Raw genomic sequence first — 72,089 nt, 5'->3', positions numbered from 1 at the left:
CTTGGATAAATTAAGTTAATGCCAATCTCCCTTTTGTTGCACTTAATCTGCTATATCTGCCCCCATTGGGTAATTGTAGGTCTGTTAATAGAGGTGCAAAGCTCTTAATCTTCCTCCGTATGATAACTGTAGTCCCACTGTCCTGAGGACAATCCGGAAAACAGGCAGAAGGCAGGAGAACATGATGTTCATTCATCGGGTGCTAATAGTGCTTGTGACATAGGGCATTGTTCTGATTTACTTCAACAAATCTTCAGAGCTTTAAGTGATTTCAACAGAGACTTTAATCTCTTGCTGCAATTAATGCTCTCCACAGAATGACATATTATCTAATCATTACATCTCTAGCCTCAACAAATCTCACTGCCCTTTTGTTAATTTGATTAAAAAAAAAGCATCCATGGCTCCAGAATTGGTGAAATATATAATATATATAGAGAGAAAGAGAGATAGATAGAGATATAGGAACACCTGCAACTCACAATAACTCACAATAGACAATATATATGATGTAAACCCTTTGTTCTTAGAATCCCTCCTTCTCAGCAGTTCCTTGATCTTCTCAATATCGGGAGAACTATATATAGGAAAGGGTGAGAAGTCAAAAAGTTATGTTTCTCTATTGATATTGCAGTTTTTCACACTAATTTCAAACACCGTGATTATTTCTTGAAAAACTATCTTGTTAACCTCCACGGAGAACCCTGTGGACATTTTCTGTTTGGTCTCTATCTTCGTAAATCCATCTTCCCTCCTCAAAACGGTTTTTACAAAACTAGTAAATTTAATTCAGAATGCAGAAGAATGAAATACATACAAAAAACCTTTGCTTCCCTTTTTACCAGTTTCTTCCTGTTGTTTTTCATAGCTACCATCAAAGAAAGAAAGGGAGAGAAAACATGTAACATTAAACATAATTCACCAGATTTTTTATCAGCATCTATAAAGATAGAAAGGGACATTATAAAGGGGTATGGTTAAAATATTTGCCAGGATAAAGTCTTCCAACAGCCGATTATTGTAAGCACAGAGAAATAAGTTGACTGAATTTCATATTTTTTCTACACCTTGCCTTTATTTCTGTTGCATATTCTATCTTGAATGTTCATTCTTCCTAACTGCAAATTCTACTAAGCCTTCAATGCCATTTCAAATGCCATTCATTAGTGAAGCTAAACCGCGTACTATCGAGACCAAACATACTATTCTCTCCCCAGTATTCTAAGAATATTTTTTATACTTTATATTTTATAATCTGAAATCCCACTTATCCATCTCTCCTCCCCTATTACTAGGTTCAGAAACATAGTGCTACCTAGAATAGATACATATTTACAGAAAATTTAGTTGTCAATAAGTCTATAAGATCTCTCACACACAAACGTAAGTCAAAAGGCAGAGCAAAACTCAACAAATCTTTTTAATGAAATATTATACAGCTATTAAAATTTTATTTTTCAAATGTTAGAGAAATTTTCTGATATAATGTTAGATGAAGAAGAAAATTGCATAAAATTTTGATTTCAACTGTTTCAAAATATATATCAAAAAGAATGAAAAAATACAGCAGAGTATTAGCTACAGTATTCAGGATCTTAAAATGATAAAATGTATTTACCCTCTTTCAAATTGAAATGAGTGAACATAAACAAACTTACATCCATTTCAATTTCAGCTGAAGAAGGTGAATATAAACCTGTTGGAAACTTCAAGGGATTTTTGTAAAACATATCACAGAAGAGATCAGAATAAAGAAATTTCCTAACTTGGAAGAGGGTATTACTGATACCACAAGTAGAACCCCTACTAGCAAATCCCTAACCTTAGGAGGCAGAGACTATAGGTGAGAGTGGACTGTGAGATAAATGTCAACACCATTTCTGCCAGCAGCTCCCAAGGGAAGGAATTGCTCCCACACAAGGCCCAACAGTCTTGGGCCTTGATACTCATTCCTCACCAACCCTTAGAAGAACCCTAAGTGAGACAAGAGAAGTTCCTTGGATGAATAATTGAAGAACACAGTCTCAGATTCCTGTAAGTCTACTTAGCTAACCACTTCCCTCATAGTTAGAGTGTCCAACTATTTGAGTTACATTAAAAAAATAAAAACAAATATTCTGAAAACATGTTTATCAAATGTTTATCAAAATATAGGTGAGATTACTACCAAAAGACTGCTTCCTGCTCTTTCTCTATATCTTCAAAAGCAGTCAGACCTAATATGGCTAAATAAAATGACAGTAATTTTATTTTTCTTTCTTCCTTATGAGAAATTATATAAATTCCAATACTGGACCAAAATATATGCTTTATACACTTGAAATACAACCATCTATGACTAAATGAACAATAAGCAATTTTAAAAAGGCAGCCTATATATAGGCAACATATTTATACACACACACACACACACACACATATATATATATATATATATATATATATATATATATATATATGTATATATATGAGAGAATTTCACAGTTTGAATGAAAATGATAAATATACAGGAATAACTGCATATACACTTTTGTGAAGCATATTTGAAGCAAAGAAAAGACATTATTAAATCTTATCATTCTCATGCTAATTTGAAAACCTGCAACTAGAAAGAAGAAAATAATGGAAATAAGTACTAAAACATACTGTCAATTTATAATAATTAAAAATCATGATGTCTGAACCAAAATAAACAAATACCTGAAATGAACACAATAAAAAAAGAAATAACTCTATTGTATTAAGAAATGATTGATTTTACTACATTGATATTAAAAATTTGTGCACCAGTTCTTTAAAACCCCACTGTAAACAAAGTTAAAAGGTAATTAAATATAAACAGAAATTTAAAAACTCAAAATAAAAGCCACTTAAATTTCAGCATAAAAACAAGAAAATATTCTTATGACATAAAGGGCTCCAAAAAATAGAAAGAAAATATACCAATATTAAAAGTATATTATTCAACTCAAATGATATATAGTGAGCACTGCATTCTTTTGTTAGGGTCACATGACAAAGTATACAAACCAAGAGGTTTCAATAACAGGAATTCATTTTCTCACAATTATGGATGCATCCCATGAGAAACATGACATTTGAACAAAGGTGGGGGAAAGAAATAAATGGGAAATCATACATCCTCAAGAATTAGAAATGCTCAATGAGCATATAAAACATGCTCATTTGCAACAAGGCATCATTCATCTTCGGGTGTACTGATAAAAACATTTTTTAAATAACACCAAATGCTGACCAGCATGTAGGCTAAAGGGTTAGTTAAAATATAAATTTGTGTAACCACAAAAAAATTAAAGGAGAAAATTTATACCCATGGTTATATCATAATCAATGATGAACTTCAGATGGATCAAAGATCTAAATGTGAAAGACAAAAATAAAAATGTAAAACATGAATATTATACTAGAAGGAAGTGATCATAAATATCTATGTTACTTAATGATAGAGAAAGGTCTCTAAAATGAGATTCTATAAACAAAAATCCTAACAGTTATAAAGATAGATCTGACTATATTTAACCAAGAACTTCACAGGCAACATTGGCTGGGATAAGATAAATGCAACATTGAAAACCAATAATGGATTAACATAGAGGATATATGGGGAGTATTTGTATTCAAGCAGAAAAAAAAAGAAAAAAATATATTTATGAAAAGTAATAAACAATTCCCTGAGAAGAAAGCCTGAATGGCTAACAAATAAATGAAAAGATGGACAAACTCATCAATTACCAGAAAATATAAACTCCAACAATGGGATGCCAATTTATGCAATTAGGGTCGGCAAAGGGTTTGAAGGCAGCAAATACCAAGTGTTGACAAAGCTACTAGAAGAAATAAAGTCCTCATGTCAGAGAAGTGTCACTCAAAACAATCTGTCAGTATTTACCTATATTAACTATTTGCCCTATGACTCAACAATTCCGGGTCTATCTACCTGTATATTTCAGATGAATACTTTCTCAAGAGTTCCATCAGGGGACAAATAAATGGTTGTTCACTGAATGCACTTTAAACAGTAGATAAATGGAGCCTGAGTGTCCACTAATAAGAAAATGGAGAAGTAAAATGTGCTAGATATATAAAACAAAATACTATACAATAGTTAAGACTACACGTCCTACAGTTAATAACAGCAAAATAGACATACATTCAGCAACATGAAGAGATCCCTAAGGCAATAAGGTAAATGGAAAAAGAAACATCTATTGCATACTACTATCTATGTAAATTAAAAACATATTCACCCACAAAATCTCTAGAAATACCCAAGGATATGCATGCATTTGATTGAGAACATATATCAAACATATTAAGAGAAGGAAGTGGAGGGGTCAATAAGGAATGGGCAAAGAAAAAAGAAAGCACAAAATAAAACAGAGGTAATACATAGATTAATAATAATAATAATAATAATAATAATAATAATATGGTATGAACCAAGAAGTATAAATTCAGCTCTTTGTACCTGATGATCAAAAAAAGAGGGACTATGAAAAAACTACCTCCATAAAAATTTCTGAAATCAATGGGTTCCCAATTGGAATTCCATTTTTTTAAGCTGAAACAGCTTTTAAATTTAATCTGGAAGCATAAATTGGTAGAAGCATACAAATCTACAAAAACTGAAAGAAGACTTATACTGCAGGACATTTAAAAGAAAAACATAATCCTACAATAATTGAGATAATATGGGTAGCAGAATAGAAACATAGTCAGAGAAACAAAGTTCAGAAGTGAACCAAAGACTATCTCAGGCTTCAATGTGAGAGGAGCAGCTCTCCTTCTGCGTAGCTTTCCTCAGGCTTCTCTTGGCACCACAGTCTCCTGCCTCATCCACTGACTTGAACCACAAGCAAAGAAGTCTGTGAGACATTGAGTCAAAAGAGTGAGCTGCAAATCAACTTGAATAATTCATTTTTATGATCATTTTTCACAGTAATACTCTAGAAGAAATCTCATATTTCATCTAATCCAGTGATTTTTTAAAAGGTTGTCATCAAAGCGTTTCCATTTGGCTTGCTTAAATATTTATTCCTTTATGTAATCTAAAGAAAAGTGACAGTCAAAAAACAGGCTGTTGGTTTTGGCTTGTCCAGCATGGAACCTTCTGTTCCATCCCCACTCATTTTCCCATTACTCTGGGTACCCTCTATTTGCAGATAGTTTTCATCTACTTGCATTGGTAGATTTCTCTCCACTTTGACTCATCTTTAACATTTGCACTTATCAGTAAAAGATTCTAGGAAAAAAATAACTTCCAAGGTGAGACCCAAATACAAATGAACAGGATAGGATTTAAGCCACGTGAAGGAGGCAACATGAGGAAAAGCAAGAACTACAGATCATGTGAGAGCAATTCAAAAACCCAAAAGGACTCAGAGGCTGACCTTGTGAGGGTTAAGGTGAGGGGTAAGTAAAGCATGGTACTGTGTTTTGAGCTGAACAGAGAGGATGGCAATCTGATTACATAAGTTAGTGAAAGGTACAATCAGGGAAAACCCTGCAGTTTAAAGTACAGTGAAGGAAATGTTATGGCCTTTAGAATAAGGAACCTTAATGCTAGTAGGATTAGAGCTACATGTTTAAATCAGATCCCACAGAAGCAAAAATTGGAGCAATGAGAATGGATGATGTTACCACAGCCCAAACACAGAGAAAGAAGAGCAGAGCTGTAGGGACAGAATACTGAGAAAAGACATTTGAACCACTTTAGAGACTAAGTGAGGGGGAAAAAAGACAAAAAATAGTAAAAAAAAAGTATGACATAATAGGAATGTCTAAAAATTGCAATATGAAAAAATCCAACTATAAAACAACAAGGGAAAATGTGGTAAAAACTAAAACTAAATAAACACTTGAGAAAGAAATAATTTTAAATAATTTAAATTGTTTAATATATCAACATGTTTATCTCATTTAAAAAATGGTCTACATGTAGCAGAATAAACTAAAACACACATTCACAAATACATTCTTAACAATTTTGAGGGGATAGCTAATATTTTTATAACATACTAATTCATTTTATTGCCACTTATATGATAATGAACTTATTTTTATGCATGGCTAGGTATATATTAATGACAACACTCATTTAAGATTTTTTATATAAATTAAATTATATTTTAATTTTCTTTTGAGAATTTCCTCTTACTCAAAATAAAATATAGTAATATAAAATGTCATTTAACACTATTGTCTATAAATCAAAGTAAAATAAATGAGAAAGAAAATAATCAGTGTCCTCTGTGGATATTGCTGATGATCATACATATCCACAAACTTTTGAATAGCATTTCTATATTTGGAAAATTCTTACCTCAAGGTTCCACTTTTGCAACATATAAATCAGGATACATAATCTATAGTATTCAGGCAGGTCACTTGGATTTTCCCTGTACAATTAGACATCAGCTATATGAGAAAATATGACCTGTGCAGAAGCAAGTTCCTCTCCATCCCCATGCCACATGTGGGTGGTAGCAGAGGTGTCTGGCCTTCCAATGCAGCAGTGGATGTGGGGGGATGGTTTCTCTGGTTTGATACTTAAAGTTCTTAGTGCAAATGAGTTGGTAGGCAGCATGGATGGCATCAATTTTCTCTGAAGCACAATAAGACAGAAGTAGTACTTTACTCCACAGGTTAGATCAGGGACATGGTTTAAATATTTTTTTTTCTAGTTCTGCAGGCATCCCACTATTTCTGTGAACTACCTAACATCATTTTTCAGAGCTACATTAATCAATCAGAATTCATTTCTGGTTTGTGCTGATGGATCTGCCAAAAGATAGAATCTGGTACTTGAAGGTACACACTGAGATACTGCTAATTACCCCTGTGGTCACTTGAGTATGAAGTGCTCTTTGGAGGTAATGCTTTGGGAAATCTAGGACCACTGCCACATACCCACTTAAAGAACATGAGGAATTCAAGTGCTGTAAGTAACTGTTTGCTACTTAACTTTACTCAACTGCTTAAATGAAGGCAGGTCCAAAGATGGAAGCCTTACCTCAGAGCAAAGCCTAAAAAATCACAGAATTTCTATAACAGTGAATAAAAGATTATTCAGATGTTGCAACAGGACCAAAGTAGCTAAAAATAAAATTTTATCTTGCAGATTTCTTGTTATCATCCTCCAGAAGTATTGACTTTACAGCCTCATCAGGTCTCTTCTGTGAAAGATAGGGCAATAAGTGCAAAAGATGATGCCTCTAAACACTGGAATGGAGATATGTAGGAGGTTTGAAATTACCCAAATTGCTCTGCTACCTAAATCCACTGAGGATTCCTTGCCCAAAGCAGCCCATTTCCTTTGGATTTATGAAACTGTTTTTAATTTGCTTGAAGAACAAGATCTTTTAGGACCTTTTCTATAGCAGCTGTTTTGTAAGGAAAAGACAATTCTCGTCAGACCCCTTCAGAATGTCACTTGACCTATAACCAGAATCAAATCACAGCATTCCAGAGAGAGCCAGTTTCAAAATTCAACCCATCAGGGAAAAATTCAATCATGGAGAGACCTGCAAGACTTTGCTTAACATCAAAAAATCAGAGAATAGGCCAGACCCGGTGGCACACGCCTGTAATCCCAGAAGTTCAGGAGGCTGAAGTAGGAGGAACACAAGTTCAAAGCCAGCCTCAAAAAAAGCAAAGCACTAAACAACTCAGTGAGACCCTGTCCCTAAATAAAATGCAAAATATGGCTGGGGATGTGGCTCAGTGGTTGAGTGCCCCTGGGTTCAATCCCTGGTACCCCCCCCCAACACACAAAAATATCAGAGACTATATCTGGGTATGAATAATGAATTCTTAGGGTTCTGTGCTAAGAAAAGGCTTCACAATTTTAAACTAAGGAGAACATGTTACTGATTTTTCTTGCAAACATTCGAGATTTGGTGTATTGCCTTGAGCAGCTGAGAGTGGTTCTAAATTTTTGTTAACTTGGTTAACTAAATCCTGTTTTCAATGTGACTATATTAATTAAGTTGAAATGCCTAAAATCCTTGGTATAATATTAGAAGAATTTCAAAAACTTGGGACGATAATAGTGCTGGTGTTCATTTATCATGAATCCCCTTTCACCCATTCTCCTGTGTCTCCCGATGAAACCCACAAGACACTCAATAATCAAGTAATTTAGACATACATTGGTTGAGGGGAGTGCCAATACCTTTGAAAAGTGTCATAGTGACTGTCTTCTATACAGCAAGAATGTGTATGATGATGATGCAAATGAGAAAGAATGAGACCAACTGAAATGATCAGATCTCAGGATGGTACCTGATTGGGAGATACACTTAACTGACCCAAGAAAGTGTAACTATAGTAGAGTGGTATCCTGGATTTTCTGAGAAGTAATGTATTTAATACCTTTGATATTAAATAACTGATGAAATAAATATCTGAAATGACTGAGCAGCCTTCTAATACTCTACATGATTTGTGAAACTCAAAAAACACTTGGTTTGGTGAAAAGGACAACCTAATGGAGTGATTATACAAACTGAAGCAGTCGGCCAGCTACTCAACCCAACTCTTCGTGCCTGACGTGCAGCTACTGATGTGTAAAGTCTTTTTCTTCCATCCACTAGACAAAACAGGACTCACCCTAACTTGCTCTTTTCACAGTGACAGTAGTAACTTTCCCTCTTTGCCTCAGAGTAGGCCAATTCTCAGGCTAAGGCAACTTGGACTACTTAGACCTTGATTGTTTCCCAGGCCACAGAACATTATAATGGTGTAAATTTGAAATAAATGTCATAAAAGTACAGGGGCCTGAAACCCTGGCAAAGAGTAAGGCTCTGGTAATCTGAGGCACATTAGGACACTCCCTGCAAAGCCAAAGGAAAACTGCCGTCCGTGCCTTTGGTGTCTACTGCAGAGAAACAACTATAATGCTTGGGAGCATTTCTGGGGTTCTAGAGGCAACATACACTGAATGCTGCACTCACCCCACACCTGCAACCCCATGGAAAGTGGCCAGTACCAGCTCACTGAGGACAGACAGATTCCGGCAGCATTACTATCCAACTTGAGCGGCCCTGCTGAGAACAATGGGGATGTCACTTTTTACCAGTGAGAAGTTCAAATGTCCACATGGGTGATCAAGATCTTTGAAATATGATGCCTAGAGAATTAGACATGAAGACTATGGAGAGAACAGCATGTGGACAGAGCTCTCAGAATAAGTCAAGAATGTGAAAATATTTATGTCTCATGCATTACCAGAATGCCACCTCTGTAAAACGGATTCCCATAATAATGCAGAACAGATAATGCAACCTGGAAATGTCAGCCTACTTCCCTGCTTGGATAAACCAGAGCTTAATAAATTTATAAACAAAATGGCAATGATGACAGACATTTGTAATATTTCAGGAATAGAACAATCCCATTGCTGAGAAACAATCCTATTGCTGAGAAACAGAATTGCAAGCAACAGAGACTGGCATGAATTTCCAAGAAGGTCTCATATTCCAAGCAGTCAGTTACCTGGTGGTAAATTACACTGAATTCTCCCATAATGAAGACCAGTGATTTGTCCTTACCAAAGAGACACTATGTCTGGATTTAGATTTTTTTTAAGTTAAAAACAAATAGCAGTTGCTGCTGTTCATGTGACTCATTGGTCTTGACAGGTACCTCATCACTCAAATGCATTTGTTTATAAACAATGGTCAATTTCTTTTTTTATTACTTTAAACCCACCTCTCTTTTGTATCATTTCATTCTAATAACCATTCCTCATTCTAATACATTTTGAGAGGGTACTGGGGATTAAACCCAGGGGCATTTTACCATTGAGCTACATCTCCAGTCCTTCCTTTTTATTTTTTATTTTGAGACAGGTCTTGCTAAGTTGCTAAGGATAGCCTTGAACTTGCCATCCTCATGCCTCAGCCTCCCAAGTTGCTGGTATTATAGATGTGTGCCACCACACCCACCCTCTAATACCTTTTGATGATGTAGTCTTAATAAATTTAATATATGCTCTGACCCAGCCATTCTTATATGGTATCATATTTTCAGGAACTAAATGGTGGAGGTCATATCTCATTTCTATAACTAATGACTCACTAGCAAAACAGTTGTCATCTCATGTCAACTACCCTTAGCCCTTTTTATTTAGTTCTCACTTAAGAGAATACTTTCATTAGGAGACACAAGAATAAGTCTATTAAATTGGAAATGAAGAAAGCTTACTGCCTGGCCACTTATGAATCCTAAAACTTCTAATAACATTGGATTTTTTTTTTTAAAAAAGGGACGCTGGAGTGGTTGTTATGGGTTTGATTAGAGTGATCTTAATTGTGACAAAGAAAAAAAAGGTGCTTCTATAAAATTGGGACAGGGAAGAAAATGAATAAAATCCTTGGAGTGTTTCCTGATACCAACATTAGAAGACTAGAAAGATGTCATTCAGTTAAGACCACCAAAGCCCAGAAACAGAGATCTTCATTCCCCACTCTGCAAAGTAACAAGACCAGGAGATATGCTGCTGAAAATAAAGCTAGGAAATGCATGATGAAGAAGAAAATTTAAAAATAGCAACATGGACTTATAACTGAAGAAACCGGAGCTATAACATCTATCCATAATTTCTTCCTTGCTTTTTTTATGAGAAATTTATAAATTTTACCATTTTTTGTCCCTTCCAGTTCCATTGCTAGTTTTAGCTGGGGCATCAGGGATAATGGTTAATTTTACATTTTAGTCCATAAACCACAGAATGGCAAAACAGAATTACAATACAACCAAGAAAGAAAAGACTACAGCTCAGGACTAATGAGGGGATTAATTACTTTAGGAGACTTTGGGCTGCCCCCTTTGAGGCTATTAGGAGCATTATTTAAGAACTAGAAATTTTGTAGCCTTTATAAGTTTGAGTCTGGAATATGGGAGTGTACTGACATTGGGTAACCAAAGAACAGCAGGGTCATACCATACGTAGCCAATTGGAATATAGTCATGTGAGAAAACCAGCTTTTCATGAAGCTTCTATTTTTTGGTTGGTATAAGTGACAGGAGTGGCCATTTCTTGTTGATAAGTCTGTTTCCTAATCAGAAATGGCACTGGTAGGGAACAGTGACTGTAGCAACAATTTCATCTGGAGTTACAAGAGGATAATAACAGTGACAGGTTTTCATCAGGAAAATCATGCAATATGATTTTGGATAATTCTATTAGATATCTAATACCCTTTATAATTGACTCATTTATTTCTTCATTTCATCCAGTCAGTTTCTGTGGGTTTCAAATAAAGACACTGATTCAGTCAGGGTTCTAGAAAGCAACAGAACAGTTAGAGATCTTTGAGAAGAGTTTTATAAAGAGTTAAAATGAAACAAGGAATGCAGAAGTCTTCTGGGACTAGGCACAACAGTAACAAAAACTCCCCAACCCTGAAGAAGAAAGGGGCAGAGTAGATACCGAAACCCAAACAAAGGAGCTACAGAAGGGAAAAACTGTCGGAGTCGTGGCCTTCAACAGAGTCACAGCCATCCCACAGCAAGCTGAGAGTAAAGGAGGGAAGCAAGTAAACTGCCCACCTTTTTCCACCCTCTGAAATTCCGCCACTGTATCCCATTTCCCAAACCTAAATTAAGCCAAAGGGTGAGAAAGTCATGAATGCAATCCTTACACAACACATAGGAACCAATATAGGCTAAAAAGGAATGGAAACTAAATTTGGAAAGAAAAACAGAAAATATCTTACAAACAGACAGAAACATCTTCTCACAATCAATTTTGGCTCATTTCTAGGTTTATAAAGCAATGGTTATTTGGATTTCATTAAGATTTACCACATTTTTTGAAAAAAAAATGCCATAAAGTTGCAATATTTCTTAATTAAGCAGCAGAAAACTATTCTGAATAGTATACAAGAATGTTTAGGCCTCAGGAGTACAGGGTATCCAGTACCTTTTCACTCTATATTGAATAACCTCCTACTCCACTAAACAATCCCTATATCCTTGTGGTTAAGAATGCAAGAATTCCAGAACCCAGTTTTATTAAAACCTGTAGGTACTTAAGGAAAAGAAAAAAATAACCCTTTAGTCATTCTTCATTCCTCTTTATCTCTCACATCTAATCTTATCATCAAGTCTACGTGACAGCACCTTTAAAATATACCCCATATACATACACTTTTCTCCATGTTCACCACTACCACTATGATCCAAACTAACATTGTTGCTCACATAATCTTTGGGTTTTTTTTTTTTTTTGTACTAGCGATTGAACCCAGAGACATTTAACCAATAAGCCACATCCCCAGCCCCCTTTTTTTAAAATTAAATTATTTATTTATTCTAATTTGTTATACATGATGGCAGAATGCAATTCATTTCATAGTACACATATAGAGCACAATTTTTCAAGTCACTGATTGTACACAAAGTATTTTCATATCATTTGTGTCTTCATACATGTACTTAGGTTAATGATGTCTAACTCATTCCACCATCATTCCTACCCCTTTGCCCTATCTGAATTTCCTCCATTTCTCCTATCCCGCCCACGCCCATCACCATTATGACTCAGCTTCCTCATACCAAAGAAAACATTCGGCCTTTAGTTTTTGGTATTGGTTTGCTTCACTTAGCATTATATTCTCCAACTCCCTCCACTTACCTGCAAAGGCCATGATTTTATTCTCTTTTATTACTGATTAATATTCAATTGTGTATATATGCCATTTTTTAAATCCATTCGTCTACAGAAGGGCATCTAGGTTGGTTCCACAGTTTAGCTATTGTGAATTGTGCTGCTATAAACATTGATGTGGCTGTGTCCCTGTAGTGTGGTGTTTTTAAGTACTCTGGGTATAGACCAAGGAGAGGGATAGCTGGGTCAAATGGTGGCTCCATTCCCAGTTTTCCAAGGAATCTCCATACTGCTTTCCTATTGGCTACAATAATTTGAAGTCCCACCAGCAATGTATGAGTGTACCTTTCCCCCCACATCCTCACCAACACTTATTGTTGTATTCTTGATAGCTGCCATTCTGATTGGAGTGAGACAAAAATCTTAGTTTTGATTTGCATTTCTCCAATTGCTAGAGATGTTAAAAAAAATTTTCAGTTTATTGATTGATTGTATATCCTCTTCTGAGAAGTGTCTGTTCAGTTCCTTGGCCCATTTATTGATTGGGTTATTTGCGGTTTTTTGGTGTTAAGGTTTTTGAGTGCTTTATCTATCCTAGATATTAGTGCTCTAGCTGACGTGCTTATGGTAAAGATTTTCTCCCATTCGGTAGGCTCTTTATTCACCACATTGTTTCTTTTGCTGAGAAGAAGCTTTTTAGTTTTAATCCATCCCATTTATTGATTCTTGATTTCAATTCTTGTGCTATAGGAATCTTAATGAGGAAGTTGGGGCCTAATCTGACACAATGGAGATTTGGGCCGACTTTTTCTTCCATTAGGTGCAAGGTGTCTGGCTTAATTCCTAGGTCCTTGATCCACTTTGATTTTTGTGCTTGGTAAGAGATAGAGGTTTAATTTAATTTTGTTACATGTGGATTTCTAGTTTTCCCATCACCATTTGTTAAAGAGGCTATCTTTTCTCCAATGTATGTTTTTGGTACCTTTGTCTATTTTTTTTTTTTTTACATGGGGTAGACTCTGTGTCCTCTATTCTTTACCATTGGTCTAAAGGTGCCAATACCATGCTGTTTTGTTACTATTGCTCTGTACTATAGTTTAAAGTCTGGAATAGTAATGCACCAGCTTCACTCTTCTTGCTAAGGATTGTTTTGGCTATTCTGGGTCTCTTATTTTTCCAGATGAATTTCATCATTGCTTTTTCTATTTCTATAAGGAATATCATTAGGATTTTGATTGGGATTGCATTGAATCTGCATAGCATCTGGCAAATCGAATACATATCAAAAATATATCAAACATATCAGAAACATAGTGCACCATGACCAAGTAGGGCCCATCCCAGGGATGCAAGGTTCTCCTAGAACTAATAAATGAATTCAGCAAAGTAGCTGGATATAAAATCAACACCCATAAATCAAAGGTATTTCTGTACATCAGTGACAAATCCTCTGAAAGAGAAACTAGGAAAACTACCCCATTTACAACAGCCTCAAAAAAAAATGAAGTATTTGGAAATAAACTTAACGAAAGAGGTGAAAGACCTCTACAATGAAAACTACAACACACTAAAGAAAGAAATTAAAGAATATCTTAGAAGATGGAAAGATCTACCTCATTCTTGAATAGGTAGATTTAATATTGTCAAAATGACCACACTTCCCAGCCCTTTCAATTCTTTACTTTGAGACAGAGTCCCATTCAGGTACTTAGGGCCATGCTAAGTTTCTGAGGCTTGCTTTGAACTTGTGGTCTTCCTGCCTCAACCTCCCGAGCCACTGGAATTGTAGACACACACCACCACACCCAATGCTCACATAATCTTTTAAATGAGAAAAAAAGGAAAGGTTCTCCTTGACATTCCAGCTATTCTATAAACTATTGCTCTGTTTAATTCTCCTAAGAGCAATAACCATTATCCAAAATCGTATTGCTCCTTTTTTCATTGGCTTCTTGTTTTTCTCATTCACGTTGTTTCATGAGGACTGAAAGCTGACCATTTACAGATATTCTCTAGATAATCACAGTGCCTGACATCACTAGATGCTCAGTAAGATTTTGTAAAGTGAATAAATGAATACTAAATCTTTTCTCAATATATTTACTAAAATTCACTATACTTCAATTAATTTGCACACTGTTGTTTTAAGTGCTTTCTCCATGAATGTTTTTGAGAAGGAGGATGCAGAGGAAATAATTATTTTACATTGGTTCACACTGTAGGCTATTGATTCATTCTATTAATGTTCAACTTGCCTATTTATTTTTAAAAGAAATCAGTTCTGTTAAAGTTGGTTCATGATGTAATATAAATGTGATCAATTATTTACACTTTAAGAGGTTAAAATAACAATAGTCTCTCTTTTTTTTGCAATTTGCTCAATTGGCTATTTTGATTTTGAGCATTAAAATTCAAGAATGTTAAAAATAATTTGATTTTAATCATCTAAAGTCTGTAATATGGCATGACCAGAAATGAATTATAGTATGTTTTTACAAAAACAAAATTGAAAATGTTAGCAAAAAATTAACTTCCCTCAAACTAACAATAATCCTGGCACTGGAGACCCTAGGAAGTAAGATAGGTCCCCCACTTTCAGGAATTCGAAATCTATGCGAATCAAAATTAATGAAGTGATGTGTCCTCATTACTAAGTGGCACTTGACTATAATATAAGGTGAAAAGTGATATAAAAATAGCACAAATAAAGGGGCTGGGATTGTGGCTCAGTGACAGTGTGCTCGCCTAGCATGTATGAGGCACTGGGTTCGATCCTCAGCACCACATAAAAATAAAGATAATAAAGTCCATCAACAACTAAAAATATATTTTTTAAAAAAGCACAAATAAAAATATGAGAACTCAGAAGGAGCTATATCACTTTTATTCAGAAGAATTAAAGAAATTATACCTGAGCTGAGCATCAAATAAAGAATATAGGCAGGGTCAGGTTAGAGGGTACCTCTCTATGCTAACAAGTTTGGATTTTACCCTGTGCTAAATGTAGTCTTTGACAGATTTTAGTCAGGGAAAAGAAAAGAAAAAAAGAGAAAACACAGCCAGGTCATCTTTGTTTTAGGTAAATTAGCTTAACAAGATTATAGAAGGCCAATTAGACAGATAAGAAAGCAGAAAGATCAGCTTAAAAGGTTATTTCTATCTGGGGGATAAAAGAAAACCAGAGCAGAGATCATCAACCTTGGTGAGGTGACAGTAAAACAAAAGGCAAAATTTTCTTCTAATGTTCAGGTCAAATAAATAGCATAAAAGCTGTGAACTACTTTTCTTCTCCTAGGATTGACATAAAGGGCCTCAGGTTTTTGTTTGTTTGTTTGTTTGTTTCGTTTTGTTTTATTGCTTCTTCTCAAAGTGAAGTAAATGAAAGCCAGTGAGGAGACAGAAAAATTATTTTTAAGTTTCTCTTTTTGCTTTCATGCATGAGGAAATTATGTAAGTTAAGAACTTCAGAGAAAAACACTTATTGCTTTATTTAGGTGTCTCATATATGATATATATATTCTCCAAATTACATGACACTGTGGGGAAAAATTACAAAAATGAAAAACATGAAGTAATAGAATCAGTCAACATCTCTCATCATTTAGGAAAGTACAAACAGAGAAATTTGCCTGCCCAGGTAAAAGATCCTTCAAAATCTCTTGGCATAAATGAAGTTCTGGATGCTCCCACCTTATGGATAACCTTCGTTTTCTCTCTACTCCCCATTCAGGAAAACACACTTTAGTTAAACCTGTTTTATTCTTGTTACTTTCCCTTCTATACAATTCTCTGTAGCCTCTCTTCCTCAATAACAGAAATCCCTCGACTCCTAAAACCTGCCACTCAACATTACCTGCATGCTTTGGTTTTCATCAACAGTCCACACTCCTCTGTCCTTGCTTCACCAGGGAATTAGCCATCTATCCCAAAATCTCTGAATAAAAGAGGACCCAGATGCCTGATATATAAGCTATGCTTCTTTTTTAGTACAATTTACTACAGGACTTCAAATCTTCCTGAATATAGGTAATAATATTCCTAATGAGTAAAAGTTATTAGAAATATACAAAACAGAAGGAAAAGAAACTAAAGAATTTTGTTTTAAGCACTTATATTATTATGATTATTTCTCTAATAATTAGATGAACTTATGAACAAATTTTAAAAAGTAAGTACTAGGTCTCCATCTGGTGGCCAAAATTTCCAGTTTTAAATTCTAATGGATCAGAATTTTCCTTCCTAAGAGTGAATATTATTTTTAAAAATCAAGAATTATCCTAAAAGTAATGCACAAACTCATTTAATCACTAATTCAGAACATCATAAATTTGACAGTGCACTAATATTTACAAAACAAAGTCCAGCATTCTTAAAATAGCTTAATTTCATGCAGAAAAATGTTAAAAGTTGATATATTCTGAATTGAGTATAAAAAGAAATTTGGTCACAGTCAGAAATTATATTTTATATAAATACACACACTCACACACACACTATAATGTCAGTTTTTCATCAACAATGTGAAGTAAAGTAGGGTAGGGGATAAGAGTTATGGAGAAAAGAATATGTTACTTTATAAAGAATGGTCAGGATTGGCCTCTATAAGAAGACAATATTTAAACAACAGATTTAAATGAGAAATTTTTGTATTCATGAGGGAAAACGTTTCAGGCCACAGAAACAGGTATGTATGAAGGACATAAAGTGCAAACATGTTTAAAGAGGAGTAGGTGGCCAGGCATGGTGGCACACACCTATATCCCAACAGCTCCGGAGGCTGAGGCAGGAGGATCATGAGTTCAAAGCCCACCTCAGCAACTTAGTGAGACCCTAAGCAACTCAGTGAGACCCTGTCTCTAAATAAAATCTAAAAAAGGGTTGGGGATATGACTCTGTGGTTAAGTAGCCCTGGCTTCAATCTCTGGTGGCAAGGGAAAAAAGGAGTGGCAGGGAAACTAATCAGAACTCTCCTGCAGTAATTCAGGCAAGAAAGGGTAGTAACTTAGACTGGTGGCATCAGTGGAAGGGGTAAGAAGTAAGAGGGAAATTGTATAAGTGGTTCCCAAAGGAATGTCTGTGAGGTACGAGAAACAGAGCAACAAGAACGACACTAATGGGCCAGGGCTGGAGCTCATGGTAGGGCACCTAACTAGCTAGCGTGAGGCATTGGGCTCAATCCTCTGCACCACATAATAAATGAATAAAGATAGATAGATAAATAAAATAAAGGTGTCCATCTATAAATAAAAAAAAAATATTTTTTAAAAAGAATGACACTAAAATTTTTCTCATCACAACCATAACTTAGGCAGTTACTAAGATGGAGAATGCTGGGGAAAAGAGTAGGTTTGGGGGAGGAAAACAAGAATTTACTCTGTGACATAAATTTGAATTACCTGTTAATGTGAAAATGTCAAGAATGTAATAGAATACAGGGATTGCAGTTCTAGGGAAAAGTGAAGAAATGGGGTTGTAAACCCCAAACTGCTCTGTAACTCCTGTGGTTGGTCAATGGGAAAATGTGGATGGCTACTTCAATACAATCCACCAGAATGGCTCAAGTACATCACTGATGGCAGAATAATTCAGAGCTTGTGAACAAATCTTACTACTAAGCACTTTCCAAGCTCTTCCTTTGTGCTGACCATCTATCTCAGGCACTATGATATACAAAGGTTTGGTTACTGCAGAGAAGTTTGCAGTTTTCATAGTGATAAGTAAATGAAATTTCTAAAAATTGCAGGAAATAAGCATTAACTCAATATGTGTGAATGAACAGGATCACAGGAAAAGAGAATCTGTGAAAACCAGGAGGTATGTAAAATGATATAAGCAAGAAGGATAATGGTAGACACATGACCTGATAGTTAAAGCACAAAAGAACAAAAGTTAATGTTATTTTTGAAAACCTGATTTAATAATTTCACTTCACATTTAGGAATTGTATCTAAATTTAAATCATATTATTAATATTTCAATTATATAAAATCAATAAGCAAAAATGTTCCAGATAAGCAAATTTTTAAATGACTTGAGATTAATACTTCTGGACTTGACTATATTTGTTTTTCTGGTTAGCTGTCATTACTCCCATAGGAGAAACTTTGTATACTTATAAAATATCAGCAGTTAATACATGATAATGGCTATATTCTATGCACTAAGAATCTAAGCACAGTGAGATAATATCAAGCAAAGTTGATTTGATCTTAGATCTAGTTTTTTGACTGATGAATGATATTTTGGCTAATGTGAAAAGATTACTAGTGTCATATAAAGAATAGAGCCTCTCCCTTCAGTCTAAGATAATATATCAGAACACAAGGGTGAGGGGTTTTAAGTGAGTAGATAATATAGACTGAAATGACAGAATCTTACTATCACAGATTTAGTCTGGAGAACAAAGACAGAGGAATCAGACAGTCCAATATATATTTTTTCTTGCAGTCCTGATTTGGCCAGTCTAGAAATACTCATATGAAAACTCAAGGACTCAAATTCTCCAAATAAAACTAATCTTGCCTGCCAAAAAGTTCCAAATAAATTTAGTTTCCCAACAAAAAATTATCTAAAATGGAATATAAGGAAAAATGTAATTTTAAAAAAGATTTTGAGCTATCATTGCAAATACACATTACTGTGTTCTATATAAAAAGAGAAAATCCAGAGGATGTTTACAAGCAAAATTTAAGAAGTTAAATAATATAACTGACTAGCAAGAATATAGGGATATATTCTCATGGAATAAGTATATACCCATGAGTATAAACTGGGACAGTCATTTAGAGAGCAGTCTGATGTTTACCAATATTAAGTTTGCTCATACTCTGTAGATCAGCAATTCCACTCATGGGAATACATAGTGGAGATTCTCAATGATAAATACTAGAAGAGACATATATGATAAAAATTTCAAAGCATAAACTATAAAGAAAAATCTATTTATTATATCAAAAATGTTTAAATTTAAATTTTTATGCCTTTAATAATAGCAAAATGGAAGTTGAGCAATGTTAAGTGAAAATGCAGGAATGTTCATTCAGTGTTGAGAGGAGTATAGAGAAGTCAAGTCATCCTGAAAAGCAATCTAATACTTCTCAACAAATGCATGCATTCTTTTTGATCAGAAATCCCATTCATTGATACATATTTTAAATTTTCCACAGGGATCCATCCCTGGAACATGTCAGAAAATATTCACTATGGCATTATTTCTGGGCAAAGCAGAAAAGAAAGAGCAAATGAGGAAAAAGAGGTGGAGAGACTGAAGAGAAAACAGGAAGAGATAAAGAGGCAGGTAGCAAAATGAAATGTGAGGAATGGAGACAGGTGTGACAGGATAAAAGGAAGAAAAGAGAACCTTGAAAATAAGAATAGTTAGCAGGTTTGAAAAATAATCATGTATTCACTCTAGAAATAACAATAACAACAAATCAAAAAATAGCCAAACCAATCCCAAAGAACAAAATTAGAGGGCTATTATAAAAGGTACTAAGATCTATTAAAAAGCTAGAGTAGCTAAATCAATCTGCTATGTGCAAAAAAGACAAATTACTCAATGGAAGAGAATAGAGTTCAGCTACAGATCCACACATATACAGTCAGTTGACTGAAATTTACTTGTAAACTAATGAAAACGATGTGTGTGTTTTTGATAAAGTGGAGTGGTCAACTGGCTATCTATACCCTCAAATATGTATCTTTATCCCTACCTCACAGCAAACTAAAATTTTTATTTCACATATAAATGTGAAACATAATACAATAAATATTTTTAGAGAAAAACCCCTCTAGATTATCTTTGTGGACATAGTTAAATATTTCTTTAAATAATCTTAAAAACAGCGTACTATAGGAACACAGCCACATCAATGTTTATAGAAGCACACTTCACAATAGCTAAACTGTGGAGCCGACCTAAATGCCCTTCAGTAGATGAATGGATTTTAAAAATGTGGCATATATACACAATGGAATTTCACTTAGCAACAAAAGAGAATCAAATTATAGCATTTGCAGGTAAATGAATGCAGTTGGAGAAGATAATGCTAAGTGTAGTTAGCCAATCCCAAAAGAACAAATAGTGAATGTTTTCTCTGATATAAGGTGACTGACTCATAGTGGGGTAGGGAGGGGGAGAATGGGAGGAATTGACAAACTCTAGATAGGGCAGAGGGGTGAGAGGGGAAGGGAGGGGGCAGGGGGTTAGCAATGATGGAGGAATGTGAACATACTTTATATGTTGTATAAATTGGTGTGAACATACTTTATATGTTTATATATAAAATATGCTCACACCAATTCATGTTTTCATACACATGAATTGGTGTGAACATATTTTATATACAAACAGAGGTATGAAAAAAATGTTCTATATATGTAATAAGAATTGTGATGCATTCCGCTGTCATGTATTTAAAAAATAAAACCAATAAAAAAAGAAAAATCTAAATGGCTTGGTTTAACATTTGAAGAAAGAATTTGTGAACACGAAAACAGATCTAATAGAAATTATCCAGAATCCAATACCGAAATAAATAAATGAAAAATATAGAATGCAATTTAAAATAAGATACAGGGGCTCTGGATATAGCTCAGTTGGTAGAGTGCTAGCATGCACAAGGCCCTGGGTTCAATCCCCGGCACCACCAAATAAATAAAATAAACAAAGAAGCAGGAAACAAAATAAGTTAGAATGAGGACATCTAATTCACATTTATTTGTAGTTCACCAAAGAAAAGCAAATAGGACAGAGGAAATATTCAAAGAGATTATGGGAAGAATCTTCCAGACTTAGAAATGACCTCAATCCATAGATTCAAGAAAATCAACTAATCTAGAAAATATCTGCAAGTATCTGACATTGAAATAAAAAAGATGACAACCAATAAAAAGGAAGGAAAGAAAAAAACAGGAATTTTACAAAACAGCTTGAACATGGCCAGTAAATTAAAGCTCCTTCTAATTTGTAATCTAAGAAATGCCAATAAAAACTGTAGTTGGAATACAACCATGGTAAGAAGAGAGGAGACTTAGCCCTTGTGGCCACCAAGTGAGAAGAACTGGAATAATGGTGATGGTCTGGTGGTTGAGTGGTCAGCTACTTAAAAGGGGACTGAATAGGTAAATATATTGAGGATATGGAGGCCAGGTTTCTGTCAGAGATGAGTTACCAATATGAAAATGAGGAAGGCTAAATTGGAGTTCAGTACAAACAGTTTTGTTATATTGAAATGAATGGATGTGGATACACATATGTGTAAACTTGTATGTGTGTATAAATTAAGTGTGTGTGTATGTGTGTATATATACATATATATATATATATATATATATATATATATATGTATATGCATGTGTATACACACATAATATCTAATTCCGTCTACTAAAAGTTTATAGAAACAACATAACAAAAATATCTTGACAAGATCCAGTTCTCAATATCATTCTTCACTAAAAGATATCTAAGCTCCTTGGAGAAATGGCCAATTCCAGAACTATGATACTCTAAAGTAAGAAAGAGTATAAAAAAGGGGGGGCATGTTAAAATACTAGAAGGATAAGTTTAAAGGGATTGGTATTGGCCAATTCTGTGAAAATTAATGAGTAAAATGCATAATAATAATAATAATAATGGATTATTATCTATTAAGTAAAATAAAAATCCATTAGTTAATGTGGTAGCACAGAATGGAAACTGAGCCGTTTAAGAGCTGAAAGACTGTGGTTTTGCACATGTGACACACAGCAGCTCTGCTTACTAACATTTAACCATAGAAGTTTGCAGTGGCTGACAGGTTGCTGTGACAAGATGACCCTAGGAGCAGAAGCAGGAAACAAAATAACTGGGACAGAAGAACCGCCCCTCCCCCCCTTTAGGGTTAATACAATGAAAGTTCCCAAGTTGTATGAGCTTAAAGCCCACAGGCTGTTAACAAACTTATCCCATATAAAGAATGCAGAATGCACCCTCCAATAGGATTGCCTCCAATAAAACTCCCTTGCCTTGATGTACTCAAAACATACTTATGTATAAAAGTAAAAGCCCTGTTGCACTCTAGGCTCAGACTTTGGGAATTATCCTTCTGGACCATGGCACTACTAATAAAGTACTTCTTCCAGATCTTGGTGTCCTGACCCTCATTTCCTGCAACATTATTATGGATATAAGTATGGAAGAGAAGGCAAGAAAGAATGAATTAGAAAATCATTTGGTAACTATCATAGAAATAATTGATTAGACAAGAATTATCAAGGATGCCAAATAAGTAGGTGAAAGCTTGATGAAGAGGCTATTTATACAGATTCATGGAATAATGTTTAAATACTCATTAATCAATAAGTATAAATTTCCTATAGAGAAATTTGGAAGAATCATCTTAGGGGAAATGATAAAGGTCAACATCACCAGTCATGGGGTAAAGCAATATTGTGTGCTGATAAAAATTAACAGGCCATTATGTCTATAAATTTCTGTAAAAATCCATAACCAGAATCTAATCCTGAGAAGATAGCAAACCCAAATTAAAGGGTCATTCTATAAAGTAACTATAAAATGTCTTATATGCCTCAAAATTGATGAAGAAAATTGATAACTGCTCCAAATGGAAAAAGACTAAAGATACACAACAATTAACAGTACATGACTTACATTAGGTCCAAGATCATCAAGGAAAGAGTAATTATAAAAGACATTCCTGGGATTGGCAAAAGTTAATAGGGTCTAACAGATTGGATGGTAGGATTGTATCTATATTTATTTACTGATTTTGATGGATGCAGCATCATTTTGTAGGAAATTCTGTAGTATTACAGAAACAGTATATGCAACTTACTCTCAGCTAAGGAAAAAAAATATATAGGCACATGAGAATATATATCTCAAAATGAAAAATAAAAGGAACTGGTGGTGTGGCTCAGTGGTTAAGTGACCCTCAGTTCAATCCTCCCCTCCAAAAGAAGAATATATATATATATATATATATATATATATATATATATATATGCATATATACATACACCCTATATATTATATACATACATACATTAATATACAGCTTAATATATACAAAGGCATAAATACACAAAATCAAAATATGAGGTAAACATGGTAAACTGAGGGAAATGAGTAAAGAGTGAAGAGGAATCATTTTACTTTTACAACATTACTGTAATTTTTAAACTGTTTCAAAGAAAAAGCTGTAAAAAATTATAAGATGATTCATTTCATACCCAAATTAGTGAATGTCAAACAATATTAAATGAGGAGAAGGATGCAGAGGAATGGTAATTTTCATAAATTGCTGGTGTGATAATTTGAAAAAATCTCACAAAATAGTCATAGTCACTAGTAAAATTTTATATGGCTGAAACCTATGTCTTATACATGTTCACTGGAGAATGTACAAAAATGTGTTATGACACCATTAGTTGTAGAACAACATAGCTAGAAATAAGACAAATGTCCATCAAACAGAATGAAGTGCACTGTAGTATATTCATATAGTATAATATTTACTGCAATGAAAATTAATGGACTGTAACTCTATGGCATTAAAGTAGATTAACTTCAAAGACCTAATAATGACTAAATAAGCCATAAAAAGTAGAGTTTTATTTTCTAAGGATAACAAAATAAAAATTTTAAATGCATTGTTAGAAGATGTGACCATGAATGGTAAAAATATTTTTTAAATGCAATGACTCATAAGTACAAAGTCAGAAAAAATGTTTATGTTGCTGGGGAACAGTCACCCAGGAGTATTCTGTGGCACAATAATATTCTAGTTTTTGGCCTTAATTAGTTGATTCCCCCCTATTCATTCCATTAGATATTAGTTGATAAGTTGTACATAAATATTGAAAAAAATCAATATGCTTTTTTAAAAACTTTTTTCTAAAAGGCTGGAGTATATGGAATCACTGTTATCTATATAATATGACCAAGAAGAATTTACTCCAAAATTTTAAGAATTATTTAAATTCAGTAAATCTATCAAAATAAATGATCATATTAATAAACAAAAGGGTAAATGGCATGAATTTATCAATAGAACTGATGAAGTATTTAATATTATTCAGCAACCCCTTGTAACAAAAACTCTATAACAGAAGTAGACGAAACTAGTTAAATACAAACAAAAACTATATTTAAAAAAACAGAATATGGAAAGAGAAAAAAATGGAAAATATCCTATACATTAAAATTAAATCCTATTCTATTTATAAATCAGTAACTAGAGTGGTATTCAAAATCCATGTTATTCCTCATTTCATTGGAAATTTTATATTTAAATATTTATTTTTATTGGCGATATTATTTCCTAATCAGAAAATTAAGAACTAGAATTAAAATAATGTAACATACTGATAAAATAAAAATATGCATATACAAAAAAACAGAAGATTCTCTTCAATATAGCAACAATCACTTGGAAGAAGAAATTGTTTAAAAAATTTCCATTTCAATAGCAAAATAAAGTCAACTAGAAAGACTAGAATCTACATAATAATAAGGTTGATATTTTATTTATAGATACAACCTAATAAAATTGGTATTAAACTGAATATTCAGAAATAGATTCCAGGATATATTATATTTAATATCTTGCAATGGTTGATATTGGATTTTATAGGAAAAGAATGGGTTACTTAATAAATGGTTCTAGCAAAATTGCTATTGATCTGCAAAAATTAAAACTGCATCTCTGATTTATACCATAAGTAAACATAGCTGGCAGTAACATTCCAGGTTGAACTGGACCAAGACTAATGCTAACAAAATCTAGAACAGCTGAACAAAATGTAAAATGCATCTGTGTGAAATTATCAGAGAGCAATGAATGCAGTGAAACTTGTGGAGTCAAAATCTAAGAAGATAGAAAGAACAAGAACCTCGTACTTCCTACAGCTTTACATAAAGGGAACAGTGAATTGTAAAAAGCTATGACTGACAGTCTAAAATCTGGGAGATATACAAAAAGCACACTGTCCTCCAAGAAGGCAGAACCCTGGAAAATATCCAAGGCTTTCAGGAAAAAACCCAAAACCTGTATGTGTGCTTTGTTTAAAAAGCCAGAATGCAGTAGTTCCTGATTTAATTAAGGTGATTTGCCACCAGCCATACTGTCTACTAGACGCAAAAGTGAATCATCCCCAAAAGATCTACCATTTCTATATACAGTCCAATATTTTGTAGTCAATGTAAATCAAACAACATTTACAGAAAACCAACAGGACACAAAAAGAAAAAAGAAAAGAAAAAGAAAAAACATAGAAACAGATTCAGAGCCAATTCTCATAATAGAGTCACTGAATATATACTCTAAAGTAAACAATTAACATTGTTCAAGGAATCAAAAGATAAAATAAAGGATTTTAGTAGAGAATAGAAAACAATGAAATAACTCAAATAGAAATCATAGAACTGAAAATGCAATACTAAATTTAATACTAAATACATGGGTGTAATATTGAATAGGATCTGGCTAAAGATTAATGAACTAGAAGATATGCAGATGGAAGCACTGAGAGTGAAAAGGATGGTAAATAAAATAACATAGAATACAAGTGACACAGTGAAACTTCAAATATAATATAGTTGGAATCTCAGACAGGAAAGAGACACAAAGCAGAAAAATATTTGATGATAACCTGACCTAAAGATTTACCAAAATTGGCCTTCAAAAAGTCTAGCTAATGATTAAAAAGTGGTTTATCAAAATTGACATAAGAAAATGAAAAATATGAATGATCATATTTTTTAAAAGTAAAATCTTAAAACTCTCTTACCAAGAAATTTTCTGACTCATTAAAAACTTCACTGGTAAATTCTTCTAAACATGTGTTTTAGTCACCTTTTTGCTACTGTGACTAAAATACCTGACAAGAACAATTTTAGAGGGGAAAAAGATTATTTGGGGCCCATGGTTTCAAAGGTCTCAGTCCATTGACAGGTAACTCTCTACCTTGGGGCTTGAGGCTCACATGATGATCAGAAAGCAGAAAGCGACTCCATTCACCAGATACAAAATATATATACCCTAAAGGCACACCCTCGATACCCATCTCCTCCAGCTATACCCTGCCCACCTTCAGTTACCATTCAGTTAATCCCAACAGGGTATTAACTCACTGACTGGGTTAAGGCTCTCATACCCAATCATTTTTTCTCTAAAACCTTTTTGCATTGTCTCACACATGAGCATTTGGGGAGACACCTCACATTCTGCCCCTGACCCCTGGCAGTCCTGTCTTCCCTGCCATGGTCTTACTGGTCATAAGCCTAAAAGCTTAGAACCATCTCACAATGTAAAATGCATTTACTCCAGTCCCAAGAGTCCCCATAGTCTCAACAGTTCCAAGATTGCCCAAAAGTTCAAGTACAAAGTCTCCTCCGAGACTCAGGGCAAACTCACATGGTGAGGTCCTATAAAAATAAAAAACAATTTGTAAGTATCCAATATATAAATGTATAAAGTAAACATTTCCATTCAGAAAAACAGGGACACAGAAATAAGGGACAAAACAAAAAGCAAGACTGAAATCCAGCTGGGCACACAAGTTCTGTAGTTCTATATTTGGCATCTGAAGCACATGACATCATGTTGTCCTCTCCAAAGCGCTTGTGTAGCTCTGCCCATGGGCTTTGCTGATTTAAGCCCACAAGGCATCTCTCATGGTTTGTCTCTGCTCAATTCCTACGGGTGTTCTTGGCAGATATTCCATGTTACTGGCATTTCTTAATCTTAGGGGTCTCTACTTCAGCTTTAGCTTCCTACTCACATTCCCATGCACATTTCCCTCTCAGGGGCAGCCCATAGGGACTCCATCCCTACTGCATTTGGTCTAGCCTCCCAGAGCTTCCTTTCAAATCTCACTGGAAACTTCCATGAACCCATAACTCCAGCATCCTGCAATCCTGAAGAACCAGCACCACATGGGTAATGACAAGGTCTGCCAACAAATCAAGAAATAGCCTAGTCTCCATGAACACTGGTTGCAGCAGCCTCTGAGTGGCTGGGTAGCTGAGCATGTTGGAAAAACTTTCTAGGCTCCCTCGAGCAAGAAGAGTGCCTACTGGTCTCTTGTCAAGAGATTTTTTTTTTATTTTTACTTCCTTGAGTCTGAGATGGATATAATCTTGCCAATTCCTCAGATGCCCTCAATCCATCTTTCTCATTGTCTCTGGGCAATGTCTTCATCATTGCCTTAATGGAAGTAATGTCTTTAACAACTCTAACTTTCTTAGGCCCAGTTTTACTCCCACCTTTCAAGTCCAAGTTTTTCAGATCTTTCTGCTTTGCTTTCTCCTCTTGATTATCACAATTAATTTGGCTAAAAGCCTCTAGCAATATCGACACAACTGCCTGAATGTTATGCTGCCTAGAAATTTTTTTCTGCCAGATTAAGAAGTCCATTACTTTTAAAATCAGCCTCACAGAAAGTCTTAGGCCGCAGGCAAAATGCAGACAACTTCTCGGCCAGAACATGACACAAATGGCCTCTACTCCAAATTCCAACAGAGTCCTCCTTCTCTGAACCATCTTGAGTCTTGTCTTCACTGCCATGGTCTTACTGGCATTCCTGTTTTCTGAGCTCCCTCCAGAATTGGTCATTCAGCTCCACTTACAACAATCTGAAAGCATTTCCAGCTTACATTGCTAAGCATCTCAAAATTCCTCCTGCAAATTCCAAAAAGCTCAAAAAGCTTATGAACTTACACAGTCAGGTTAGTCACATCAATGACCCCACTTCTGGTATCAATTTCTGTTTCAGTCAGCTTTTTCCCCACTGTGTCTAAAAGATGTGACAAGAGTAATTGTAATGGAGAAAAAGTTTATTTGGGGGCCCACAGTTTCAGAGGTCTGGCTCCATTCCTCAGGGTTCAAGGTGAAGCTGAACATCATGACAGAAGAGTATGTGGGACAGAAGAGGCTCACATGAGGACCAGAAAGCACAAAGAGACTCCACTCACCAGACACAAAATTTATACCTTAAACGTATGCCCGCAGTGCTCACCTCCTCCAGCCACAACACGAAAAGATGAGGTAACAGAAATCTTATACAAAATCTTTCAAAAAAAAAAAAAAAAACAAATACTTTTCAGTTCTACTTATAGGACCAATTTAATTAGGAAAAAAAAAGAATTATGAAGGCATCTCTCTAATGATTAAGTCAAAGCTACCAAATTAAACCCAAAGAAATTTTAACATGATAAAATATCATGACTAAGTAGATTTTATTTATTTTTTTTAAGAGAGAGTGAGAGACAGTGAGAGAGAGGGAGAGAGAGAGAATTTTCTTTTAATATTTATTTTTTAGTATTTGGTGGACACAACATCTTTGTATGTGGTGCTGAGGATCGAACCTGGGCCGCAAGCATGCCAGACGAGCGCGCTACCGCTTGAGCCACATCCCCAGCACCATACTAAGTAGATTTTAGTCCATGAACACAAGATTGATTTAAAATGGAATAATGAAATAATCCACAATAAACATCATATCAATATAAGAAATTTGATAAAATTCAATAAGTTTTCATACTAACTCTTAGCAAAGAAGATATAGAAACCTCTTTAATCTAGTATATAAAGATCATATAAAATATATAATGATCACTTTCACATATATCATATTTAATGTTAGAAGATTAAAAGTTCTTTTCAAAATCTAGAATGACACAAGAACCCTCACAACCTCTTTGTTTTATTCCAGATCACACAGAACTTAAGTACATCTAGGCAAAAGAAAAATTAAAAATACAAGATGAAAAAAAATTCATTTTTCATAAGTGACACTATTAGAAATGCAAATATTAATAAATGTACTTAGGGTCACTAGATACATTTATATTTTGATATACAAAAATAAAATTGTATTTTTTATGTAAGTTAACTAAATGTTTAAAAATTATAACATCAATGAGAGTATATAAATCATTAAAACCTAGCAAAATATCTATGATGTACAAGATTGCTATTTTTTAAATTATGAATTATTTTTAAAAGAAAGTTTAAAGGAACTAAGTTACTTATATTCACAGACCAGAAAAATCAGTATTACAGAGCTGTAATTCCCTAAATGATCTAAAGATTCAATCAAATCCAAATAAAAATCAAAATAGCATATTTCTATATGAAAATTTAAACCTAATTATAAAGTTATAAAAATATAAAAGCAAAGTACAGGCAAGATAATCTTTTTAAAGGGATAAAAAAGGCAATAAATTTACACTGGCAAATATCAAGGCTTAGTGTGATGCCACAGTAATTAAGATAATATGGTGTTTACTCACTTTCTACATGACACTGTCAAAAAACAAAACCTGCCCATGCACAGATGAACATCTTATTAATGCCCATGAGCATATATCAGTGTTGTGGGTTTAAACATTACCCTTTTCAATAAATGCTTGTGGACCAAGTAAGTACTGCTCCACAATACTATGTGTAAAAAAATGAGAGTTGACCCACTCTTTATATCCTACAAAAAAGTTAATTAACTTTTACATCAAACTCAAAATTCTAGAATAGAAAAAAATTTCACAAATTTAAGAGTATAGGAAGATTTCTTCAACAGAAAACAAATGCACTAAACATGGACAAAAAAATACATACATTAAACTAAGAATTTCTGTTAATAAAAAATAATTATAGACTATCATAAAAAAAAATAGAAAAAAAATGCCACTAAAGGAAGATATTTGCAACAAGGGGCCTGGACTCATAAAATACACAATAAGAAAATTCTACCTCATGGGAAAATGGCCAAGAAGGAATAATTCACAAGAGGAAATAATTCTCTATACACATATAAAAAGTTATTTGACTTCATTGGCTACAAGAGACATGCTAATTTAAACCAAAATGAGATACTAATACCCACTGAATCCATCAGAATGACTTCAGATGAAAAATAAAATTTTCAGTGCTGGTGAAAAAGTAGAGTTCTAAAACTCTTAATCCACAAGTGGAAGTGTAAACTGGTATGCCTACTTGGAAAACTGTTGGCAATAATTGCTAATCTACCAAAGTTGGACATATTTGGGCCCTCTGACTCATCAATTTCTCTGTGGAGTATATGTTCAACTGAAAGAAAGTGTTAATGCACAAGAATTTCATAACTGCATTGTTCCACATGGCCATAACTGAAAACAATTCAAAAATCCATCAGCAGCAGAATGGATAGAAGCCACATAATCATACAATGTAATGCTATACAGGAAGGATAATGAACTTCTATACTCAAAAAAATGATAATATTAAATATGTAAAAAGAAATACAAATTTATTTACATGAAGGTCAATGATGACTAAACAGAACTAATTTGTTCAAGGATCAGGTTCAAGCAGCAAAAATATGAAGAGAAGCAGGAAGGCTATCATCATAGATACTAGTCACTAATTCAGAGAATTTCAGAATTTGCAATTAAGAAGGAATAGAAATTTAGTGACTGGTTGGTGATTACATAGGTGTGTTCACTTCCTGGTAATTCTTTAATACTGTACTATGTATGTTATACTTCACTTTTTAAAATGTTATTAAAATAATTAAATTATAGATGAATTAAGACTTCAATTGTTTATTATTTTTGTTTTTTTTTAATTTAAACTCATAATAAAAACTTTGCAAAAATAAATTTTAAAAGCAGGGGCAGGGAACCTAGAAGAATAAGATCCTATGTAAGGGAGACTTTATTATATCTGAAAATCCATAGTCATAAAAACAAAAGATGGACATGATTAATTACATAAAGAGTTGAAACTTTGTTATAATCTTTGCCATAAAATTACCTGTAAACTGGCTGAGAAACAAGGGGTTAACATCTTATAATATATGAAGAGCAAAAGTTAAAATCAGAAAATCCATAGAATAAATTCAGAGTGAACAAACTAAGAACTAAGTTGTTGTTCAAATTCCCTAGTCACCAGAAAACTCAAAATAAATCATTTTATACCTGTCACACTGGCAAATATATTTACAATCCTATAAGATATACTAGTGGCTATGTAGAAACAAGTTTTTCTCACATATTAATCATACACATTTTAACTATTTTTGAAAGCAAAATGGTAATGCCTATTGAAATTAATGCATTCTTTTATCCAGCAATTTAACTTACAAAAAGTTATCTTGGAGAAATAAAGTTAGCCTTTATAAGAATATACACACATGGGTGTGCATTGCTATATTCAAGGTGGCAAAAATACTGAAAGGGTGAATGGCTGCAGTAGAAAAACTGCAGTTGTAAATAGCATGCATGTACTTAAAAAAAATAATTTGGACTACATACTTATCTTAGAACTATTTCCAAGAGGTATGCTAAGAAGAGCAAAATGAAGAAAAATATGCACAATTTTATTTTTCTAAAGTATAACAAAATGTGTACATTGTACTTGTATGTTTATAGAAGAATATTCACTCATATGTTTTATTACAGGTACATGGAGAAAAATCTAGGACATTATTATGACCTACTTTAAAACAGGGGTGGAGGAATGTATAAAGGAGGAAGAGAGAGAATTCAACTAAATGAAGGAAATTAATAAGTACAGTAAAAAAAACCTATAGTTAAAATGAATAACATGATCCTACTTGTTCGTTTATGTCAAATTATGTGTGTGTGTGTGTGTGTGTGTGTGTGTGTGTGTATGTGTGTGTATAGCATCATGTATCCTCAAAAAATGCCGGTCACATTGAGACACCTGAAATTTCCTTTTGTTTGCTTTATTAATTTTTAAAAAATAACAGAAGAAAAAAATAAAAAATAAGAGAAGACACTTATAGAGAGACTAATAGAATGAAGTGAGCTAAAAGGATTTTTTTACATACCAGACCGAATGCCACTAGGTGTCAGTAAAACCCCCCCCAAAAATTATAGAAGCATTCTTCACTGATGGAAAATTTTGCTTTTATCTACAATATTTACCTCATAGAATATTTGAATTGTACTATATTCAAATTAAATATACAGATTAACAGAAGATTAAATAATGATCCTTAAAAGATAGATAATAAGCCTAATAAATGTAGAGGTTAATATTGGTATATGTAATCCATGTTTACTAAAACATTTATAGGATTTTTAAAACCAATTAAGTACTCTCTCTAAAAAGATTAAAAAAACATAATATTCAGTTAATCATTATTCATTTATCTCTTATCTAATATGTGTAAAATATGGAGACAAATTGAAATCACATTTATGGAAGTTTTTAATGAAGTCAAACAAAATGAAAATCAAATGTTACAAGTAAACTAAGGTACAGTGGCACATCATCTTGAACTCAGATATAGCCATGTGACTTAGCACCTCAAATCTAAATAAATATGCAAGCAAGCCACCAGACAACTAAAATTTTTGTCATCAACTTATTCAGTGAAATCAGTTAATTCATTACCAAGTTGCTACTTGTGTGGTACCAAACAGGTCTAATGAATTTTATGTGATTTTTAAACTATCCAATTGTTACAGTTACTACCTCAATGACTAATAAACAAAACAACTATTTTATTAAGTTCATGAGTCCTATATCTTGGGAGTTTGGATAGTGCGTGATGGGTTGGCTTATCTCACTGTCATGTTCACTGTCTCAGCAAGGACAGTTCAACTGGCTAGTGCATGTACCCAAGCCTCCCTAAATGATTTGGATTTCTCAGAGATTGGCTGTATCATGTAGATGGATTTCTCAAATAATGACACATAGTACCAGAGGCAAGTGTCTGAGATAATAAGGCTAAACTGCATCATCCTTATGACCCAGCCTATGTCATATGGTATTACTTATATGATATGCTATGACTTCTAATATACGATACTGGTTATAGCAGTCACAAGCCTTCCCAGATCCAGTTGAAGGGAAGCCATACTCTTATCTTTTGTTGGGAGTAGCAAGGTCACATTGAATAAGAACATGTAAAATGGGAAATATTATTGTGACAATCTTTGGAAAATATGACACAGTCTGCCTACTGGCCAGAAAAATTCACATCCTTCCTTTATGCACAGTACTTTAAACCCTCTTCCAAGACATCCAAAGTCTCATTTCATTCTGACATCAAACAAAGTCTTGAATCTTATTATCTAAATCACGTCCAGTTGCAGAAGCTGTTCCTCAAGTATATGTCCTCTTGATCTGAAGACCTATGAAACAAAGTGGCAAGTTAGCCCCTAAACATCCAACACACAATTGTGTTATAAGCACAGAATAATTTCTACAAGTAATCTCATGGGTAGGGTAGCGGGAGAGAGAGAAGGAGAGGAAAAATACCAACAGGCAGAGAGCAATCACTGACACACAACAGTATTACTCTCAGTTCCTGTATTGTCTTAGTCATAGTTCCTGGAAATGGTTCTCCATGGCTCTTGGATCCATTCCTTAAATTTTTGGTTTCATCCTTTCAGTAATTCTACATCACTATATTTGCATCTGAGTTAGATTCTCTACCTTCATGGTCACAGGACTTTGGACATCAAAAGGCTTCTCTTTATTTTTTTTTCTGTAAAATTTGACCAATTCCATTTAAATTCTTTAATAACTTTTAGTAATCTTCCAGTGGATCAATTTATAGTACATAAAGTTAAAGTTCATAGGCACAATCTCTGAAGTAAATACTTCTTTCCCATAGGCTTACCAATAAGAGCTATAAGCATGCCTTTAAGCTCATTAAGAGGTCCATGAGAAAACGCCTAAGATATTTCTGATGTGTTAACAAGGTTTTATAGTCACATCCAGATCTTATCTTTATCTAGAGGTGATTTCCTATCAACACTATGTGTTGATCTTTGCTTTAGGGCCCTTTTAAAATAAGAACATTCTGCCATCTGGAAAAGATATGAATGAAGATCAATTTGGTTTTTAAGTCAAGAAATTTCTGATTCATATATGTCTCTCTAATTTTTTCTATAAACTAACAAATCATAAGCTTCCTTTCCTCTATGATATCTTAAGAAAACCTGTTGGAAATAGTGCTGGGAAAACTGGACATCCATATGTGCCAGAATGAAATTTAACCCCTCTCTCTCACCCTGCACAAAACTCAACTCAAAGTGGATCAAAGACCTAGGCATTAGACCAGAGACCCTGCACCTACTAGAAGAAAATATAGGCCCAACTCTCCACCATGTCAGCTTAGGAAGTTACTTCCTTAACAAGACTCCTAAAGTGCAAGAAATAAAGTCAAGAATCAATAAATTGGATAGCATGAAACTAAAAACCTTCTTCATAGCAAAGGAAACAATCAAGAGCCTGAAGAGATATACCACAGAATGGGAGAAAATCTTTGCACCTGCACCTTAGATAGAGTATTAATCTCCAGGATATATAAAGAACTCAAATAAATCAAACAATCCAATTAATAAATGGGCAAAGGAACTAAACAGGCACTTTACAGAAGAAGAAATATGAATGGTTAAAAAATACATAAACTAATGATTTTATGACATTTGATAGTAAATAATGGATCTGGAAACTATGTTGCAATGTGAAATATGCCAATTCCAAAAACCAAAGGTCAAATGTTCTATCTGATACGTGGATGCTAACACACAACAAGGGGGTAGGGAAAGCAAAGAAGTTCATTGGATTAGACAAAGCGGAATAAAGGGAAGTGAGGGTGGATTGAAATAGGAAAGACAGTGAAATTAATTTGACTTAACTTTCCTGTGTACATATGTGAATACACAACAGTGAATCCACATGATGTACAAACACAAGACTGGGATCCTAATTAGAATAATATGTACTTTATGTTTGTATAAATATGTCAAAACATACTCTACTGTCATGTATAACTAAAAAGAACAAATGAAACATTTCACTTGGAAATCTATTTATAGTCTTACACCTTACTTCATTTGTACATCTTCAATTTTATGTATTATGATAGTAGTAATTTTGCTAAATTTCTTCTACTATTTATGATAAAGTAATCCCATTCACCACTTTCCATGACATTTTCCTCACTTTCCTTAAGGCCCTCACTGACAGCCTCTGGAGACACGTCAAGTTTCTTTCATTGAGGCTTTTCGTATTTCTGCCCACTTCCCTGACAAAAAATTGAGGTAGTATCTCAATTCTGGTACCCAAATCTGTTCCACTTATCATTTCTACATAATAACTTATTGCAAAACATGATGGTTAAAAGAATATTACACTCACAGATTCTGTGAGGCAAAAGTTCAGAGAGGACATGGGAGGGTTGGCTTTTCTTATCTCTATCCTGTGTGAGTCTCATCTAGAAAGATGAAATGGCAGAGGACGCATATGTCATAAAAGCACCTTAATCATGTCTTCTTCATGTGGCATGGGTTTCCCCACAGCATGACAATCTCCATAAATCCTAAATTTTCTAGTAAACAAAGCAAAGGTTCATAGCCTTATGACCCAATCTTATCAAAGCCTTTTATGGTCACAGAGCATCACTTCTCTGTATTCTTTGAAGAATAGGATGTGGAGAGGTGGCACTGTTGTAGTTATTTGAGGGGAAATAAAATCCTCCATACTAGTTTATCAAGAAAGGAGATGAAAACGCATAATGACAACAATGCAACATATATAATGACAAAAGGAAGAACCACTGTCTGCAACATTTTATCTTTGCTGTCTCTCAAACCCATATCAAGGAAATGAGAAGTCAGCAGATGAGAGGAAGCGCACACTCCTCATCAGTTTTCAGCTCAAGATTTAAAAAGCAGGAAGACTGCTCCTCTGCAGAGTGAGTGAGTAAGGGAGTTCACCGACATTCAACACTGAGCAGTAGAACATTTGTAGAGACACAGAAAGTTGGAAACTTTGAACACGATAGAAGAAATAATGTATTAGAGATGGACCAGCTTAGTTACCAGCCCACTACTGAGGGGAGGGGAGTACAGGCAGAGATAGAGGAAAGTGTGGCAAATAAAATTGGCCTGCGAGAACCTGAGGAATATAGATGGAGGCTGATCTTAACTGACCCAGAGATGGTGTGGGGAGGTGATAAGTGATCAAATTCACTCAGCCAACAAGCAGAGTCTGCCAGGAACCACAGCTGCAGCAGCAGGAACCATTTACAGGAGGCCACAGGACAGCTAGCAGAAGCTGGAGATTGAGAACTCATAAAGGAAGTTGCCAGCTAGACCCAGCAGTCGCCTACTGTGGAGTCAAGGGTGCCTCTTCCAGAGTAATTGAAACAGGTGTAGAAAGGACTGTACCTAGGGTAGTGTAGGCTGGGGAAACTCAGGAGATTCCCCCATTGTTGCTGACATCCCATATAAGCAACTGGGAAGATACACGTAACCAGTCAGACAGATTCATCTGTATTCAACGTCTGATCCTTGGTAATTCACATCCATGGTGGTGGACTATGGAAAGCCTGTGGTGGTTTAGACTCCTCACCTTAAAAGTGGAATTTATGGGAGGACCCTCAGACCCAGATGTATAGCAGAGATCCACACATGAACAAACCCCATTTGAACCTCAAGAATACGTCAACACATAAAATAGGGGAGAGAAAAAACCCAAACTAGCAAACATGCCCCACATAAAAACAGCTAGCAGGGGACCTCAGAATTTACAATAATTCTGAGACAACATCAAGAGAGTCATTGGCCTAAATGAACATAGAGATATAGGCTAAAGGCATTAAGAACCTCTTCAGTGAAATAAAAGCAGAAAACGTTCCTAACATTAGAAGTGAGATAAGACATCCGCATACAGGATGTATGTATCCAACAATAAATAGACAAGATCAAAAAAGAACCTCTCTAAGATACGTTAGAATCAAAATTTCCAACATAGAAAATAAGGAAAGAATATTAAAAGTTGCAAGAGAAAAATGTCAGGTCATGTTTAGAGATAAAGGAATAGGCTCACTCTAGTAGGGCCTCCTGGAATGAGATATTCCAAGATCTAAAAGAAAACAACTGCCAGACAAGATTGCTATATCCCAAAAAGAAGTTATGTGATGTTGAGAGCCACAGCCGAGTCAGAATGACGCATGGCATTTTTGCCAGAAGTAGTGGTTGAGAGGTGACGCCAGCGAGCCACTAAGATGAGTTCTCGCGGAGTTCCCTTTGAGTTCCCCTTGAGTTCCGGTTGAGATTCCTGAAGAGTTCGCATTGGTTGGGGAAGTGCTGGAAGAGGGATTTTCCGGTTGGTGATTATTGGAGGAGCCCCGTGGGTGGCGTTCAGGAGAGTTCCCGGGGAGCGTGTGTGAAGTGTGCTGGTGGAGTTCAGAAATAAAGTTTGTTCCTGCTTCAGTGGCTCGTGATTTGTGCCCAGCCAGACGGCGGCAATGTTTCAGAATTGATGTGGAAATAAAACATTTCCAGGATGAGGATAACGGAAAATAAATTTGTGTGGGGTGGGGATACAGGTCTGGGGATTGAAACAGGGGCCTTGCACATGCAAGGCAAGCACTCTACCAACTGAGCTATAGATACCCAGCCCAAGGAAAACCTTCTTGTCCACTAAGCAAGCACTACAAAGAATGAAGATATACTACACATAGAACAACTACATACTGGTAAAAGGCACAATCTAACAAGAAGATAAAATGATTGTAAATATTTATGCCCCAAATGTCAATGCATCTAATTACATGAAAAATAAATACTTCTTTTTAAAATTTATTTTAGTTAGGTATATGTGATAGCAAAATGCATTTTTATTCATTGTACACAACTGCGGCACAACTTTTCATTTCTCTGGTGTACACGATATAGTGTCACACCCTATATGCAGTCTTACAGGTAATCATGTCCATCTCATTCTACCATCTTTCCTGCACCCCTGCACCCTCCCCTTTGCAGGTTGTATAAGTCTAGAAATTTGCCAGTGTCGCCTAGATTTTCCAGTTATTGGAGTATAAATTTTCAAAATCGTTTGTAATGATCCTCTGGATTTCAGAATTATCTGTGGTGCTAGCTCCTTTTCAGCTCTAATTTTGTTAATTTGGTTCTTTTTAATCTTTCTTTTGGTTAGTTCAGCTGGGTTTTTAGCTTTTTTTTTTTTTTAGAGAACCAATTCTTTGTTTTATCGATGCTTTGTATATTTTTTTTATTCTCAATTTTATTGGTTTCGACTGTGACATTATTTTCAATTTTCTATTGACATTGGAATTAGTTTGCTCTTTTTTTCCCCTAAGAATTTGAGGTGGAACTTTATATTATTTGGAAACTTTTTTTAAAAATGTAGGCAATAAATGTTAAATGCAGTTGAAGGCATACAATGGCACTTTGTTCTTTTTATGCTAGATTGTCTTTGAAAAGTATTAAATTGTAATAGACTTAACAAAAAACAAAAAGACTTACTGAATATCCAAAAAGCTCCTTAGTGTTTGAAAATAAATGCTTAGACAAAAGACAATGTATTTTATATCAAACAAAAGAGCCCTGTAATGTAGCACTCTGTAAAAATAAACAAGACAAGAAGCTGGTATAGGGTTTATTGACAGAGGCGGAGCGTCTTCAGGCAGGTAAGTAAGGAGGCAGTGGTTCCTTCTCAGGCATCTTCACTGCCATTTCATTTAGTAGGTTGGCAAAACAAAACATACTGTGGAGGTGCTTCAAAGGCAGGGTACACGGCAATCTCTGGCACGTTTCTGTTGTTGATATATTTGTAGCAGTTCCAAACACAGTTAATTAGATAAGCCTTAAAAATGATAAATACCACAAAGAACACAAGAGCAATGAATAGCAGGCAGCTGGAGTCCAATGCCAGGAGGTCAACTTTGTAGGGAAAATCAGGTAATTGATCCAGATATTCTTTGATTCTTGGCAAATAAGTGAGAGAACTGATAGCAACCAGACAACTGAGAACTAAGTCAAAAAGCTGGGAACAGAAGAATGGAATCAGCCAACCCAGCTGATAAGAAATTGCTCCATATACTAGCATTGAACTAACGATAAACATAACAACAGAGATGGCAGAAAGGACACAGGCATCATCGGCAGTCCTCTCAGATGAGTAGTAGTTACCAGTGACTTCACACTGAATGTTGACAGCTGGCATTGAGTTTGGATGAGTCAACTCTACAGTCAGTGAAATTGCCATCCACACGTTTATTACCATGTGCCAGGTCCCCAGGATGGTCGTCCCGGTGCAGACATGGCAACAGAGGCAGCACCGGGTGCTGTAGAACCGGTCGAAGAAAAGCTCAGACAGATCCTCCGCTGAGTTCTACACCACTGTTAAAGTAGAGCTAACACCAGTCTTCTTCAAATTATTCCATGAAATTGAAAGGAAGGGAACACTCCTCAATACATTCTGTGAAGCCAGTATAACCCTGATACCAAAACCAGACATAGACACATCAAGGAAAGAAAGCTAAAAATCAATATTCCTGATAAACACAAATACAAAATCCATAATAAAATATTAGAAAAATTTATTCAAAACACATCAAGAAGATACATATTTACCCAGATATGCAAGGTTTGTTCAACATATGCAAATGAATAAATATAATTACCACATAAATAGAATTAAGAAGGAGAATCACATGATCATCTCAATAGATGCAGAAAAGGCCCTTGATAAAATCCAGCACACACTCATGTTAAAATAAAATGGAGAAATGAAAGAAGGAAGAACTTATCTCAACATTATAAGGGCTATATATGATAAACCAAAGCCAACGTCATACTGAATAGAGAAAGCACATGGAAGCATTTCCTATAATCTTAGGAACAAGGATATCCACTCTCATCCCTCCTACTTAATATAGTTCTTCTACATTCTATAGTTCTTTCAATCAGGCAAGAGAAAGGAAACTAAGGGATACAAATAGGAAAAGAATAAGTCAAATTATCTGATTGCTGATGACATGATCCTATATCTAGAAGAACCAAAGAACTCCATCAGAAGACTTTTAAGTTGATAAACAAATTCAGAAAAGTAGCAGGATACAAGATCAATATTCAAAAATAAATAGCTTTTCTATACTCCAATAATCTCCAAGAAAGAAATCAAAAAACTATCTCATTCACAATAACCTCAAAAAATAAATAAAACACTTGGAATTAATCTAAACAAGGAGATGAAAGACCTCTACAATGAAAACTACAGAACATTGGAGAAAGAAATGAAAAGACAGCCTTAGAAGATGGAAATAACTTCCTATGTTCATAAATAGGTAGAATTAATATTGTCAAAATGGCTATATTACCAAAAGCATTATACAAATTCAATGCAGTCCACATGCAAATATGGCGTTCTTCAACAATTAGAAAAAACAGTCCTAAAATTTATTTGGAAGAATAAAATACTTAGAATAGCCAAAGTGATACTGAGAAAGCAGAGCAATGCTGGAGAGATCACAATTCCTGATCTCAAATTATACCTCAGAGATGGAACAACAAAAAGAGCATGGTTATTGGCACTGAAAAAGACATGAAAGAAGAGCAATGAAATAAAACATAAAATAGAGAGACAAACCCTTATAGAAACAGTCATCTGGTACTTGACAAAGGTGTGCAAAACATGTTGGAGAAAAGACAGCCTTTTAAACATATCCATATGTAAAAGAATAAAAATTGATTTTTCACCCTATATAAAAGTAAACTTGAAGTGGATCAAAGTCTTAGAAATTAAATGAGAAATTTTGCAACTTCAAGAAGAAAACATAGGTTTAACATTCAAAAAATTGATGCAAGCACTATGTTCCTCAACAAAAACCATAAAGTTCAAGAAATAAAAATAAGAATCAATAAGTATAACAGCATCAAATTAAAAACCCTCTGCACAGCTAAGGAAATGATTAAGATCATGAAGAAAGCCTACAGAATAGGATAAAATCTTTGCCGGCTACCGATATTACATACATAAAGAACTTAAAATACATAAAGAACTTACAAAGCTTAACACTAATGACAAACCGTAAATAAATGATAAAAAAAACTAAAAATTTTCCAAAAAACAAAACACAGACAGCCAACAAATAAATGGAAAAAAATGAGCAATATATTTAACAATTAGGGAAATGCAAATCAAAACTACAGTGCAATTTTATCTCACTCCAGTTAGAATGGCAATTATTAAGAATACAAATAAAGCCTGATGAGGATGTGGTGGAAAAATACACTTACACATTTTTGATGGGACTGTAAATTAGTAAAATTACTCTGGAAATTCCTCAATAAACTAGGAATGGAACCACCATATGACTCAACTATCCCACTCCTTGGTATTTGTCTAAAAGAACTGAAATCAGCATACCACAGTAATGAAGGCACATCAATGTTTATTGCAACACAAGTCATAATATAGCCAAGAATAGTGCTCATCAACAGAAGAATGGAAAATAAAAAAAGATATAGATAGATAGATAGATAGATACACACACACACAATGAAATTAATTTATTCAGTCATAAAGAAGAATGAAAGGATGTTATTTTCTGGTAGGTGGATGGAACTGAGAACATCACGCTAAGTGAAATAAGCTAGATTCAGAAAATCAAGGCTTCAAAGTTTATGTGGAGACTAGAGCCAAATAAGGGGGGGTTAAAGGGGGTCAGATATAAAGATAAAGGAAAATCAGTAGTGTAGAAGAAAGAGATTGAGGGGGAGGAAGAAGGGACAGGAAGGGGGGAAGAAACGCAGAATGAACTTAAAAATTAAGCTATGTGCATATATAAATATATCACAGTGAACACCACCTTTATATATATATATCACCAATTAAAAATAAGTAAAGAGGGGTTGGGGTTGTAGCTCATCAGCAGAGCACTTGCCTCACATGTGTGAGGCACTGGATTTGATCCTTAGCACCACATGAAAATAAATAAACAAAATAAAGGTACTGTGTCCATCTACAACTAAAAAATTTTTTTAAAAAAATAAGTAAATGAGTGGAATGAAGAGCTACATAGTAAAAGAAGAATGGGAGAGGGAGGAGGGGAGAGGGAGGAGGGGAGAGGGAGGAGGGGAGAGGGAGGAGGGGAGAGGAAGGAGGGGAGAGGAAGGAGGGGAGAGAAAGGGTGACACTGGGGACTGAAATGGAGTAAATTCAATTCCTTGGATGTATGATTTTGTCAAAATGAACCAAACTATTATGAATAACTACAATGCACTAATAAAAGCATAAAAAATAAACATTATACCAGTTTGAATCAATTAAATTATTGAAGCTTTATCTGTTTGCCCACCTCACTGCCATGGATGAGTGGAGACTGAACATTCTTTTCATATGTGTAATGACTCATATAAATCAGATGAAAGAAGATGCATCTCATGCCACCTTTTAATGTCTTACCACAATTTGCTGACTCCAATAAGATATTCAATAATATGAAACTTATGATGTAATAAAAATATTTCAATAATAATTTTTATTGATGAAAACACCTATTGAAACAAAAAAATCTAAACTTTAAAAGATAAAATCCAAAAAGCACAAAAAAGAACAGCAACAGAAGTGATTACAAATTGGTTGATACTTATCGCAAAGGTCTGATATGGAGAGATTTGGCAGGAGATGATTGTGGAGAGTCATAAGTTCTCCCATTTCTTAAGAGGATTCTCTTCCTCTCTTTGTTCTCTTTTCCTCTTCTAGGAAGGTAACAATGTTAGCCAAGCTGTTTTGAAAACAGAATCCTGGTGGTAGCTGACAACCATTGTCTTAAATCTGCAATAGCATTTCCAGGGATATACCACATGATAGTCTTATTTTTATATAGGAAGAGTGAGTGGATGGAGTTTTTAAAAAGTGTCAGAATTTACTGATTTTCTGTGTAGAGAAGTTAAAGCAATGACCCCGTCCAACCACAAATGCCTAGGTAATTACCACTCCACTACTCAGTAGAAGAAAGGAAGTTTATTCTATAGAGCAGGAGTTCTGAAATGATGATCTGATTATACTTACTGTGCCCCTGGATCCTTTAAGGGAGGCTGTGAGGGAAAAAACTACTTTGATAATAATAATGTCACCTGCCTTTTGCATGCTCAGTCTTTCATGAGCATAGTGGAATTTCAGGGGCTAAAAAACATGTGTTATAGGAAAGACAAAAATGCAAAGCAGATATGAAAATCCACTTTTCTTCTACTAACTGGACATTAAGAAGATTTACAAAAATTTAAAACAATGCCTCTCTCCTCAATATTTTGCTTTATAAATTTTTATAAATGTGTCAATCATGTAAAAACTAATTGAATTGTTGCTAATTTACAATAAGTGAACAAATATTTTATATTATTTGCTTTATTTTCTAACATGGAAGCATTCACATGGAAAATTCACATAAATAAAAGTTATTTTGGAGCCCCAACAATATGCAAGATTACAAAGGGAACTTCAGATCAAAATGTCTTAGAAAAATTATACCAGAAATATGTCAGAGTTCCAATTTAGTGATGTCAAGCACAACAGGGCAGTGTAGTGCACTATACTAAAACAAAATAAAATTCTACATGCAATGAATAATGAGTTTGAACCTGTTTCCTAATTCAACTTCTCCCAGATTGGTAGTCTGGTTTATATCCACCATGCAGAAAATGAGAGCACTGTAAGCAGAAGAAATGACTGAAGTTAAACCAATACAACAAAATGCTTTGTCTCTGTACATTTATCTCTCAGCTCCTAAATGGAGACATTCTATCCATTGTTTGAGTCCTTTCACCAATTAATATAAATGGACAAAAAAGATATTTAAGGAAAATATTTAATATGAAAGAAGAAAAATAGCAGTGCGAAATGCATATACAACTTCAAGAAAAAGATTTTTTTGCATTACTGAAATTTAAAAGAAGCTATAAAACATAATCAGAGTGATATAAAAGACTGTCAGATGAATATGTGGCATCCCTGAGTCCAAGGGATCAATCTCACATGCATTTTGATGGTTCAGAATCTACATATAAAGTGTGTTCTATGTGACTGAGAGAAAAGCCTCTCATATGTTTGCTTGTTCTTTTTTTTTTCTCCTGCTATACTACACCTTTATCTTTATTAAAGTACTGTATTCTTTATATACTGATAGGGTCTTTTGAGGACTTTCAATTATCTGATACTGAGTAATTGCTACAATATATGAAATCAAACAGACAGGAATGATTTAACAGCTTCCTAGCCAGTTGAATAAAATGTAAGCATAACAGTGCCCTGCCTTAATGTTCAGATGACCACAATCTCCTTAATATATATACAGCAATAGTGCTCTAGGTGTGGTCCCCAGATCAACATCAGCAGCATCACTTATGAATTGAGAAAAATTTAAATTCTTAGGCCTACTCCAGAGATACTAAATCAGAAGCTGACAGGGGAACCCAGAAATCTGTTTTAACAAGTCCTCCAGAGATCTGATCCACCCCAGTATGATAACCTGTTATAGAGAAGAAATCCACAGCCATGGGGAGAGAGGAGTGCAAGTATATTTATTACATGTGAACTGCCATTCTTTATGTCTCCCAGGAGGATCAAGAGAACACCCCCTTCAACATAGATTTGAGAAATATATCAGTAAAAGCTCTGTGTTGTCTATTAGATGCATGCCAGGAATAATAGTGAAAAATGATGCACTTTAAATGGAATCACTGTAATCATTAATAATGATGGAATTACAGAGTGGTAGAAACCAAGAAAAAGCATTTAACTACTACTGACAAGTCATATGTGACTACTATAATGGGAAATAAGATGAGAGCAACAATTAAAATGTTTTAACCCACATAGATCTGCAGCAAAGGTTAATCAATCACAATATTTCAGAACTGAAATATAGAGCAGTCTACTAAAGTTTTACTTGATCAACATAAGCAAAAACTGTCTGATGAATAGCAATCTAACTTAATCACTACAAGAAAGTCATCGCCCTCATTCAGACCCCAAAACTAAAAGAGTCCACAAACTCAGAAGATCACACTAGATTCACTTTTGAAAAGAAAAGCCCTGCTACACTTCCAAAAGTTTGTGCATAATGTATTACTCCTAGTTTCCTCCAAAAGACTTAAAACGTCAGGATGTCTATGCATTGGGGAAAAAATACCAAGACCACTTGACTGTGGACTATGAAGTTAAAACATAAACTGAGCTAACCATTACAAAATGAGTATTTAACTCACAAATCATAGTTGTAAAAGTACAACAGTGTTCTATAAAGTAGAAATACTATTTGTAACAACAGGCAGGACCAAACATCCTGCAAGAGTGTACATTTATACACAAATGGCTCAGCTCCCACAGCAGCCACTGCTATTTTCCCTTTCTTGATATATGGTCTCATGAGGATTTCCTGTGATCTCTATGGAATGGTTCTATTTTAGTCAGTTTTATATCACCATGACCAAGATACCTAACCAGAACAACTTAGGAGAGGAATAATTCATTTGGAGCTCAAGGTTTGAGAGGTCTCATTTCACAAATGGACTCCATTGCTCTGGGCTCAAGGTAAGGCAGCACATCATTCGGGAAGAGCCCAGCAGAGGAAAGCTGCTCAGCTTATGGTGGGGTTAAGAAGTAGTGGGGTGAGCACAGGAAGAATAATCCTTCTAGGGCATGCCCCCTATGACCCACTTTCTCCAATTATACCCCATCTGCCGGCAGTTACCCCCAAGTTGGTCCATTCAAACTAGGGTGGACTGATTATGTTACAGCTCTCATAATCCAGTCTCTTCACTTCTCAATAGTTCTGCATTAATGGGAGTTTTGGAGGACACTTCATATCCAAACAGTAACAGGTCCCCAGACCAGCATCATCGGATCATCACCTAGAGACTGATAAAAATAACCAGGGATTGAGAAATAGAATGTTCAGGTCTGGCTTAGAAATGACTCTAAAAAATGAATTAAAATGACCTAAGAAATGAATGTCTGTAGTATTATAGCTTAAGTCAGGGATATTCTTTTGGTAGTTAAGGGAAATTCTCAATCACCAAGAGAAAAAATGTATACTTCCTGTTTCTACAACTGTGAATTTTGTTGGTTTAAAGTTCTTAGAATATTCCCATCAGAAAACCCAACAAAAGCACTAGGGAACTGAAAGCTCAGGTTAGTCCGTGCCACTTTAGAATCTTAATGCCACTGAACTAATAGGTAAAGAATAGAGGCTGAAGTGCTGGGAAATCGTCTGGACACTAAACAAGAAGCCAGAGAAGAATAAGCCCAGAATTCATGCCTGTATTAACTCCAAATGCTTCCATGTCCAATGGAAAAGGTAATTAAGAAAAACTAGGAACTTCTAGTTTGGGCCATGAGAGTAGCTAGCACAGGACATCCTCCATTAAAAACAACTAGACATGAAACCTAAAGAGAATCTATGAAACCATTCAGAAGTAACCCATGAAGATCTGTAATCCTTGAGAAAGGAAAGATACATAGAGAATGTCTACATTCATGCCAAGTTCTTCTCCTAGGAAAAGTACTTGGACCACAGTACAGGGAGGAGGAGAGGCACAACGTAACAGTCTTTCTAAATTAAGAGTGAAGAGAGAAAAGTTCAAGACATTATGACAGGATATGAGTGAGGAGAGCCAAGAGTGAAGGCCAGAGGCTTTCATGGTAACTCCCCAAGGGTCTTTCCTTAGACAATTCTGGGTGTCAAATCTGTAAGGCAAAACTCTAGTTCTTATGGCAGCATTAAGAGACTGTGAGTTTAAAAGATATTTGGGAGGTTATGGAGTGTCTGGAATATTTTGCAGTTTGAGTCCAGCCAAAGTAGAAGCACCCTGTAAAATACGTAAGCATTCAGTTGACAACCCACAAAGATATGCCATAAAAGTGAGGGAGGTCTCATACAACCTCTGTCTCAGCCGTGCTGCCCTATGTTTTCAGGATCCATGAATAGCCTTCAGGTGGCAGGGACAGATGGTACCCATGTAAGCAATGACCTCGTTACTTCTCACCAAGTCATATCTAACAATCTCTATTGCAGATACTCCTGTCAGCAGTAGAAACCAAGGATGAACCTCAATATGGTGCACATGTCAAAAGTAGACAATCAAACACGTAGTGACAAATATTCTGCACTGAATTCATTCCATGCTGGAGTGATGACTACCTTAACAGAGCTGGCATCTGCTTTGGATATGGGATAAATTTGTTTACTATAGAATAGCTGTCATTCACACTACTTAAAATTGTCTTACAGGAGATCACATTTAGTATCACCTCAGATCAAGAAACATATTTCATGGTAAAGGATATAAAATAAGTATGCAGCTATGGAAACTGCTAATTTTACCATATATCACATTAATGTCAGTCTGTCTACCACAATGGCCAAAGGACCAGTGTCATAATCAGGGTAGCATACAAATAAGGAACCACAGTCAGATTTAAGGCACTAATTTCCAAGATGTGATATATGCACTCAACAATAGCCACTGCATGATGTGTTAGACCCAACAGCTGGCATACTTAAGTCCTGAATTGAGTGGTGTCAAGTCAGACTGGCCTTTCCAATCACTTCAGTGACCTATTTTCAAATTTGTCTTTTCATTTCTACAAATCTTAGGGTCTACAAAAGCAAAGGAACAGGTTCCTTGGGTGGGAAAGGTGTGATAATTCCACCAAAGACCCTAAGATTTCCCCAATCAGTAAAGCTATGATTGCTGCCTCATCCCTTTGGCATCTCATGCTGATGAATCAAGAGACAACTGGTCACACCCTGAAAGACAGTAACCCAAGTATTGTGAATATCAGCTAAAGCTGCTACTACATAATGAGGGCAAGCAGGACTATGACCAGGACTCGGGGGATTCACTAGATGTCTTTAAGCATGTCAACATCTAGTGACAAAAGGTTGCCTGTGGCAGGCAACTGCATCATTAAGGGGCCAACTGTCTCAGGAATCATGGTTTGACTACCCCACAAGCAAGCAATCTAGATCAGCTGGGATGCTAGTCAAATGTTCAGAAAACCTAAAAAAGTAGAGGAGACAGAAGATGATATAAAATTATAACCTTTTAAACAGTTTCAACTATGAGGGGTCCATTATGTTCCACTAACTCTTCTAATAATTTTATAGTGATTTCAATGAGTCATCAACTTGACTCAAAAACAGACTAGGCAATGTGTTACAGGGTAGATGCAAACTGCTCAAGGGATGGGCTGAAGCAAATGCCACTAGAGCCCTGAAAAAATCCTCTCAGTCTAAGACAAATCTTAGTCTTAATAGTGGTATCTGCAAGCTCAAATGTTAGCATTGTAATGGTATCTGGCCTTCATTGTGAGCAGTGTTCTCTCTCCTGTGTGCCTTCCCTAAGACCACAAAACCTGCTCCAACTGCCTAACTTTCAGATGTACAATTCCGGAATGCATTCTTTGAACTTATTAGGAATTGGGCTCCCATTGTATCTAACAATGACCTCAATAATACATTTTTTGTTCATTTTTCTTCCTTTCCTATCTCATTCTCTCCCATTCCAGTCTTCCTATTCCCAAATAAAGTAATTGTATCAAAGGATCTTGCCTCAAACTTTGTATACTGAAAAATCCATACTAAGAGAAAGGGTACAAGATTTGTAGTTGATAACCCAGCACATACCCAAAAGAAATATATATTGTCCTTCAGTGTCTAAGGAAAATTGATTCCAGGATCTCCCTACAGATACCAAGTCCCAGAAATGCTCTAGTCCATTATATAAAATGGAATAATGTTTGCATATAACATGCATATAATCATCTCTAGATGACTTATAATAACTAAAACAAATGTAACCAATATAAATAGTTGGTATACTATGTTAGTTAGGGAATAATGCCAAGAAAAGAATCTATAAATATTCAGTGCAGTCTCAGTCCATTCTAGGCCTAACTACATTTTTGATCTGCAGGTGGCTGATTCCACAAATGTGGAACCCACAGATACAGAGAAGCTGACTATACACAAGAGAATGTGCATAAGTCCTATACAAATATTAGGCCATTTTACATATGGGATTTGAGCATCTGCCAATTCTGGTACACGCAGGGGTTCCTGCACCCAATCCCAGAGAACACTAAGAGATAACTGTAATTTCAGTAGTAGACAAGTATGCCTGGGCAGTGGATTTGAAATTGTTTGATGGCCATACACAAAGATGTTAATTATTGTCAGGAAATTTCTAGTTAATGGTCATAGTCAGGGTCCCATTTGATTTTTTTTTTTTTAGTTAATATTGTAGACGTGGATGACTGAGTAAATACTTAAACAAATTTTAAGATGACATGCACAGAACACTTGGGTTAACACAGGCCCACAAAACATATTAGGTGTACTACCTTACAATCTAGCAATCCCATTTCTAAGTATATATCATCCAGGGAAAATGAAATAAGTACATTGAAGAGACATCTGTATTCCCATGTTCATGGCAGCATTACTCACAGTAGCCAAGATACGAAATTAACCTAAGTGTCCAACAATGGATGAACAGACAAAGAAAACGCAGTACTTCTAAAAAGAAGCAAATCCTGATATTTGTAATGATATGGATTAACATGGATAATGTTATCCTAAGTGAAGTACACCAGACCCAGAAAGACAAATCTCACATGTGGACTCCAAAATGGTCACTCTCAAGAGGTTCTAGAAGTATCAGGTACTGCCCTTTACCATAAATTTCCATATCCTGCACTATTATAGAAGGTTAAGATTCCAGAAAACTAAAAGACACATACTTACAAGTAACGATATTTCAAATAAAAGCAGTGTGTTGGTGAGAGTGCCAACTTTGCTTGGATAGACTATAGTTTCTACCATTTTCTTACTTATGTTTGCTTAAGGTCTCTAAAACTTTGTACCTTATCTTCTTCAAAAGTCAAACTCACAAGTCACATTATTGTCAATTTTTTTCAATTAATTCCTTAATCTCAGAATGTTATCTCTGTCCATTCCTACATGCCCATTCTATGCACTTTTATTACAGACCACTCTGTTACTATTGTTTATTAGTTTCTACCACTACAATGGAAATATCTTAAGAATTAATTATATCTCAATTTATTCATTTTTGTATATCTTATATGTAATACTGTGACTTATAAAACATATGATGACTAATCATATCACGGGAGAGAGAGTGACAGGATTATAAATGAGGATAATGATAATATATTCAGAGTATCTTAATACTTAATATTTTTACTGTGAAAACTTTTTCACTCAAAAGATGGGATATTTGAAACAAAAGGAATTTCCTTTGAGTATACAGGAATAAAAAAAACAATACCTCAAAACAAATTTTTAAGTTTATATTATAGTTCAAGTCTCTTTTTAAAAATCAGGAAAAAAATATACTGGCATTATGAAGATAAATAGATGAAAAAGTTAAAAAAAATCAGAAAATTAAACACTGAAATTTAATTCACTCAGCATCTTCTCCAGAAGAATTCAGAATAAAAGTGATTATGCTAGAAAAATAGCTAAATAATTTGTATTTAACAATTATGGATTGATATGTCTTATTATAATTAAATCAGAACCCAATGGATGATGTGCAGATATTATCTTTTAAAACAATAATATGAACTATTTTCTAATGTTTTTTGCACATTAATAGCTGTAATACAGTTTCTATCATTTTCTTCTTTGCATAAGTTCTCTAAAAATCTGTACCTGCCATGTGTGAATTTTTAAAAAAACAATAATAATCAAGTGTTTTTCTAATAAATCATACTTTTTCCCATTTGATAAACTCTTCTTTTTACATGAGTTTAAAAATTTACTTATGTACAGCAAAATTAGAAATGAAAATACAAAGGGTATAATTTAATAATTAAAAATTTTTGAAATATTTTGCCTATAACATTCTGCTTCCCAAATTCTTAAGCAAAAATCAGTTACCAACACTTACAAATAACTGATCCTACTAACACTAAATTCACGTAAGTGCTTTAGGATGAGAAAAATGCATTATTCTAATATTAACTACCCAAAGAAAACATAAATCCTAAAATTAATATCCTTTTTTGTTTTCATTTGACAATACTTTGAATTAATCCATATATTATGACATATCTTCCATGTAGTAATATTACAGCACAATAAAATAATTAATGTGAAAAATCAATGTACCTTCAAAATAAACATAAAACAAAAGAAAAGCTACAATTAAACACTATCTTAAAATTTTAGAAGTCAACATAATTTTATCAGATGTTCAGCTACTTTATTTTCATATTTATATCCAAATAGGAAAACAAATAGGAATTAACTGAAATGCATACTTGTGAAACATCATTTTCTACAGTATTTAATAATTTAAATACTGCAACTACATTTCCTAGTATGTCTTTGTTGTCATTTCCAAACATAAAAGACATAAAACATTAAGACACAGAAGTACAGTTAAAAAGAACTCTGGAAAGGCTAGTAAGGTACTTACTGGTTAAATGGCCCCCTCTCTGAAAGAGTTATTACATAATCTTACTCTGGCATTCAAATTCATTTCCAGTAACCCATATAATTAACTGGGTTGTATTCTATGGTAACAAAACAAAACAACAAAAGCACCCCAGTGATAGATAAAACGAACCATTTTTTTTTTCCAGCAGAAACATTCTTCATAATTATAGGAAAAAAATTCTTCGAAAACTGGCAGGGTATTTTTTGGGGAGAAAATAACTCAAAATTTTTCAAAGAGTTTAGATTACAAAGAGTAATATGTAAAATTCTCTGTTCCAAAATAGCTACAAATTAGAGATTAGCTTGTTATGTAAAAGAAATATACAACATTTCCCAGTCTTGAATTAAACTTTAAAATTCAAGATACCAAATTTAAACTCACAGATCTTCATAAATAACAGTATTTCTCAAAATTATTTTCCAATCTCAAAAAAATGAAGACCTCAACATGCTCAATATACATGTACAGATAATGATACATTCAATTTTCCCTTACTTGCATAGGAATTTTCCAAGCTTTCCCAAATAGTCTTTAACTTCTGAAATACTCAGTTCTTTAGAACTACATAACTTATGCTGACTCTTAAGTATAATTGAATAATTATATGGTTCTAAGAAATCAAGCCAATACTCTAAACTTGCTCAATCAAAATTTACCTACAAGGAAGAGTGAAACAGGTGGTATCGCTATACCAGATCTTAAACTATACTACAGAGCAATAGTAACAAAAACAGCATGGTACTGGAACCAAATCAGGCTGGTAGACCAATGGTACAGAATAGAGGACCCAGAGACCAACCCACAAAATTACCACTACCTTATATTAGACAAAGGTGCTAAAAGCATCCAATGGAGAAAGGATAGCATCTTCAACAAATGGTGCTGGGAGAACTGGAAATCCATATGCAACAAAATGAAATTGAATCCCTATCTCTCACCATGCACAAAAGTTAACTCAAAATGGATCAAGGAGCTAGGAATCAAACCAGAGTCTCTGCATCTAATATAAGAAAAAGTTGGCCCTAATTTCCATCAAGTGGGGTTAGGCCCCAAGTTCCTTAATAAGACACCTATAGCATAAGTATTAAAACCAAGAATCAACAAATGGGACGAATTCAAACTAAAACGTTTTTTTCTCAGCAAGAGAAACAAAAGGTAAGATGATTAGGGAGCCTACATCCTGGGAACAAATTTTTACCCCTCACACATCAAATACAGCTCAAGTCTCTAGGGTATACAAAGAACTCAAAAAGTTAAACAACAAAAAAACAAACAACCTAATCAACAAATGGGCCAAGGACCTGAACAGACACTTATCAGAAGAGGATATACAATCAATCAACAAATACAAGAAAAAATGCTCACCATCTCTAGCAATCAGAGAACTGCAAATTAAAACTACTCTAAGATACCATCTCACTCCAGTAAGAATGGCAGCCATTATGAAGTCAAACAACAACAAGGGGAGAGGATGCAGGGAGAAAGGTACACTCATACATTGCTGGTGGGACTGCAAATTAGTGCAGCCAATTTGGAAAGCAGTATGGAGATTCCTTGGAAAGCTGGAAGTGGCACCACCATTTGACCCAGCTATTCCTCTTCTTGGACTATACCCAAATGACCTAAAAACGGCATACTACAGGGACACAGCCACATGAGTATTTATAGCAGCACAATTCACAATAGCTAGACTGTGGAGCCAACCTAGATGCCCTTCAATGGATGAATGGATAAAAAAAAAAATGTGGCATTTACACACAATGGAATATTACTCAGCACTAAAAAATAAAAAAGATCATGGCATTTGCAGGGAAATGGATGGCATTAGAGCAGATTATGCTAAGTGAAGTTAGCCAATCCCTAAAAAATCAAATGCCAAATGTCTTCTCTGATATAAGGGGGGCGACTCAAAATGGGATAGGGAGGAAGAACATGAGAAGATTACCTCTAGATAGGGAAGAGAGGTGGGAAGAAAAGGGAGGGAGAAGGGGAATTGCATGGAAAATGGAAGGAGACCCTCATCGTTATACAGAATACATGTATGACGATGTGAGGAAAAAAAAAAGAAGTGTGTCACACTAGATTGGGTAGAGAGAAGTGATGGGAGGGGAAGGGGGGAAAGGAAGGACAGCAGAATAAAATAGACACTATTACTGCTGTATGTATATAGGTGACTGCATGACCTATGTGATTCTGCAACCTGTACACTCAGAAAAATGAGAAATTATACCCCATCTGATTCAAATGTATGATATGTCAAGATCATTGTACTGTCATGTGTAACTAATTAAAACAAATTAAAAAATATTTAAAAATGAAGAAAAAACTTTATCTGCAAAATAAAAACATGAATCAAAATGGGAAGGCACCAAATTAAAAAGCTTCTGTACAGCAAAGGAAACAAGAACATGAAGAAAGAGCCTATGAAATGGAAGAAAATCTTTGCTAGCTACTTTTCTGATGGAGGATTAATATCCAGAATATATAAAGAGCTCAAAAAACTTCACACACACACACCAAAAGCAAACAAAAAACATATAATCTAATCAATAAATGTGGAAATGAACTAAATAGACATTTCTCAAAAGAAGAAATACAAAAGGCCAACACATATATTTTTGAAAAGTTCAACATCCTTAGCAATGGGAGAAATTCAATCAAAACGATATAGAGATTTCATCTCATCAGAATTAGAATGGCAGTCATTGATAATATAAATAATAATACAGGTTGGCAAAGATGTGGGGAGAAAAGAACACTTATACATTGTTGGTGGGACTGCAAATTAGTAATTTCCACTTTGGAAATCAATATGGAGAATCCTTAAAAGATTAGATATGGAACTACCATATGACCCAGTTATTCCACTATTGTTATTTACCCAAAAGAACTAAAAGCAGCATTTTCCAATGTTTATAGCAGCACAATTCACAACAGCCTCACTAGTAAATGGATGGAACTGGAGAACATTATGTTAAGTGAAATAAGCCAGACTCAGAAAGTCAGTTCACAATAGCTAAACTGTGGAGCCTAGATGCCCTTCAGTAGATGAATGGATAAAGAAAGTTTGGCATATATACACAATGGAATATTCCTCAGCAATAAAAGAGAATAAGATCATGGCATTTGCAGGTAAATGGATGGCATTGGAGAAGATAATGCAAAGTGAAGTTAGCCAATCCCCAAAAAACAAATTCTAAATGTTTTCTTTGCTATAAGGAGGCTGATTCATAGTGGGGTAGGGAGGGGGAGCATGGGAGGAATAGACGAACTCTAGATAGGGCAGGGGGTGGGAGGGGAAGGGAAGGGGTAGGGGGTTAGCAAGGATGGTGGAATGTGATAGACATCATTATCCAAAGTACATGTATGAAGACACGATTTGGTGTCAACATACTTTATATACAACCAGAGATCCAGAGAACTGTGCTTATGTGTGTAACAGAATTGTAATGCATTCTGCTGTCATTTATTTTTTTAAAATCAATTAAAAAAGAAAGTCATAGGTCAAATGTTTTCTCTCATATACAGAAGCTATAGCCAAATAAGGAAAAAAGTGAAGAACTCTTTTTTGCATAAAAAATAGAAGATAGATTAGTACATTAGAAGACAGAGATAGAAGAAGGAGAAGGAGAAGGGATGGAAAAAGGGAGAAACTGTGGAAAGAAATTGACCAAATTTTGCTTTAAAGCACCAACTAAAGAGACAATAAATAAATAGAAAAAAGACAAGCAGTGAAGGAGGAAAAAGGGAAGGAGGGGAGAAAGGAAGAGAAAGAGGAAGTGTTGGAAATGGAGCCAATTATAGTCCATGCATTTATGATTATATTAAAATAAATGAATCCCGCTATTATCTGTAACTAAACCCCACTATTATCTGTAACTAAACCCCACTATTATCTGTAACTAAACCCCACTATTATCTGTAACTAAACCCCACTATTATCTGTAACTAAAACATTTTTTTCTAAAACATTTTTAAAACATAAAACAAATTCCAGTTCCCAAGTAACTTCAATGACAAAATATGGATCCTCCTTCCCACTCGATAACTGTGTTCATGACTGTCAGAAATATCCACAAATTTAAGAGGGGGAAAAAAGTCAACCTAAATGTACAATAGAGATGGCAAGAGTCTGGGAGTGTTGAGGGCAGGGGTAGAAAGAAATTGGATTTGGTAGGTGCATACTATATGCACGTGTGGAAATACAACACTAAATCCCATTAATATGTACAACTAATATATACTAATAAAAATAAAGATTAACAACAAAAATATAAAATCAAATGAAAAATAGATATAAAATAAAATAAAAGAAAGAAAAATATAACGGCAGAGTTAAAGACAGAGAAGAACAGATTAAGTCTGATCTCTCCTTTATATCCTTTAAATAAACATCAGTCCTACAAGCACTTTCTATTCAGCAACCACAGTTGCAATTATGACTCTGCAAAGTAGCCACTGAAACAAATATTTTAGTAAGAAAGACACCTGAAAAATATCAGTAGGTTAAGGTCAAATGATATCCACTGACTTTGAAACCACAACCTCAAAGGACTGTTACCAAACAAAATATTTCCAAGATACAGAAAGTTGGTGATCCACATTTCCTAAGTTACTGAAAACAAAGCATCACATTCTTGGTCACAGAAAATTTCTACAAATTTAAACATTGTCTCTTGGGGAAATAATCTGAAAATTGAGATTCCTTTAACATGTTTTCATCGTTAGAGGTTGTTGTCCTTGTGCTTACCACGTTATTCTAGAACTGGAGCATCTAAAACAAGACAGTAATGATTTGGTATCCTATTTATCATTTGTTGTCAAACGGATGCATAAATGATCTGAGGTTTCATCTTCCTCTACTGAAAAACAAACAAATATTAATATGTCATAATTTTCAAAGTATTGTGGGTCTTAGTGACTTACTTGAGACTTATGTTTAAAGTCCTACCATCAACAGGATTTTTTACTTAATTCCTAAAAATCAAAATATAAAGGGTAAAGAGGGAACAAAACAGGAACAAGTTATACAGATATACTGTGTATATATTTATACATAAAAACTAAAACATCTTTATTTAGTCATTTAACAATATATATCCAGGTAGAATAAATACATACAACCTATTCTTTATGTAGAACTATAATTGTTTCTCTTAATCATAAATCTATATTTTGAATAAAAATTTAATCATTAATGCAACCATTATATTGTGTGTCTGTATCTCACCCTAAGTATTTCAGACTCTTGCATGGCAATATTGTTTTAATTTCAATCCCAGAAACAAAAATGAAACTTATATATTATATCATGAAAATACTTTCAAAAAATTAGCAGCTTTACTCAGATGTTATTATTTCTAACATGAGCACTGACTATATGACAGGTACTACTGAAAATGTTTATAGGTTTTTAACTTATTTAATCCCCATGATCAGCCAATGGGGTAATAAAGAAACAGAGGCAAAAAGAAGTTAAAAAGTTTACCCATAATTTTATAATTAATAAGGGATGAAGCAAGTATTCAAACTCAGGGACTCAGACCTTACTACCCATACTTACCATCAATGCAAGTAACTCATAAATCTGTTATCACTCACTAGTTTTGTATTATAAATATTAAGTCTGATATTTTGTATGTCTAGCTATTACCTAAAATTTTAAATGTCAAACTCCTCTCTAGAAATGGGCCATCATTCCAGATTTCTTTCAAAGATGTCTTCCAGTTAAATAAACAGCTACAGGAGAATAGGCACACATCACTATAAAGCACTGTCTCATTGCCCAAGGGTTACCAGATATTTTTGTGCTTTTTTCTAAATTGTTGGTATATTTTCCAGTTCCCACAACTGTCTATTCAAGGACTTCCAGGCAACAACAAGAATGCAGGCAAACAAACAATTTTTTTTTAAATGAAAAACATCTTGGACAAAAAGACAAGCAAATTTTGTTCTCAAAAAAAAAAATGTCTGCAAATAACAATTACCCCTAATAGGCTGAAACTATGGAAAAGTCAAGAAACCAATTTTCTAAATGTATAGTGAACCATTTTCTATCAGTAGAACAATACATGACCAAAAATTTTAAAATGCATCACACATCTAGGTCATTTGTAACATGTTACTTTTAGTATAACATTTACTCAAGTTTGACCCAGGATTATTGCAGTCTATTTTAAGTATGGTCTAAACTCCAAACTTACATACTCTCACAAAATAATTCAAGAAGTTACCCACAATATGGTCTAGAACAGTGGTCCCCAACTTTGGTGTATCAGAATCACTCAAGGAGCTTATCCCAATGCTATAGCCCTTCATCAATTAAAACAGAATATCTGAAAAAGGGACACAGGCTTCAAATTTTTTTTTTAAATTTCCTTTGTTAATTTTAGTAGAGCTGTACTACGCATTAAATGAGCTAATACATATAAACACTTAGCATAGTGCCTAGAATAAAACAAGCGCTCAAAACTGGGAGCTGCTTGTATCACTCATAATCATTGCTACAGTAATGAAACATTCAAAAGTTAGGATAAAAGGGCCAATTTGAAATCATTTATCAATTCCACGATAAAATATCTAAATATGAATTCAAGTGAAACACTTTTTTTTGCAGTGCTGCAGACTGAACCCAAGGGTTTACCCCTGAACTACATCCCAGCTTTTTATTTATTTTTTTTTATTTTGAGATAGAATCTTATTAATAAGTTGCCTGGGCTGGGCTCAAACTTGGCGATCCTCCTGCCTCAACCGCCCAAGTTGGTGGGATTACAGATGTGCACCACCACACCCAGCTTCATATGAAACACTTTCCAAGAGTACATCAATAAAAACAAGACATCTCTATTCACTGAAAGAATATGACCTATTATTGTGCTGGTTATAATATGGGAATATGGAATAAATTCTATTTATAAAGTCAGAACAATCATTAAGCAGGGACAGTCATTATAGCCTACAAAATCCTCAGTAATTAATCCACTGAGAAAATGAATATAATCAGATAATACTACATTATATAAAACCAGATAATACCATAGTACATAAATATTAAAATTTTAACATTTTAGAATCAGTCTGATATCTAAAAAGTTTAAGAGAAAATATGCTAGAGTTGGTTTACTCTATATATTTTAAGTGTTTAGCAACATCCCTGAAGCACTCTCAAGGAAACTTGGAAGATAAAATTCATCTTACATAACAGAAATTTGGTTCTTCAAAATCAGCCTGGGAAGTTCCCTAACAATAGCATGATTTATCAACCTGAAATGTAGGGATCTTGGGAGTTTTGTGAAACCCTTGAAATAATTTGTAAATGTCATGCCAGTGTGGTTAAAATCCTCAACTTTCATTATATTCTGAAAAGTTCACCATTCAAAAAGGTGAAAATATTGAAACATTTTATAATCCAAATTATTATACCCAGTATATCAATTTACTCATATTTTCAATTGTTTCCTTGCAATTTGATATTTTCAATTTGGGTTATTTCAGCACATTCGAACTTAAAGAATCAAAAACAGAGTCTAAAGAATCTACTTATAAAAAAAATGGCTACTTACCCTGTAAATTTTCTGATATAATTTTTTCATTAACTTGCAATGCTTTTACTCCTATCCTTAAATCCAATGTGTTATTTTCTTGTACTTCTTCAGATTGTAGTTTTTCAAAAATACTTTCAATCCAGTTGGTATTATTTTTCAAACAATCAGGCAGTTCCCAAAATGAAGTTGCTGCACATGTATCAAACATAGTGGTACTTTGGGGATTATGTTTTCCACTACCAACTTTATTTCTCAGTGTTAAATTTCTAGAAGCCAATTTTTTCCTAATATGTATTTTCCTTAAGAGGCTCTTATAGACATCTTTCCTTTTTATAGGTTTCTGCTTTTTCAGCTTTTGGTTCTCAGCACACATACAATTTATATGTTCTTTTCTGAAACAATTTTGATCTAACAATGCACAAAAAGGCTTATTCTGTAATTTATATTGGATTTTAGTAGATCCAGTAGTCGTAATTGCATCAAGATGAGCTGAATCCTTAGAATACATTGCAAGACCAGATGCAACTAATATATCTGCCAAACTGTTTTTCTCATGAAAGACATCTACTTTCAGTTTTGTTTCAAAATCACATTCCCTAAACTGAAAAACTAAGCCTGGTTTGCTTAGAAAATCTTGAAAAAAACTTTTGACTTCTTCATTCCAATGTTTCCCTGTAATAGGTAAGATGCCATGTAAGATACATGGATAACTCAGCCTTGGCAAATTCAGAAGTTCCTCAGGAACAACTTTAAGATTTATTATGTCTGAATAAGTTATATAAAGAGAAAATCCATAGTCAATGAACACAAGATGTAAAGACCTATCATGGACTTCCGAAATTTCTACTCTATTCCATTGATCTTCCAACTCATATTTGAATAAACAACTAGAACCAGGAATTATGAGCTCTTGAGGCAATGTTTGTAAGGTTTCAGGTAGATCAGAAAGCAACATAAAAATATATTTCATTGTGTCAAAGAAATCCTCCAACTGAACACAGAAGTCTGAAGGATCAGAAACAGCAGTGGCAATACCAGAATACTGCCGACCATTTTGGAGTTGTGCCCAAGTAAAGGATCTTATTGCACATGATGACATAAGAGTCTGAGATTCCATGTTGAAAATTATTCCTGAAGATTGAAGTTTGTTTTCTTCAACCTGATCCATATTGAAATTTAAATATTCCAAAAGTAACATGCCATCTACCAAAATTTCTACTTCCCAAGCAGAGTCTAAATATTTCAGGAAGAGAACATTTATTTCCAAATGAGCAAATAAACACACAATGGACTCAAATGGTTTGTTCCTAGAATTTTCAAACCAAATCCATTTACAAGGCACAGCTTGTTGTGGAATATTTCTGATTTCACCACTAAGCCCCTTGGTATTATTTAAAGGCACTACTTCACATCTACCATGATCTACTAAAAAAACAAGCACTTTCCCATCAATACACTTTTTTTCTACTTTTGATCGGTACCACTTTAAAGTTTTTTTAGATTTTGCCAGGCATTCTAAACCTTTTTCAACATTTTCCATTGATAAGAAAGAAGGGTTTTGTTCTTCTTTAGCAATTAATAATGTTAAATCTGATAAGATTTTTTTATTTTTGGACAACTTCACATAAAATCTTCCACTCTTTGAAACATAAAGTATTTCAGCTTTTTCAAGCTGACCGGGTTTTAACTCCTCAAAAGGAATTTTCACCAGCTCCTGGTAGGAAGGCTGAAGGCTCACAGAACTTTCAGATTCACTTGATCTTCCTTTTTTCAATTCATCATCAACACCAAGACTCACCTTCTGAGAGACAACAGGAGGCATTTGCAATACTGTCTTCTGTAGTTTTGAACATGCTGTCCATTTCAGTAGTTCATTAATGACACATTTGTCATCACAGATTATATTCACTTCCCATTTCTGGTCATGCTTTTTCAAAAATTCACAAGAAACTGTTTTGTTATTTACTCTTGAAACAAAATAATCCACAGTTTTGCTGTCCCATATCTCATTGGGCTCATTCCATTTTACTCCACTAAGAAAAGAATGGATTCCTAGTGGAGGGATAGCTAAGAATTCCTTCTCAAGTTCATAAATTTTAGATGCGCTTACTATTGCAGTATTGCCATAATCTATAAATTCTACTTCAAAAGAATTATCTGGCAAAATTTTCTTAATTACTGCTCTGTAAATGGCACTGTCACCAGAGTACTCTGCAACGACAAGATCTCCCACCAGCAGTTTAACTGAATTTTGCTTTTTCACTCTGTTTTCTTTTCTTTCATTTAGAGCATCTGCAAGTCTAATGATTATATTTTCACTCTCCGCAAGCTGAATATGAAAACTTGCTGGATTACTGATATTAGATACATACCCTTTTACTTGAGCATTCAAGTAAATTTGGGGTTGAGGAAGGTCTTTGGTCTGTGGTCTAATAAGGTTATGTGGGTTTTGTGAGGCTGTTTGAGTTAACCCACCAATAAATGACTGAGATACAACCTTTACCGATTTTTGGCCCACATCACTTTCATCAAGAATATGTGCACATCCAGGGACAATTTTTACACTTTTATTTTTAAGTCCATCATTCAATGACTTCTTTACTTTGTTTTTAGACACAGGTTCAATTTTGTAACAAACTGATGGTTTCAAAAGCCTGGCATATATACTTTTAGGATGCACTAATTTATCTGTTTTGTTTTCAGAATATGTTACTAGACTACTTTTACTTTTCACATTATGGTGATAGTTTTTTTCTATTTTGCTTTTCAGAGAAGCAGCAAGCCTCTTATTCTCACTTAATTTATGAGTCTTTTCCCCATGCTGTGCTTGGTCAGAATGTTTTTTTCCATAAGCATGAAGCAACATTTTAATTTTCTGATTTATATGTTGATACCCATCATATAATTCTATACCAAGCTGGCCATCTGACTCCCTGGACAATATTACTGCCTTCAGTGGTTTTCCCAAGAAATTGTTTTCAAACCAGCTATTGATTTCTGCTGGAATATCTATGTCTCTAAGATCTGATAAAAAACACTTAATAGCTTGCATAGGTATAAATAGCAACTCTGGAAACTGACTTGAAATGGCCCTCAACATGTTTTCTTCTACTAACTGCTTATTTCCAAAATCCACAAAATAAACTAGAAAGTCAGATGATGAATCTGTTCGCTTTGCTAAAGCTCTATATGAGAGACCATCTTCCACATATTTACATATGCACAACCTCATTTTATTAGAATCATATTTTGGACAATTTTTGAGGCTAATCATCTCTGTGATTTTTGTTTCTAGCATCTCCAGATCTTTATCATTTCTACTAAGCTGGCAATAAAACTTTTGGGGACTGTATATATGAGATATATACACTTCTTCTTCACTTCCAATTTTTATGTTAAAGGAAGAATAATAGAAACTGTAAAGACTAACTGAGGATGAAAGTGGCTTTGATAACATGCTATATTGTGCAGAGCCACAATTAATAAATTCTTTTGCACTAGTAAATGAGGATCTTAAATCCACTAAATTACATAAACAGTTTGGATGTTTAAGAACTAAAGCATAGATAATACAAGTCAATAATCCTTTAGATGAAGTAATAAAATTTCCAAAGTCTCTGGATGTTTCTCTTGTCCAACTAAATAATTTACAACTAATGGGTTCAACTAAACAGTTAAGACAACATCTGAAGGCCTGACCTTCTAAAAAAAGAAAATTTGGATTAATTGCACAAAGATCTTTAATTAAAACTCTTTCTTGGTAACCATAGTCAACAAATATTACATCAACTTCTTTTTTTGATACATGTGTCAAAACAGCAGCTCTATACCACTTTCTATCTTTGGAATACTTAGCAACACAAGCAATCTGACCAATCTGATAAGGATCAGAATGAATGCTATAATAATTCTGTATTTCTTCCATCAGTAATTTTAGGTCTTCTAACTTACATTGTAGTTGGCATGAAAAATCACCTGGGCCATAATAATAAGAGCATTTAACTTCAAGAACTGTTCCTGGTTTAAACATATATTCCTTATATGTCCATGATGACCTAGGTGCCACAGACAAGGTGAAAAAATTTTTAAAATCTGAGAAATTAACAGTTGGTGACTCAGACAAAGGTGAGCAATTTTCTTCCAGCTTATTTGATTGCTGCTTTTTAGACTTAGGTCCTTCAAGAAGGGCAGACACAACTTTCTGAATATTAACTTTGTTATTGGATTTTAAATTTAAAACAGAATATTCACTTTCAGATTTTGGAAAACATTCGGGTTCTACTTCCCAATATTCTGCATATCCAGCTTGTAACATAAGAGAGACAACATCAATATTTTCTGAGGCTTCGATACTCTGAATATTTACAGTGTACTTGTCATCTTTTTTTGCTATAACTTGAAGCAAAATTTCTTTGTTCAAAACAATTTTTTTAAAATAATCAATTGCTGCCTTTACCCATAAATCTTCAACAGGAAATATATGTGCAAGTGAACAGCACATGGCTAAGGCAGGCAACTCACAAAATTCTGGAAGCAAAATTTTTACATCAAAAAATGGTATGGAATCAGTATTTCCATAATCCAAAAAATAAACATTAATCTCATAACCATTAATTTCAGTTATGACAGCTCTGTAAAAACATCTGTCCTTGCTGTATCTAGCACAACAAAATAATCCAGGTTCAGGATTTCTTAGAATTAGTTCATCGTTTTCACACAAATCATAAAATTTGTTTATATTTTTCATTATATCTTGAAATTCATTCTGATGGGCATTGGTACGCACCCAAAAATTTGATGGGTTTAATACATATGCTACAAAAGCTACATAGGCAGCCTCCACCTCCATTTCTACAGTTTTAATAGGAAAACCTACTTTTAAAATGTCTCTTTTATTTAGACAGTGTACTGACTGTTCAGTATTTCCAATAAAACCTTCAGTTGCAAAGCTGTTTACATCAGAAGTACTTGTCTCACTCAAAGTATTAGAGATTTTTGGATCAGACACTGGACAAAATACTTGTGTGTCTACAGTCTTCAGGAGACATTTAGAATTAATTGTAGACTCTTGAGCTTGTAATGTTACATAATACAAATGCTCATCCTTATTGAAGCAATCAATGTGTGCATATACTATTTGTCCTAATAAAGCTTGTTTAAATACACTCAGTTGAAGTTTTCTCGCATCTCTATCTGGACTGTGTAAATATGTCAGAGAACATGGAAATGAAAATAATGGTACTAAAATAAAATCCTGTTTCAGCTTCTTTACGTGAATTGAGGGTATAGCCTCACTACTGCCGTAATCCATAAACCAAATTTTTACTTGATTATTGGGCAAGAGTTGTTGAAGAATTCCTCTATGCCACTGTCCATTTCTCCTTTTGGCAACACAAAGTAGTCCAAAATTATCACAAGTGGGGCTAGTTTCTTGACTGATAATATCATAATGCAAAGTCATACATACTGTCAGGTTTTCTAGCTCTGGAATCCATTTAATTAATTGACAATAAAACTTACTTGGGCTCAATGCTGATGATACCTTTACACTTTCAAAACTTCCTACTGACAAAGATGGCTGCAAATTATCCAGAATATGTTGAACATCAAGTAAAGTATCATTATTACTTAATGGTAATTCAGATTCTTTATGTTGTAATAAATCTGGCATTTGTTGAGGGAATTCTTTTAACATTTCCACAATAAGACGAAATGAATCTCCATCAATAAATCTCCCTAATTGTAATTCAAGAGCCTGGGATATAACTTTTGGCACTTCAAGAAGAATCATTTGCAAAGGCAAAATAGCTTGCACATAACCTTTCAGTTGTATTCCTACTAATGACTTGAAATAATTCAAAGCCTTAGGAGACCATTTTTCCCCAAGTGGAAGTATATTGGCAAAAATTCCAAAAACTACGCGTGGTGGTAGATCAAATAAATTATCACAGGCTGAAGCAACATGCATACTATCAACTCTTAGCTCTTCTCCACGATCTATGAGGAGTACCGTGTACAGTTCGTTTTTCTTGTCTACAACTCTTCCTCTCTGCCATTCTCCAGTTGCTCTTTCTTCTACCAAACAAAGTTCATCAATGTTTACATTATTTTTTACTTTTGGAATATGTTGTATTTCCCTCTGCAATATGTGGTAGTCAAACTCACATTCACTATTATTTCTGCCTTGAAATTTCACCAGAATATTCTTGGGAAGACATTCAATATGTGATACTGTCAGATCCACATCTAAAAATGTCGGGAACAGAGATGTAGAATCCATTTTCTAGAAATCAAATAAGTATGAATTAGCTTCTAAACAGATAACTTCCAAATTAAATACAATGAGCCTTACATAAATTTGGTATATAAACATGTCTTAAAAATAATTCTATGCCCGTATTTCATCAAATTAAACATGCTGGCAAAAATTATATATACCAGACAAGATATTAGTTAGATAAACAAAATATAACAGTCCACTACCTCCTGCATTTTTAAAAAAATCCACTGAAATAACAAGAAATCAAAATAAAAAATAAGGAGGAGTCAGATACGATAGTGCACACCAGTAATCCCAGTGACTCAGGAGGCCGAGAAAAGAGGACTGAAAGTTCAAAGTCAGTCTCAACAATTTTTAAAGACCCTCAGCAATTTAGCAAGACCCTGGGGATATACTTCAGTGGTGAAGTACCTCTGTACTCAATCCCTTGTACCTCCCCCTAAGAAAAACAGGGAAAATATGTGTCATCACTGGAAAACAGAAAAGAGCAATCTTTATTTCTCAGAAAACTTAACCAATTTCTATTAGATATTAGATGTGGTATGACAGAAAGTACCAAATAATTCTCAGTAGAGACCTCCTCCACCTCCTTTGAGAAAAGACTTTCCCTTCTGTAGACTCCTTCCAACAACCCGTACTCCAAAAGAGTGAGTGCAAGAAGCAAGGGCAGATGATGAACCAGTGAGGGCACACTCCATGCTATGTTAATTAGCAATATTTGGACCCTGTTAGAACCATTAGGCAACCCCAGGATTCTTTTTTGATTTGAGGGCAACAGACTGATACCTAGACACCATTAAGGGAAGCCAAGCACAGAAAGACACTGAAACAGGTTGGGTATATTCAGGTCTTGTCACTGGAATGGCTGGCCACAACAGGGGAAAAGAGGAAGACATTTTAAGCATACAAGCAAAGTCTCTCTACCATAGCTAAACTCCAGATTTGAGGGATCTAAAAATAGTAAGGTATAAAATATTTCCCAAATTAACTCAGGAACAAGAACCTATAAGAGAAGACAGTTCAACTCTTCCTTGACCAAGTTACAGTTGGCACATATCAATTTCTATCTATGAGGATAAAAGCACTGAAACTTAAAAAAAAAAAAAAGTGAGAGGATCCACTTAAAAGAAACCTTGGAAATTTCTCCCCACCCCCAGGAATAAGTGAATTGAAACAGAAAATAATTTCTTTCCAAAAATCTGATTCCTGTTCTCAAAATCATCAAAAAAGGATAATGCATTTTTATCAGACATAGTAGTCATGAAGACGTAACAACTGAGATTAGGAAAATCTACACACACTCACAAGAAATTTAAAACCACAATTAAGAAAGTGAACCCAAAATAAATAAAAGAAAAATTTGATATAACACCCAAAAACTTAGGGGAAAAGGATAAAAAGATGAAAAAGAAGCATGCTAGACAGGAATATAAAATCTTATTAAAGTATAAATGATATATTAGAAAAAAGATCAAACAACAAAACATAAGTGCTTTCTAGGATTTAAGAACCAAGTTTACAAACTGCAATAGAACACAGGCAATCTAGAAAAAGGAATAAGATTTAGGGACATCTGAGTACTCGCTATGGCTTTTATTTCCTCCTAGGTAATTAATTTGGTGTCATAATCAACATGGTATCAGCCACAGAAATTCCTGGCCATGCTTACTTGACTCTGGAGTTTCTAAGAATAAATGGACAATGGGCAATACACTCAAGACTGTAATTAGAATAAGAAAAAAAACTTTTTGACACGAAATACCTTCTTAAAACTTTATTATTTAAAACATAAAAAAAAAGTTTTATTAAACCAGTGGTTCTCAAACCTTTGGTCTCGGGACATTTTTATACTCTGAAAAGTTATTAAGGACCTCAAATTGCTTTCATTGACGTGGCTTATCTCAACATTTACCACAGTAGAACTAAACCCTGAAATTTTTAAAAATATTACTCAGTAATTCATTTAAAAATATCAATAAACCCACTAAAACGTTGACATAAATATTTTTAAGAAAGATAACATTTTTCAAAACCAGTTGTTTACCTTAAAGTGACAGCCTGTTTCACCCAGCAAAATATTCGAACATGAGTAACTCTAGTTTTAGTATGTCTTAGAAGTAAAAATGGTATTTCTATTCATCGTTATATCAACAGCTTTTCCTAGAGTTAATCAGTACAGTTCAGTATCAGTACAAGTGTTTTATGAATACTTTCCATTTCATCACATGAAATACTAACAGACATGTCTTCAAGGGTGAACCTGTAACATTTTTACTGCTTAAGAACACTGTTTGTTAAGAAATTGATACTTTTGTTTGTTTGTTTGTTTACTGCAACTGTTTGGTAGTGAAAAATACAACTACCAACACAGTTTAGTGCTCCTACTTGATTTGCAGTGAGATGACAGTAGTTTTACCTATGATTGCTTCTGTATCATGAATTCCAATGTTAACCCAATGAAAAAGGCAAACATTTACAAGGTACCAAGACAGTACATGAGCAAATAATAATATTTTCAGTAAATGGTCTTGGAACAACTGTACATTTACATGCAAAAGAATGAGGTTGGACCCCAACCTCTTACAATCTACATAAATTAACTCAAACTGGATCAAACACCTACCTGTAAGAACTAAAACTATAAATCTCTTAGTAATAAGCCTTCTTAGTAATAAGGCCATGGTGTGGCTTCTGAGTTATGATTCCAAAAACATTAGTAACTAAAAAGATAATTTGGACCATCAGAAATAAAAAGTTTTGTGTTCCAAGGAAACCATTAAGAAACTAAAACAGGGTCTAGAGTTGTAGCTCAGTGGTAGAGCGCTTGCCTAGCACATGTGAGGCACTGGGTTCAAATTTCAGCACCACATAAAAATAATTAACTAATTAATTAATTAAAGGTATTGTGTCCATCTACAACTAAAAATTAAATAAGGAAAAACAACAACCCACAAAATGGAAAAAAATATTTGCAAATCACATATGATAAGTGACTTGATCCACAAAGTATATAAGGATCTCTTAAAGTCAACAATAAAAAGACACATAATACAATTTTTAAATGGGCAAATGATTTGACTAGACGTTTCTGAAAAAAAAAGATATGAATGGCCAATAAGTATATTAAAAACTATTTGTTCTCATTAATAAATGCTGGCTGTATTAAAGAAAATGAACAACTACAAGTATTGTCAAGGATATGGAGAAATCAAAACTCTCTACATTATTAGAGGAATTATAAAATGGTACAGCCACTTTGGGAAACATTTGATGATTCCATAAAAAGTTAAACAGTAAGTTCACTCTCATATATAAACCCAAGAAAAGTGAAAACATATGTCTACACAAAAACTTCCCCAAGAATATTCATAGCAGCATTATTTAATAACTCAAAGTGAAAGCATCTGTCAAATGATGAATGGGTAAACACAATGGTATAGCCGTACAATGGAATATGATCTAGCCTTTTAGAAAGGTGTAATACAGAGGAATGTCACAACAGGGGTAAATCTTGAAAACATTATTCTAAGTGAAAGAAAACATATACAAAAGGCTGCATATATGATTTATAACTTAATTTAAGTAAAATGTCAAAAAAGGTATATCCACAGAGATACAAAGTAGACTACTAGTATCAGAAATTACGTGGAATAGACAGTGTTGGTTAATGAGAACTCAGTTTCTATTGAAGATGATGAAAATATCCTACATTAGACACTGATGGTGATGCACAACTTTATGGATAAATTTAAAACCATTGAATTTACCCATTTTTCACTTTAAGTGGGTAAATTTCATGGCATGGGCATTATATAAACCAATTTAGTTATTTTTCAAAATATTGTTTTAGTCAAATTCTTCTTATAATCAATTGAACTTTATGAAAGCCTCTGTAATGAACTATAAAATTGATTACTTATTCTATTGATGGTTTATGTATCTTCCCACTTATTTGAACAAATCCTCTATGAAAACAAAAATGTTTGTCTGATATGTTTATTGCCTATAGCCAACTCCTAAAATTAACTCTTTCACATAGTAGGCACTTACTGAATATTCTTGAATGAATGGCTAAAGGACTTATGTCCAGATACAACAGGCAACTATTAATCAATGCAAAAATAAAAAATAAGCTAATAGAAAAACACAAAAAAATTGAAATTATAATTCATTTAAAAACCTGTTAACTCTATGAGACAGTCGATTACAATGGTTATCAGGAAAAAATAAATTTTAAAAAGAGATAACAATATTTGCCTATCTAATGGGTTAAATCTGATCACACTGGGTGCTAACAAAGGCAATGTAGAGTAGAAATTTCAGTATATTGCTGGTAGGAGAACATCTATCCTAGAAAATAATTTTATAACACCTCATGATACTTGTATTGGAAATACCTCATGAAGTTAAAGACCCTTTACTTATATTTCTGGATGCCTCCCTGAATTAGTATCGTAGTTCTGCCATAACAAAATATCAGAATTTGGGTGGGTTCAACAGGAGAAATCTACTTTCTTCTAGTTCTGGAAGCCAAATTCTGAAATAAAGGTGTCAGTGGGGTTGGTTTCTTGGAAGGCTTGAGGAAGAATCTGTTCCATGACTTTTACCTTGCTTCTGATGATAGCTGGCAATCCTTCCATTCCTTGGGTTGCAAGTATGTTAGTCTAATCTCTGCTTACTCACCTCACATGGCATTCTCCCTTAGTGTCTACGTCCTAATTTCCCTCTTCTTAAAAGAATAACTAGTCAGATTAAGGCTCACTCTTTGATTATATCTATAAAGATTCTATTTTCAAATAAAGTCACATTCACAATTAGCTCAGTCCAGACTACAACCTATCTATTCAGGGGACATAAGTCAACCCATTAAACTTCCCTACAAATGTACAAAGATATTCCTTATATCACTGTTTATAAAAGTAAGAACCTGGAAACTAATTATTGTTCCTTGGCAGGGCAGTAAATAATTACATATAATACCTTAAATAAACTAAAGCTATATGTGTAATTTCATATCAGAAAAAAGTAACGTGAATAAAAAAATTACAAAATTACATATGTTCATATGACATACCAGTTATATATTTTGATATATTGCATGATAAGATTAAGTAAAATATAAAATATGCATACTCAATTCATAGAACTAAAGTAAATATGACAAAATAACAATATCCATTAATCCTGGATGTTCATGGATTTATGTTGCATTATTTTGTGTACATTTCTACATGTTTTAAATAGTTCAAGTTTAAAAAAAATAAAAATATACACATGGACTTCTTTTCTCATGGATTATTTTGAATGGAAATAATGTTTCCTTCTTTCAGATTTTTCTGCTTCCCAGACTTCTCTATAAGTAACCATGCATTCATTTCTTTTGATGGTTTAAAAAAAAACCTGAAACAAAACTCTTTTCAAAATGTTATAAAGTTAAGGGAAATTTAGAAAAACATTTGAAACATTTCAGACTAAGGTAGATGATCTTAAGACAGAAGAAGCCTAAAAGCCATAAAGGAAATGATGAACAGTGGCAGACACACTTACCTTAAAATTCCAATGGAGAAAAGAATATCACACGAACAGATAAATGACTAAAAATACTAACATGAAATAAATACAAAAAAGTATTCTCAGCATTTAAAAATGTTCCATATTACCACTAAGAGGAACATAAGTAAAAAATAATGATTAATTCCTCGTTCACCCACAGAATTAGCGGAAAACAGAAGGAGAATGAAAGCTCACGGTTTCCAAGCAGGAAGATAAACTGTTTTATTTGTCCCATAAACTTACAGTAACTATTAAATCATAAAACCTTGAGGAAGAATCTGTTCCATGACTTTTACTTTACTTCTGGTGATAGCTGGCAATCCTTCCATTCCTTGGGTTGCAAGTATGTTAGTCTAACCTCTGCTTCCTCACTTCACATGGCACCCTCCCTTACTGTCTACATCCTAATTTCCCTCTTCTTAAAAGAACACTAGTCAGATTAAGGCTCACTCTTTGATACAGTAATCCCACAGTTGGTAATCTGCCCTTATGAATATGAGGATGAATGCCGGAAGATTTTTACTGAAGAAAATAGAAGAAAACCCACAAAACACTGCCAAGAGAAACCAAAGATAGCCTAAACTAATGGAGAGACTCAATACTGTTAAGGTATTAATTATCCCCAAATCCATCTATAGAACTGACACAATCCCAAACAAAATTCTGAGATGTTTCTTAGCAGAAATTGAAATTTTGAGTCTAAATCTTGTTTGGAAATGCAAAGCAATAAAACAGCCTAAACAGATTAATTTAAAAACAAAACCTCTGAAA

The 72,089-nt window shown here is 34.1% G+C and overlaps 1 protein-coding gene and 1 pseudogene across 1 annotated transcript; both read right to left on the bottom strand.

Moving 5' to 3' along the window:
- Nucleotides 1–39,086: 39,086 nt before the first annotated feature.
- LOC113179466 (lysosomal-associated transmembrane protein 4A pseudogene) lies at nt 39,087–41,073 on the bottom strand (annotated as a pseudogene).
- Nucleotides 41,074–59,560: 18,487 nt separating this feature from the next.
- Tdrd15 (tudor domain containing 15) lies at nt 59,561–65,765 on the bottom strand. The gene is made up of 2 exons (XM_077791734.1): nt 59,861–65,765; nt 59,561–59,616 (listed from the first exon to the last, which is right to left on the bottom strand). Exons 1-2 carry the CDS (start codon nt 65,763–65,765, stop codon nt 59,561–59,563), a joined length of 5,961 nt encoding a protein of 1,986 aa, XP_077647860.1.
- Between the last annotated feature and the right edge of the window lie 6,324 nt (nt 65,766–72,089).

The sequence above is a fragment of the Urocitellus parryii genome, chromosome 12 (genome assembly GCF_045843805.1).
Source record: "Urocitellus parryii isolate mUroPar1 chromosome 12, mUroPar1.hap1, whole genome shotgun sequence".
NCBI classification, from domain to species: Eukaryota; Metazoa; Chordata; class Mammalia; order Rodentia; family Sciuridae; genus Urocitellus; species Urocitellus parryii.
The sequence above is the reverse complement of the archived record's forward strand: the minus strand, read 5'-3'. Positions and strand labels throughout refer to the sequence as shown.

Coding starts and splice junctions, on each gene's coding strand:
- Tdrd15 (XM_077791734.1), bottom strand. CDS start 65,765: ATGGATTCTACATCTCTGTTCCCGACATTTTTAGATGTGGATCTGACA. Junction 59,617..59,860: donor CAGAAAAGAACATATAAATT/GTATGTGTGCTG, acceptor CTGGATTGAAAG/TATTTTTGAAAAACTACAAT.